This window comes from Sphaeramia orbicularis, chromosome 17 (assembly GCF_902148855.1).
Source record: "Sphaeramia orbicularis chromosome 17, fSphaOr1.1, whole genome shotgun sequence".
Classification (NCBI taxonomy): domain Eukaryota; kingdom Metazoa; phylum Chordata; class Actinopteri; order Kurtiformes; family Apogonidae; genus Sphaeramia; species Sphaeramia orbicularis.
In genome coordinates, this window is record NC_043973.1 from 25,375,933 (window position 1) to 25,448,021 (window position 72,089).

The window sequence follows — 72,089 nt, forward strand, 5'->3', positions numbered from 1 at the left end:
CTGTATGGGTCGTTAACAGAGAACTCACCAGGGACGAATAGACAGAACAAACATGCAGACATACAGAACTGAAATGTCTGAAGCTCAGCCTGGGTCGCCGATACCAAAACACCATTGAAGTGATCAAGGAGCTGATCAATTCAAAGATTTGCTCCAACTTGATAAGGTCACGCAGAAAATAACTATAGGCATTTCTCATTTAGTTAAACAAATATTGCATTGCCTTTGCAGCAAATGTACACTCAGTCTCAGCTTTCTAATAATGTAATCTAGGCTCAAATGATTGTTTGCAATTTGCGGTTACCAAACAACCACAGACCACCGGAGGTGTTTCTCAAATATTAGTAGGCAAGAAGAGAGAGGTTCCTGTGAAAATTTTTAATTGAGGATGTAGTTGTTTGCCTGAAAAGACACACTGGAAAGTGCACACGCAGGCATTTGTAACCTGAGTGTGGTACAGAGGGGGACCATCTGAAGCCTCGCAGACCCTTTGATGTCTTCTGAATATGGGCATAATGCATGTGTAATTAATAAGCCATTTGCATATGATGAACTAGGGCACTTAGTCAGTGTTCTAGGGATACAAATACCTGAGGAAAACAATAACAACGGAGAACATTAAAAAAGGGAGTCTACGCAAAAAAGACAAATCTATGGCCCGCTTCGGATTAGAAATACATTAGCAGCTAATTATGTCCTAATTGCCAATATTTTAGCAGGTGTTTGTACTTAACCAGTGGTAATGCCCTCCTGGAACAAGCTCATCAGGGGTATTCTCAGGTGGATTTACCCAGTCCTGTGTGATTACGATGTGACAAGATGGACGCATGGCCAAAAAACAAAGATAATGATAAGGCTACTGAATAAGAAGGCAATGACAACGAACAAAAAGTGCAAAATAATAATAATAATAATAATAATAATAATAATAATAATAATAATAATAATAATAATAATAATAGAAAATTATCAAAAGTAATGAAAAAGAAATGTTTGGTAATGACATCAACAGAATATATTTGTAACCAAGACAATTATATCTATCACTGATGCTGAAATATTAGTGCCTAGAGCTCACAGTTCAAAGATGAGTATTAATTTTTTGGCCAAATATTTTCAAAGCAATCAAAGACTCTGGGAGGTGTAATTCTCTTACCTAATCAAACAGCAAATGTAACCCAGCGCCTGATTAAATATTGAGCTTAGGACTTTCAGATATCTTTTTTCATTGGCCTGCTGGCATTTGGCAGCAAAGGAGCATCAAATTCCCATAAGTCCCTGGTCCACTCTGGAAAAGTGCTGAGCCAGCAGATCAAACTGTTGAAATGTCATGGAGTGCAAAGTAATGGACTGAAAGTATACACCATTAGAGAATCCTCCTCACTTCTGACATTATAGATCTTGATGAAGTCCAGATAAGTAGCGCTACATAAAGTAAACTATTGTGAAATTGCAGATTTTTGGTGAAAATGAATCTCCTTTTTATAGAAATATATGACAACATACATTTAAACAAACTCCTCTGAGTGTTGTGGTTCCGCATATCCTTGTATGTTATTGAAAGTCCCCCAAACAATCATACATGTCCTCTGATATTTGCCTCTTGGTTCCATGAGTCTGAAACACCATTTCCCCAGTTCCTGACTCAATACCCAATGTTACATCAAATATCAGTTCAACTTTTTCCTCCATCTTTTTTTGTTCTACTCCCCACACTTACCATTGTATTGTTCGACCTTGAGTGAGATGCTGTCAGGCGCTTTTTAGAACATAAGCGTTGCAGTTTCCCATAATCCACTGGGAGTGTTGAGGTGAGAGCTGTGGCCCAGTAGCACTCTGAGTGGCTGGCAGCGGATCAAAAGCAAACGAGGTTCCTGAGCTCATTCCAATTATAACAGCACACACTATCAACTACAAATACAAACAGCACGTAAGTGATAGTGCTGGTGGCCTGGAGGACTGCTGCCAGAGAGCAGGCAGCATGCTAATCAGGATACCTCTTGCCATGGGCTATTTAGGGAATAGCCTCTCATCCCACCAATTCCCCATGCTTTAGCCAGGGAAAAGAAAGAGAAAAAGGGGAGTGAATTCCCTGAGTGCACAATCCAAGGACAAAATATTAGAAAATGGATCTTTATCTTTGCTCTCGGCAAATATCCATATTAATTACAAAAAGAAAAAAAAACAATGCAAATGTGCTGACCAAAATGTAAAATATATATGTTTGTATTGCACACATATCTTACATACACTTCTGTTGGCATCACACACTTTACCCTATGATTTAACCTTTGCAAAAGATTTACCATGTGGAAAACAAGATCCTCAGTCATTTTCACATCACTTCACACTGTTTATTGCAATTAGTCTGATTATTCATAACGACATCTTCCTATGCATCCCATTGTCATCAACGAATCCAGGAAAGTGATTTATATCCGGTCAACTGTCATGGGGGAAGGAAGTGAGATGTTTAGAGCGGTTTTGTAGGAAAATGCACGCTTCCCCACTCGCATGGACAACCCCTCAGAGTTTGGCAACTCTCCAGAGCCATGCAGGGGCGGCGGAGTACAGCGGGAGCCTGAGTGAGAAGCACACATTGTGCACCACGGGACCCCAACAGCCCCGGCCCGAAGGCACAACTCTCAAGGACATGGAGAACTGGGGCAGAGAACTTCCAAGCTTCCCACTGTTAGGGCAGGCGGAGAAAAAAGGGAAAGTTTCCAAAGTGTCTCTGTCTGTGTAAATCTGGCTGGTAAAATCTGTTGTGAAGTGAAATGCACGGAATTTCTCCATCAGTTAACATCATTTAAAGATGTCCTCAGTGGCCCTCACGTATCCAGTAAGTCTATGATGTATATTGTGCATGGTGCAAAACCGAAACTAAATTATGCTACATGCTACATGACAGAAAAGGTGTAAAGTTACTACAATTTCACATAGATGATGTGCATTCTGCATGATGTGGTTAAAGAAAAGAAAGAGTACATAGGTTCTTAACTAAAACTATGTTTGTGCATGTACATCCATACAACTGTTTGTATTTCTGGCTCTGTGTATCCAAAATCTGATCTCCTTGTCAAATATAATTACTGACTTGTATGACACTGCAGGAAGTGAGGCATTAAATCAATGGCTCATGGTGTCCACGGAGGGAAACATAATTCTAGCTTTTGTAGGCAAATAAAAACGTAATGTGAAAATGGAAATTGAAGTGAGCTTAGCAACCAATAAAATGTGCAAGTTGTGATGTATAATTTACAATAAGATGTTCAGTCAGTGACTGTGTGTTTGCATTGAATTGGATTGTTCTGCTGGATATTTACTAGAAATGTGTCAAAAAGTGAAACCTATTGTGCCGTTTGATATAAAACTGCACAAAAGAGTCTTTGTCTTTGATACTCACTGGCAGCTTTTCCCTCCATTGTCCTTCCAGTCAGGAGCTCAGGTTTACTGTGGGTCAGCCCCCTCTTTTTTTCTACATTAGGGGGAAGGAACCACACTGGTCTGAGATGGAGTACCCCCAACCAAACCTTACCACATCGACCCATGCTACCATCCTGGGCCTCTAATGGAAGTCCTGGGCATCCAGACGTCTCCCCCACTCCGACATGGGCGTCAAGTAGCGCTCTACTCATCACTGGAAGCAGCAGGCCTCGCAGCCCCCCTTTTCTCTCCCTGGGACCAGCTTTTTGGGAACATTGCGGGCAGATGTGGCCAGATGAGCACGTTCTAATTTGCGAGCCCAGGTTAATGCTCTGCCAGAGGCCCTGGAGGATCAATAGCTTTATTTCCCTAAAACGCCAGCGTGGTGAGAACCAGCTCACGGGGTGCTTTTAATACCGCCACAGTTCCAGTGACGACTGGGCTGTATTGATTGTGCCCATGTGGAACTACGTGCGCCTTCTGGGGAAGGATCTATTTGTGTCACCCTGGGCTGGGATGGGGGCTCCACTGGAGGAGGAGAGAGCTCAGCCAATGGAGGATGCCAAAAACATCAAAACAGCCATGTTTACAGATTACCCAAAGGGAAAGCAAATTACAGCAATTATGCAGGCTGTGGGAATACTGATATCAGCATACCTGCTATTTCACCCAGAGACTACTTTTATGAGGCTACAACACATACAGAACAGCACACTCAATTTGATTTGATGGCTAAACCCTCAACAAACGATGGGATTTAAACAAAGCATTGCACATCAGATGCATGCAAAACAACGTCTTTCCAGGGGATCACCCTGTTTGTGTATGTCAGGTCCAAAAATCTTTTCAGTTGTTTTGAAACTAGAAATAATAGCTTAGACAAATATCTGTTAGACAAGTATGTATCTGGCAAGCATAATGATGAACGTGGAACATGTACTATAGTTTTATCCAAACAATGGCAATTAATCATTCTTTGTAAACACTGCAAATTGCTTTACATGGAACTCATTTACCCTTGCAGGATTTATCTCATATATCAGTTCAGAGACAACATACAACATACAGCGGAGACTTATCCAGATCGGCAGCTTTTGTTTGCAGCTGTCCTGACATATTCATGACTGGGGCCATAATAGTCAGATTCCTGTTATATCCCCCAGGGAGAGAAGAGAGAATGGTGTCACATCCAATTACTGCGGCACACTGTAGAGGTAAATCAAAACTCATGCCATGAACTCTGTATTCCACGGTGCACAGACACACACATTGCATGAGCGAAGCGAGACAACACTTATATCAACATTGATAGAATATTGGAATATACATTCTCCTGGTAACTTAGAGGTCATGTATGGATTAGACAGGAAAATGGGATTGGCTGGAGGCTGTTGGCTGCAGTTTCCTCAAAACATAAATTGGCATACATTGGATCTAGCAGCAAGTGAGGCAGACAGCATTTGCTCAAGATTTTACAATTATGGATTGGTTCACCAGCATGCAGAAAATGAAATTGCAGATGAGGAAAATGATACGATCCTTATTGGAGGAGGAACAAATGGGTCACCAAGTTCATCCACACCTTCTCTTCAGTACCAATAAGATGCTTTTTCAGTGAAGTGAAATGAATGCCTTTGTCTTTTCCTCCACAGTAGTCTTTGGGAGGCCTAGTGGTTTGGTGGTTGGAGGCTATCTCAGCAGTGCATAGCCCCGTTTCACCCTGGAGTGGTGCAAAGCTCCTGCCCAATAAAACAGGCTGCATCCCCAGGGCCCCTCCCTCAAGCCTCCAGTCAGCGCTTGTTTTTGCACCATTTATTTAGTGTGACACATCTCCAATTAAACTGTGGAGGCTGCTGCATTCCCCCCATAACTACCTCTTATACCTCCCCATAGACTTTCTGTCACACTGAGAGTGTGTGTATGAGAGAGTGAAAGGGAGAGTTAGTGGGAGTGGGAGAGAGAGAGAGTGAGAGAAAGAGAGAGAGAGAGAGAGAGAAATCACATCTTGCCTGCCAGCTATGATCACAATGTCATTTTCCCCTCAGTGGTTAGGAGCCTCCTCTGAAAGGTGCCCTGAATTATAATTATCAAAATATTGAACAAGATAATCATCCTCTTAAATGATGCTGCCACTTCACTATTTGCCTTGCCATCACAAAACATGCATGGAGTAATGCTTTCCTCAAAACCCATTTGAAACTTCACCACTAGTGCATCAAATACTAATACTCCAGGATTCCATCACTGCTTTGCTTGTACTTGAGTTGAATTGACAAGCGTTTAAAAGAGAACTTTTATCAGAGGTAAGAGTCTCCTTGCCACCTCTTCATTCTCCCCCAATGGCCCCAGACACAGTCACAGGAGGAGTGACTTTGTCCGACCCCAATACCGTCTGCGAGAGCGCAGCTGAGGGCAGCAGCTGCCAGGGAGGACTGGTGGGGGAGCGCCCAAAACGCCAGCTCTGCCAAGTGGAGGGGCCAGGGGGAGCCCCAGTGGCAGCTGGGAAGGGTGGAGCGGCCAGCTGTGGAGCAGCAGGATGGTGGGGTGACTATAAGATGCCACTAAACCACAGGATAGATACAGAGTACACAGATACAAACACTAGAACATATAGTAGATACATGTGTGTCTATAAACACGAGAGCGCTCAAAAAGTTGACAAATCATGCCCTTCTTTAAAGCACATCTGCTGCACTCGCCCACGTTTACACTCCCAGAAACACTCATCACTGGCACCGAGGCGACCCAAGCAGTCTGTGGCCCTCTTAACACCAACACCACTCTCCCATCACGTGCTTCGGCCACACATCTGGTGTACCATCTGTATCACTCCCCCCAATGTGACAGGTAGTCCCTCTCCCTCTCTGGAGGGAGCAGAAGGGGAAAGAGGGACATGGAAGGTAATTTTGGGTGTAAATGTGCTCTGGACCTCTCTGGATGCATCTGGACAAAGCAGACATGCTGCTGAGTGGGGCAGGGTCATTATCAGTTGGAAACTGACTACAAGATAGGAGATGAAGACAAAACAATTAGATCAAACTGTCAGGTTATGACGGCACCAGTCGTGCACATCTTGTTTATCTTTTCTTCAGGATGAATGATTTTGATGAATGATCCCCGTTTGGATTAAGTGTTATTGTAATACAACGCTAAATATAAATAACACAAGTCAGAGTATATTAAAGATTCTTTCATTTTATTATAATGTACAGTTATACAATGCAATGAACACAAATGTGACCACCACTTCAATGGGGTGCAGAATGCAAAATATTAAAACAGCCATATAAACAATATCAGAGGAAAATGAGGCCCTCCTCTTTATGCTGCTGTACATATGGGATCAATAAGGTATGCACCATAAAACAGATATCAAGCCAGTGATATAAAACTGCACAACCAGTTGTTACTGTGAAATTAAGGAATCAACTGCAGAACATTATTTTCACATCTTATGTTACATATTTGACAGTAACAATCTTTATTATTCACACACAACACTATTTGAATGACATCAACTTATACGTTTATTCAAAGGGAAAAGGGTATTCCAGCATTGTCAAGACTAACAAAATAATGTACTTGGAAATATTTATAATACCAAGTGCAATCTTTCCCATTCACCATTTTGCAGTCAATGGACAAGACTGAGGTGCTTGTATAGAAGAGATGGCTCTTGGGAGCATAAACTTACAATCTGCAGTGGCTACATATTACCATGTTGGGTACGTGTCAAATAAAGGCAATAGCCGTTTATCTGTCAGCTAATGTGTTCACTAACTTAAAAACACAGCTAGACAAAAGGTACAGCACTGGTTACATGCTTTATAACATATGAAACATTTCCCAGAGCTTTGTTCATTAAGTTCTAGGCTTGCTGTTCATTTCTGCTGTTAAGGGGAATTCTCTGCATCTCTATTAATTCACTGTTTTCTCACAAAAGAACTCATACAGTGTCCATGTGACCAATATAGCAGATCCAATTCCACAGTTCTACAATGTAACCCAAACAAAAAAAAAAAACAAAACAAAAAAAAAACAAAATAAAAACAAGTGCTGGATGGGTTCATCATAAAAAACATTGACACATACACTTCATGAAATAAACAACACAGCTTTAGTACTAGTTTTGTCTTATACAAAGTTAGCTTGATCTAAAAAGCATAAAATATATTTTTACATCATCACATACATCGAGACATGTACCATGGCCTAGCGGGAAGTTCATCAGGTGCATTATGTCTTTAAGCCCCCACATATTTCCCTACTGCTGGCATTATTGCTTCTTATTGACAGGGTGCTGAAGGTTAGAGAAATAATGAACCGTAATAGATTAAACTGTACATTTAAATGATCTCCAATATCCAAAATTTTGTTAGCCCATTTCACAATCGGCAATGCTAAAGGATAAGGCAGTTCCATTTTTTTTTAAGGCATTGCTGCTTTGAAACAGTGGACCAGAGGGTGGGTCACCGACTTTGACGTCAAGTCAAAATACATGAACAGAACACATTTTATAGGCAAGGATAGGGGCCCAAAGGGTGTTAAGGGGGGGTGATCTTGTTTTTGAGTACTGTATATTTTCGGTCTGAGAGAATCTCTGCAAGATGCAACCATCATTAAAGGCTGCGTAACACTTGACCAGAGGTCAAAGCTCAGAGATCAGAGCAGAGCTGTGTGGGTTGCTGTGACCATCTCTCATTGCTGGTAATTTCCATACTGCCCCTGTGGATAGAAATGTGACAGCATTGTGTTACTTATATTCTCAAAATACACAATATTAAGAAAATAAATAAATAAATAAAAAGAATAAGGCAATTACAAATCTTAAGTGCAAAGAGTGCAAAGAAACATTTGTGATTTTAACCACATCATATTGCAAACCATGATTTATGGCTGCATTTTCTGGTATTGACCAGCAGGTGGCAGCATGACCTCAGCTTGTGAGCTCTAAATTCAATCTCGACACCTCAGGTATCAGCAACAGGATGGTAAAGGACGATATTCCCTACTTACTAGTAGATAATAGTTTTTAGCGAGACAAATTCAGTGTAAAAACAGCAGTAATTGATGCATTTCAAGAACAGGGGTCGAAGTATGTGTTTGACGTCAATCACAAATATACTGAGAACAAATTTAGCTCTAGTGTTTAATGTAAATACTATTTGATTTCAAGTGTATGAATTTTATCAAAAGCATAATAGCCACCTAATCCAGCATTGTTCATTGCAGAGATTAATGACATGGCCAAACATGCTTTTGATTGTATCTCTGAAGACTAAACAGGCTGTGTTTGGGACCTCGAGACTTACAATTCGACCCCTGGTTACCAACATAATAAAAGAAGAACAAATTAAATGAAAACTGTCAACATAAAAAAAAAAGAAAGACAAAAGGGAAAAAAAATGGAAGATAGATAAAGACAACAAAAGAGACAGAAGAAACATAACAAATGCAAATTAAGGCTAAGTGTTCAAACGTCTAGATTGGACGTTGAGGTCTTCACAGCAACCATTACCTTTGCTTCTTACAGAGCTAGTCAGGGGTTCAATTCCCCGGGCCTTTATTTCCTCATGTGCCCCTGAATATTCAAAGATAAAGATATCAAAGTGTAGCTGTGGCACCCACATAGGACCACAGGAAGTACAGGGCAACAAATAGATCTTCCTTTGAACAGCAGAGCACTCTCATCAAGTTTAAGGAAGAACCCCTTGTAAAGCCCTCATATTTCACTGTACTGGCATTACCACATTAGCCAGGATACATAACTTAGATTTGACTTAACAAGTAAAAAAACAACAGTAACAGACTAGTTTGGAAACAGCTTAAACACCCAATATGATGACAGCATGCATATGATACTACCTGTAGTATCTAACTTCTCTGACAGAAATCTCTGGTCTACACACAATATACAACTAAATCATGTAATAAAACCCAATTAGGGGCAAACTACGACCTGAAGTCTCTGTGACTGTCTGTTGTTGCTGATATACTCACCTGGTCATAGCCATAAGGGCGTTGCTGCTGGCCTTGTGGGGGTCCAGGCTGAGGAGGGCGGTAGGCCCCGTACTGCTGGCCCTGCCCCTGAGGATAGTTGGGATACTGTCCTGGGGCACTTTGAGAGGGACCTATATTTACAACAAAAACAAAACAAAAAAAACCGAAACGGCTTAGCTGAATATTACATAAGCTTTAAATACATATAAAACCACTGAGTAAAGTTAAAGCATCATTTATATGCTACGATCCTGCCTACACAATGGACAGTTGAGGTTAAAATTCCAGAGTGATTTAACTAAAACAACTAAATAACACTGGATGCACTTGAATTTTAAGTTTTTGGGGGTCATAACACAGTTTTCACCTACGCACAAAGATTACCAAAAGCATTAGCTCCATTCAAGAAAACATGAGCTGCAGTACTTGATAGTTTTTTTTTTTGTTTTTTTTTTTAAAGAATCACTGGGCAAAATTCCCTTCCAGAGTGTGTTATTCAGTTTTTTTCTGAGAGAACCACTTGAATTGTTTAGCAAATATCCACAAAGGACTGTTAGTGTAGCTAAATGTATACATTTTTCATATTTTCCTTGTATTGTACGTCAACTTCTAAGTGTAACATCTATTTAGGTAAACGGCATTATTTTTTGCTATATTGATGAATATATTTGAGTAAGTTTCTGTGATTTTTATCTTTTTTTTTTTTTATTGTACAATCTTACTGTATGTAAGAGTGACCGCTGTGTTTACTCCTTGCCCGTGTATTCATGTTGTAGAAAATGTACTCCATGATGTCTTTATTTTGGCTAATCACAGATATTTTCAGACAGGTAGGGAGGTGAAGTACAATACGTGATTGACAGCTACAATCACCAATCACTGATCAGATTCAGTTTTATACCAAAATGAAGTGATACTGATTCGGACCAAGGTTATAACAGTTTTGGATTTTTCATTATAGTTTAGTTTTATTCAGTTCTGACTTTTTTTCCTCTAATTCAGTTAGTTTTAATTAGTTTTCAGAGCAGGTTTGCTAGTTTTTATTAGTTTTCATTTTTTTTCTAAATGCTTAGTTTTAGTATGTTTCCATGTTGCCAGGTAGAGTGGGGACGAGAAGCCAACTCTAAACCACAAGTGATGGACCGTGAAGTGTCGTATGGTGCCGCCAGCTAAAACTGCTCAAGCGAAATAAATCCATTTCATATCAATCCGACATTGACAAAGATGAAAAAAAAGGGAATTTTATACATAATTTTATAAGTTTTGGTTAGTTTTGTAAGCACACAAAACAGTTTCAGTTATTGTTTTTTTTTCTTTTAAGTATAGTTTTTTGTTTATTTCAGTTAACAAAAATGTTTTTTCCAATTCTAGTTTTCATCATTTTGTTAGTTTTCGTTAACGATAATAACCTTGATTTGGACTGAGAGGAGAGAGTTGCAGAATGTTTATAGTTTATACGGGTATTGTCATGGAATAAACAGAGTATTATTTTTGTTTTTTATATGGGTATAGTTATGAATTGGACAGTTATTTTTTTGTTTTGATATGTGCACTATTACTGCTATGAAAAGGACAGAGTTTATTTTTGTTTTGATATGTGCACTATTACTGCTATGAAAAGGACAGTTTATTTTAATGTGAAATGCTGCTGCAAAATGGACAGTCAATCCTTGATATGTACAGCAATTTTGTTAGAATTTAGTCTGATATGTGAGGATTTTTTAGTTACTTAGGGAATCTGACATAGGAATTCAGGGTAGATGAAGGATGGCGTGGGGTGGGGGGGTTATAAATAAAACTTCATCCCGCACTTTTTCGAATGTTTGACTTTCTTTTTATATAATTCTTTTGTTGTTTGATTTTAATGCAATATGCAAAATAAAGAAACAAATAAAGAAACAAACAAAGTCAGGCATGCTACAAGTAGAACAATTACCTATTAACACATGTAGAAATTACTAGTATTACTCGTGTTTTTAGGAACGTGGATCTATGAACATGTATACATAGTCAGCTCTAGTCTGCTGGAGTAGGAATGTACGGTCCCAGAAAACAAGAACACAATTCTGGTTAGACAGAGAAACAAACCTATTTCTGAACTAGGGATGCAAATTATCGATTAATCCATTAATCATTAGTTGATTGACCTTATCGATCGATTAACGATTGACAAGCGGCAATTTTTCTGAGAATCTGAATTTCTCTTTCGATCAGGTCTATAAGAATAAAAGCTAAATACTGTTTATATACTTCATTGAAAAAAAAAGTCATATTCCTTAATGATTGATTTTTTGAACCATTGGATACAGAACAGACAATGACACGTATGGAGTAGAACTAAAGAAATTCTGCAGAGAAATTCAATAAAATAAACTGATCTGAGGAGGGGTAGTTTAGAAGAAATGGGCATTTCTCATTTTGCATCACTGACATGATGAAGTGAGATTTCAGCGGAGATGCGCTGAAGAATTGATCAACGCCATGATCCAGTTCGATGACCGGCTATCCCAGTCGCAGTGTCACAGCGTGGACAAACCGGGAGCCTTCAGACAGGACGTGGAAAAGGGCAATTAACCGACAATTTAACCAAGCAAATTCTTATCGACAATTAATCGACAGTCGATTAATTGTTTACATCCCTATTCTGAACATAATGAAACTCCTACATATGAATAGCTTTTAGATATCCACAAACATCACAACATCCATGTTTTCACGATGGTAGTTGTTGAGTTAAAAGAGGGAGGCTGAGATTGCACAGTCAAGCACGTCTGCCCCAGTGGAAATGTTTTACATTAATAGGAATATGCACTGTTGCATGTAAAATGGGAATACAGGTCAAATATTCATTTTCATTAATAAACAGCTTTTACTGTCTTTTTCTGAAACGGATGAAAATATTGTGATGAGCACTGAATAATATTAAAGCACAACCTGTTGCCATATTATACTAAAGGAAAAGCTTATTGTGTTATTCTTGACTTTAACATTTATTTAAAGAGAGAGAGGGGGGGGATCAGAAAACTCATACCCAAGTTGAAAATGGTCAGAGTTTTGCTCATTAACTGTTCCCATCTCCTACCTGTTATTGTGAGACCTCAAGGGAATCCCTGTTAGTTTACCACCACTAATGGGCGGTAATAAAAAAAGCTGATGTATGACAAAGAGAGGATGGTGAATGTGTCAGACCCATTTGTTTAGACTGCCTCCACAACGCTTGACTCAGTAATGAAAGAGAATGAGTGAGTCAGGTTGGAGCCAGCCGTTCCCTAATGCAAGGAGACATCAAGGAGATTCTGTTGGTCTTCATTAATGAAGCAAGCTTCATTAAAAAAAAAAAAAAAAAAAAAAAAAAAAAAAAAAAAAAAAAAAAAAAAAAGAAGAAAACAAAAATCACTTCATCAGCCCCCGTACACCGCAACAATCTATGCAGGAGCAGTGAACGACCGAGCGAAGCCTGACTGGGGCTGAAGTCAAATGAGGCCCACGCAGCATCGTTAGGCTCTCGTAATGCCTGATGCTGTTGAGCGTAACCTTGTGGGGGCCTGTGAGAGGAAGCGTGTGTGTGTGCCAGATGGATCTCACCTCACAGCCTCTGCCTCTCCGCTTGCTCATTACTAACTTGAGCTCAGACGGAGACGGAGTGTGAGTGATGGAAGGTTCTGCTGAAAAATTGGATGAGGAAGAAAAAGACACAAGACGGGAAGGAGCTCCAATACTATGACTGCATGTCAAACTTTTTTTTAACACTGTATGCTTTAAAAGATGGCCTCCAGATATGTTATAAGACACACAGTGTAAAATACTGCTCAAGAAGGATGATTTTAAAAATGCATCGGTTTAGATAAACTCTACACATATGTTTTTAATATTAAAGATAGGAATTTATGTAATTCCAGCCTTTCCTGTTGCCAGCTCAGAATCCATGAATTAGGAATGTAGTGATATACTGTTGTAAGATGCCCTGTGGTTGTTCTATGTACACCTGCTTTTCTAAAATATTGACAACCAAATGGAGAACCTCATTTGCGTTTGCATTACCTCTAAAAAGGCAAAAAATTAAGGGCAGATCAAAGAAATGGATGGCATCTGAAAGGCCCTTGGTTGAAGAATGGATTAATGTCATTCACGATATATTTGTTACGGAGAAACAACCATTTGTTTTAAGACAGGAACGAGACAGAACGGTGGAAACCTTGGACTGAATTTGTATCTTTCATTAAGATCGGACTTTAAACCAACAGAATAAATTAGCTTTTTTCAATGATATTCTTTTCCTTTACTTAAATGTAAATTGTAATTATGTAACGAATACATATTTAATTACTAGTGACTTTGTGTTCGGTGTGGAAAAATAGATCATGGAGAGAAACTATCTTGATGTATCAAATGTTCAATTGTTCCTAATAAAAACTTGAAAAAATAAACCACAGCTGAATCTATTTATTTCTGAAGAGAGATTTCCTTTTGTTCCGACAAGAGATGAACAGCTTTGCTATTCATTTTCAAAAACGACGATTTTTAGCACATACAGTACCATCCACTTCAATAATATTTAAAATTTTCAGCCAATTTTCCAATCTAAATTTTTACTTTCACTCCTTTTAGTCATTGACCTATAGTAATAAACAACTGTGTTTCATATGCTGTGATACTGCAATATTTCCTGGGATAGTTAGCATACTGTGAAGATCGAATACCACGACAATGCCACTGCAAATGTACGGACCTGAAAGAAATTGGAGAATGTTTGTTTTCCAAACTATTTGCAGTTACTGACAATTGCAATATTCCCTATTCTAAACTCATAACAGAGAAAATACCTTTACATATTTTAAGACAATTTCCTGCAACTGGAAAAAGTAATCCTGCATCAATTTACAAATGTAAATAATACCATGTAGAGTACCTTTTTAGGGGGGGATATTTGGAGTTCACATATTTCTTGACTATGCCTGAATGTAAGAATGTCAAAAATGTTTGGCTGCCACTCATGACACAGTTTGCCCAGTGTCTGTGCCCCTCAGCCAAAGCTGCTCTCCCACTCTGTCAAAAGTCTGTGTCATATCAAACTAAAGCACCAGGAGAAATGCTAATGCGGTGCCAGCCACCACTACTGATTAAATTTCTCTTCCACCAAACTTCAATCCCCGATCCATTCATTAAGGTGCTCCTTTAATTCCTTGCTCTTGATGATGTCTTGACATGCATTTGGCATGGCTACATTTCCAAGGGGCAGTAACCACCAACTCACTCAGGAAGAATTATTATTCAATACTTAAAAAGGCAGGAACCAAAAAAAAAAAGAGAAAAAAAAGGAAAAGAAAAAAAAAAAAAAAAAAAAAAAAAAAAGAGAGCTGCTAGTGCCTCCTGCAGGGCAAAGAGGAGGTGGAAACTTACCATAACCCTGCTGCTGTGGAGGGTAGCCCTGCTGACCCGGGTACTGCTGCTGGGGAGGGTAGCCCTGCTGCTGAGGGGGGCCTTGCTGGTACGCTTCCTGTTGTTGGCCGTACTGGGCATTACCTTCAGGGAGTAACATCAGGCAATGTAAGCCACATATTGACGATTACAGCACACACAACAAGCAACCTTTAAAAGCATGTATTTACTTTTAAAGTGTCATGGTTTAGGTATTAAAATAGATACAAGGTAAAAAAAAAGAAAAAAAAAAGAATAAAAAAAAAGGAAGAGGTAAAACTGTAAGAAAAGGACAGGGTTTTTATCTTGAGGAAATATGAATGGAGCTTCGACTGCAATACAATCTTGGCTGGAAGAACAACAGCTATGAAAAATTATAGTGGAAATACTGAAATAATTTTTACCACATTAACATAAAAATGTAGACATGACACTAAGAAGGGTGTATTTATTTTACTTCACAGCCAATGTTGGGCAACAACAAATTTTCTCAAAATTCTCCTCTACAGTCCCGGGACATGAACAGCAGCAAAATGATGTTATGTAAAGTTGGAAAATGGTCATAGTTTCATAGAAAAAAAAAAAAAGATGACAAAATACACCTTCAGGATTTTAATGCTGTGAAATTAACAATAAGCAATTTAACTACAGTGGCTGCAAACTTTGGTTATCTCTGCATGACCTCAAAATTAAGACAACATGAGGATAAGTAAATTAGTGGTGTTTAGGCTGAACTGTACAAACAGCATTTTAATGAGATCAGAGGTTTATAAAAGTGTGTCCTATAAGCAGCAATCATTATAGCTTGTACTGTTTTATACAAAAATGGGGATTTGTGTGTTTCAAAGGTCAAAGAAAACAGTGCAGTCAGTACAGGAAAAAGCAAAACACAATAAACATAAAAGGTAATGTTAATTGAACAAGGAAAGAGAAGGAGTTTGTTTTTACTTTGGTAATGTAATATACATTACTACCACCAGTGAGGAAAAAAGACATTTATCTCTCCACAAAACCGGGTGGCTTTATCATTCACTACTGTTGCTCCTCTGCAAATCGTAAACATTATTTTCTGGGCAAGAACAGAAAAGTTAAGAGCCACTGTAACCTAAGGGGTAGTAAATGTATGAAAGGTGGTCCTGTTGCACAAACACGATAGCGTGAAAGAATAACAGCTTACTTGTAAAAATGTAGATACAACTTTGTGCTTTAATAACTTCAACCACCAAGACTCACACAGAACTCTGTCCCTGACTTCTCTTTGACAAAACAGATAAGAGTACCTGGCATAACTAGGGGATGGTGTTCCATGAATGTTTATGGATTAGAGCTTCTTTTACTGTGAGATTAATGCTGACATGAGGATGCTCAAACTGAGATACATACTTCTTTAGACCTAAAGGTCACTTTAATTTCCCAGAAAATAATGAAGAAACTGATAGATTGGCTTTTTCACAGTCTCTTTGCATCATTTGTGTTTTAACACAACTCCTGGGTTTGGTTCTCTTTTTTTTTTTTTTTTTTTTTTTTCTTTTTCCATTTCTCCTACCTTCTGAGGCTCCCTGTCCTGCGTGACTGTACTGGTCCCCATAGTAGTCTTCCTGCCCTGGGTACTGCTGAGGGGGTCCTATACACACATACACACAACATACATACAAGTAGATACAAGGTGTTGTTGGAAAGGTTGTGTGAGGGGAAGAGGAGAGAGGTTGGACTCCCTGCTGCAAGGTCTTGTTAGAAATCTTTCTTTTGATCACTTGACTAATTTTTAGTTACTGAAGATTTTAAATTAAGGCCTCAAGATGTCTATGAGGAACAGAAATGAAAATACAGGAATTTAGAGGGGGAAAAAAAGAGTAAGAAATGCAGGGAGAGGGTTAGGGAAAAGAAAGACTAACACTCACAACTTGCACACTTGACAGACACACTCTATGGGGCATACCTTGCTGTGGGGGCCTATAGGGTGGCATTGGCCTCTGCCCCATGACGTGGTTTCCTTGGTTGACCTGGCCCATCATGCCCATTGGGGTCTGCTGACCTTGGTAATGCTGCCCACCACCACCGGGAGGCATGTTATACTGCTGGGAGGGAGGCTGCTGGTGCATCATGGGGCCTGATGTACACCAGGGGTGTTGGTGTGAATAAAATCAAACAGTAAATGTGATCAAAAATCAACAGAATGATGTAAAGTAAGACCTCAAGCTGCACTCAAATGATATTAAACAGGTGGAAAATCACAATGGCTTGTTTACCTTGATTAGGCTGCATGTTCATGTTTGGCCGAGGCCCATAGTTTCCCATGGGTTGGCCCTGGGTCATGTTCATTTGACTCTGTGCTGGTATGCCCTGGGAAGAAGGGACGGTGTGATTGTAGCCACCCATTGAGCCATGGCTGTTGGGGGGCATATTCATAGAGCCGCTGGGCATGTTTGGGGGTTGGTTAGGGCCGGGGCCGGGACCTTGCATAGGCATGTGATTAGGTCCTATAAAAACACAGCAGAATTAATTTATTATTTCCGTAAAATAAAAAGGCATTTAGAAAACAGGGTTATTTTACATAATTGGTCACAATAAGTGTTCTGTCCAGCCCCAGACTAAATACAAGCAGATATTTACACATGTACACAGCAAGTGTACCACTATACAAGAATAATACTCAACTAAAAAAAACCTGAAAGACACGTGATGATATATTTGAAGGCTGTGGTTCAAATAGTATGCAATAAATTGTTTAATCAGTTTATTTGTGTCTAACTTGATTGTAGACTTGCAATACTTCATCAGCTAAAAAGAAAGTAAACAATTCATTTACACAGTACATGTAAACAATCAAACAGAGAGTCGCCTCAACATTTATGACCCAGAGATAGAAATCATGTCCTTTATTAAAACCAAGAGGTTTCATTCACAAGTGACAACCTTTCCTAGGAGGCAGCAGCATCTTAAAAGCTCTTTTTTGTATAACCGGTGTTTATGCACTGCAAAAAACTTCATCATAGCTCCACTAACATTGCAAAATGTATATTCAATGTACATGATCTATTCCAGGGAATAAAAGACCTTTCTGACATTATATATTCCTTGTGTTGTACAATTAGAATTCTTGTTTTGTTTCATACCATCTATTGAAGTTTTTACAGAAAGTTAAGTGCAATGTATGTGCATAGAACAAGGTATTAATATAATTAAATATTTCTAACTGAAGAGAGGAAAAGATCATTAACAAACAGACTGGAAGTCTAAGACCACCAATGCTGGTAAATAGGTGACATCATCCTCCAGGAGACCGACCTCCCTCACAGTTCTGTGCTGTTGCTAGGCAACCCAAGTGAGACAGAGACTGAGGGAGAAGAGGGGGAAGAAAAAAAAGAGAGAGATGAGGGAGGGACATGGGGGTGTTGGGGGGGGGGGCAGGACACCTACCAGGCATCTGTCCATTCATCTGGGTCTGCATGTGTGGAGCTGGAGGGCCACCAGTTACCATACCCTCAGAGGGCATGTTGTGACCATGAGGAGGCTGAGGGGGAGGTCCACTTTGGTTCATCCCACCAGGGCCCATGGGCATGTTTTGAGTGGGTGGCTGCAGGTAAACGATAGACAAAAAAACAAAAACTAACTCCCATCAGCTTTGCTAGAAACATCAGAGCCTGAATCATATAAGAAAACTTTATTTAAAAAAACAACAGAAAATGAAATAAATAAGAGCTGTTGTCAAACATGACGTACACAATAATACATATATAAAAGCAAAGCTCTAGCTGTTGTTAATATTAAAATTATTTCATGAGTCATCTATATTGTTTAACAATTCACTCAACCACAACAAAGAACATGCAATAATACTCACCGCAGGAAGGAGAGACTGCATGTTCTGATTTGAGTCTGCTATTGTGGCCAGGTATACTAAATTTCTGTGCAGCATCTGTTGATACCTTTTAAAATGAGGGATATAATTTAAAGTTTTAGATCGTTGTAAACTTGACATTTCAGTCAGATGTTAGCACAAGACTTGCATAACTTACTGTGAACACTCAGCCGTTTTGCCTTTGCTTTGGAAGTCCATTATACATTGGATGAGCTGGTTGTTCTCGTCAAGTAACTGCAACAGTGAACGCAGAGATTTAACACTACATCACGTGTTAATGTTATCTTTAACAGTACATTTTATTTCATAAAACGTAATGGCTATACTGTGGTTACTACTGGCTTTGGTGGTGAACATTTGGTTTTGATTAAACAACATCAGGGGATGTAGAGGGGGCGTTTTGTGAAATGTGATTGTGCTTTCTAGCTAACAAAAGACGCGTCTTGCTAGTTAGCTGTCCTCTGCTAACAAACCCGCGGGGCCTTCATTCATTGAATATACAATTATGCGTTAGTCTATGAAATCGCCCTAAGAGTCGTCGTTAACACATGGCGTCTCAACTCCAGAGAGGTTCGTATTCACCGCGCTTTGACCCTGTACACAGTGCCCGATCTATTCACAGTTAGACTTGGATGGGCTCTACTACATTTATTAGCTCAACGGCTAGCAGCGTCTGATACCACAGCCTCCATTCTGCGACGCGCTAAAAAAGATGAATTACCTTTTGTATTCCAGCGGGTGTTATATCACCCTTCCCACGCTGCCTGTGAGGTGCAAACGCCACCGACATGGTAACACTGTGTAAACTGAAAGTAAGCTAGATCATAAAAGTCAAATGTAGCTAACACACTTAACAAATCGGCAGAACTCCGATCAAACAGTTCAGAATAGGAGGATGCAATTTTGTAATGCAGCGGTCCGTTTAGGGGGGATTGTATAGTAATTCAAAATAGGTTTGATGTTTACCTTTATTTATGTGGCCATTGAGGTATACTGTTTCATTGTGTGTTTGAAAAAAGTGATATTATTCCACACGTGTGTTCATTTTGAGAAAAGCATAAATATTTCATTTTAATAAAATCACAGTTTCCCCTATTTTTGAGACAGTGGAACAGTCTGGATTTAGTCCTGAAGGCCACGGGACTGATCAACAAAGAGGGGCACCTCAGTCGAAGTTTACATGTATATAAAATATTAAAATATTTCTGAGTCATATTTAGGTAACTATAACCAACACTTCTTTTTAATTAAATCATTTTGTATCTTCATCGGCTTTTATCTTACATAAAGTGACTTGAAGTATAGATTAGGTAGTCATGAAGAAGTAAATTTAGTAAATTTAGCCAATTTTCTCCTGATTTTGAAACTGGAAATATTTGTTCATGTAAAAATGTATTTTAAAAAATCAAAATTATACGTTTTTTTCTTAATTTGTAAATGTTTTTTTTTTCTTGCGGGTGTGGGCGTCATGGGTTGCAGACTCATGGATTGGTATCGCCCGAGTTCAGAGGTGACGCGCAAGCGTAGTTTGTAACTCATGCAGACGAGCCGCTCTTGCTAACTAGCTGAATCATTTAGGGGAAATTTCTGTCTTTTTTCTTTTGATTGTACGTGTGCTGCAGGACAATGGCGGCAAGATATGACAGAGCTATTACTGTCTTTTCTCCGGATGGCCATCTTTTCCAGGTTGAATATGCGCAAGAAGCAGTAAAGAAAGGTTCCACAGCGGTAAGTTGAAAATGTTCACAACTAGAGCGAACCTTAGCAAATACAGCCGGAGTTAGCCAATCAGCTAGCATGCTTTCTTCCTCCTCATAAGTGTAGTTAGTTTGCTTTTTTCTGTTATGTGTTACAGTTAGGCACTGTCACATTATGGGATTGTTTGACAGAGAGGGGGTAAAATGTTTTAATGTGTATAGTATTCCTTTAAAGTGAACATGCTAAAAGTAACACGAACATTCATTTTGTCGCTGTGTCACTCTGACAACAGTTTCAGTTTCATTATGCTAACGCTAATCTTAGTCAGTCAAGTAAACGGTAAAGTTGCCAAGACTTTGTAGGTAACAACAGTGACTCAAGTTATATTTTATTCTGCCTGTCCATGCACTATAGATGCGTCAGTTACAATAGAATGTGGGTACGTTTGCTTATAATTGTAAGATAAACAATAATACACTGACTTGGTTATCCTAGCAAAATTTTGGACGGCGTCGACAAACCATCTTTAAGATCTATGTGCAAGATTTAGTATTATGATGTTTTTCACTCATGACTTTACAGGTTGAATGACTTGGCAAAATATGATGCATCTCTATGTGTCATTATATGTTAGGCACTTTTTGTAGTTACACGGATTGTCATCCAACATGAGTTACAGTAAGAAGATGTACTGAATAAGTCATCATGTTGTAGTTACACAAACCTGGACACAGAAAGTCTTACTGAAATAGACCCTCAGCCCTTTAGGTCATTTAATGTACAGTTCTCAAAACCTGCTCTTAAATTGTACTACGACTTTTATTATGTGTCAAGCCAACAACTGATTACTGACTGTAATGATGTATTATTTTTTTTCTGTAGGTGGGAATCAGAGGTAAAGACATTGTCGTTCTTGGTGTTGAGAAGAAATCTGTAGCAAAGTTGCAGGAGGAGAGGACAGTCCGAAAGATTTGTGCCCTTGACGAGCATGTCTGTATGGCATTTGCAGGTACCTCAACCAACAAACTTGCTTTTTAAAAAAACAAAAACAAACAAACTTATCAGTTTTACTACAACACAGACTGTTACAGAGCTGCAACCGATTAATTAACTCAAAGTGATCCAAAAAAGTCATTCAACCACAATTCTCCTGAATCAAAGCTTTGTTTCCTTCATTACTCTGCTGTTAAACATTGGTTCCACTGTTGTGTTTCATATGGACGCTTACTGTGACGCACAAAGAAGCTTCAGTTCAGGAAAACTGCAATAGAATGTCTCCCTTCAATCAATTCGAGTCGATTAATCGAATCGGGACTTTTTGCATTGACTTCAAGCACCTAGTCGATTAATCGGTTGCAGTTCTAGACTGTTATGACAGTTAAACTTTGGTGACAAGTAAATGTCATTCAAATAAGAGTGATTATTTTTTCTTATTTCTGTACATTTTATGTCACTAGTAAAATACTAGTAATGAGGATTAGAGGAGCTGTTTATTGCCACTGAACAGTGGAACACACAAATAAATATGACACTACTTGTCTTTAAGCTTTTGTAAACTAAAGTTTCACAGGGAAAATTTGACATAAATAATGACATAAAGCTTAATATTGAAATATACAGAAATATTAATGAAAATGACTTGTACCAGTAGAGGTTAGGTGCCTGGAGAAATGCTCTCAGTAGGATGAAATTATTTGAAAAGTGATATCATCTTATCTTCATCAATTTCTCAAACAGTAGAACACTGGCCTCACTAGGTCATTTAATTGTAACATTATTATTATAATTTTATAGTCTTAACAGGCCTACCTGAGACTTTGCTATCTTGAATCAGTTGTCATCAACTGTCTCTTTTTCATTCATTTGTTGTCTAACTATTTAATCTATTGCTTTGTTTAAGGCTTGACAGCAGATGCCCGTATTGTGATAAACAGAGCCCGGGTTGAATGCCAAAGCCACAGGCTAACTGTTGAGGACCCAGTGACCGTGGAATACATCACACGCTACATAGCTACACTGAAACAGGTACTTTTACTTTTATGACATAATGTGGGGTTTAAAATTAACCTTTTGGCTCATCTGCCAATGGCAGGCAAACTGATGAAACCTCCCAAAAATAGAGTATGTGCAATGCATTTTGCAATTTTAGGGCCGATATTTAAATTTGATCACACATTATTTAGCATTGCACTGCTAATAAGGTTAGTAGTATGCATACTCATCTCTAGTGTCACTTTAAGGGACAATTCTGAATACACAATGTCAAACATACAAGTTCATTTTCTTTTGAAGATTTTCATAAAATTACACTTTTCAGTTACTATCAGTGATTCATTTGTAGTGTAGCAGAACAGCTGTATAGAGCCTGTAGTCAGAATAATGGATGGATAATGATTTATCAGGGTCATGGGAACAGTAGATGCCAGAATTTGAGTATGTAAGGTGAACAGAGAGTCACATTAGTCTCAGTCAATATACATAAAAATTTTAACACAGTGATTGCAGCTTTTTTAGGAGGCACCCTACTTGTGACCCAAATGTATTTATCCACCAAACCCAAAATTCACCTGCATTTGGTACTTGGTAGATGTTCCTTTTAGACTCTAACCATATTATATGTATGCTCTGTTAATAAACTGAAAAAAATGTAATTCTCCGTAAATTGACTGGTCATGTATTTGTACGAATTGCCATTTAAAGTTGCCTGTGTATTGGTCTTATTTGTAGCGCTACACTCAAAGCAATGGGCGTAGACCATTTGGCATCTCTGCTTTAATTGTTGGCTTTGACTACGATGGGACTCCGAGGCTGTATCAGACAGACCCCTCAGGAACTTACCATGCATGGAAGGTCAGTGAGTTTGTTCTTTGTTTATTACCTTGTTTTTGTTCATCTCAGACAACCAGCAAAATATCAGTACATTATAAAATATTAAATACTACATTATTGTGTTCAATTGTAAAACATCAGGCAAATGCCATTGGCCGTAGTGCCAAAACTGTGAGGGAGTTCCTGGAGAAGAATTATACAGACGAGGCCATTGCAGGGGACAATGAGGCAATCAAGTTGGCTATTAAAGCCTTGCTTGAGGTAAGGTCACATTTAGTCTTTCCATGGTCACATCTTTCACTTTGATTATTATTTTTTGGATTTTTTTTTTTGTAACAGAAGCATAAAGCAGTACTTTACCATTATGTATTAGCTACACATTGAATGGTTACTTAACTAGTTTAACAAGCTGGTTAAATATTTTGTAATGTGTTTTTTTTGTTACTGTAAATTAACTGTATAGCATTTAGGAATTCTCATTTAATCTTATTTAGCCATAAAATCCTTTGGTCATAAAACTTTTAATAAAACAGTTAATCCAGTGTTAAATTTGCTAAATTCAACTATTACTTAATGTAATAATGATGGTTTAATTTCCCTTTTCTAAACACATAAAGCTTGTCCCGCACCACTTTAATGCAGACATAAGTAGAACGCTGGTTCTTTGGAGCCATTTGACCACTTTTCATCACAATCTATTTTGTCACAGGTTGTCCAGTCAGGAGGCAAAAATATTGAACTTGCTGTAATCAGACGGAATCAACCACTGAAGGTAACCTTCCAGCAAACTATACAGCTCTTAAGTTTCATGTCTGTTATGTGTTGATTAACGGTAGCTTTTCTTGCTTGTTTACAGATTTTGGAATCTAAGGAAATTGAGAACCTGGTTGCTGAGATTGAAAAAGAGAAAGAAGAAGAGGCGGAAAAGAAGAAGCAGAAAAAATCCACTTGAAGCAGTTGATTGTTCTTTGTTGCAAACAATTACATATTTAGATTGCAAATGTTAATAAGTGTCAGAAGGCTGGTGGTTCTTCCATTTACTTCGTCATAAAGAGCTAAATCCTAACTTGAGATGTATTCTGTTTGCACACATCTGTAACTGATACTGTTTTAACTGCAAAAGACGTACTGTCAAATTCCAGCTGACTAATGTGCACACAGGCATATATTGTTCCCAAGTTAAGGTTTAGAACTTTACAGGCACTTCATGTTTTTGTATATTCTCCAAACAGCTCTGGTGATGTCTTTGTCAAATGCCCAATAAAACCATTTGTAACATTCAATATCAGAATGAAACCAAATAACCAATAAAAGTAGGTTTGTTTGTAACAATTTGTTCCGTTACTTGTATTGGAAAAAAGTCTCAATGCCTCAGTGAGCGAAAGGAACTTTAGAAGGAAAAGTTACACCTAAGAACAATGAGGAAAACTGGGTGTTGATGAAAAGTTTATTGAATGGTGATGTTTTAGTCTCCATTAGGCTTTGGCAACATTATGACACATACACATACGAGCTGCTAAAATCGTCCTACCATCAGACGACTCAACCATCAGTTAAACTGAAAAAATACAGGGTGGGGAAGCAAAATTTACAATGTTTTGAGGCAGGGGTTGAAAGACAGTGTATGACCAATTAGTTTATTGAAAGTCATGAGAATTTATTCGCCACAAGAAAATTGACATAATAGAAAATATTTTTATTCTATGTCCTTCTTTCTCAATAACTGCCTTCACACGCTTCCTGAAACTTGCGCAAGTGTTCCTCAAATATTGGGGTGACAACTTCTCCCATTCTTCTTTAATAGTATCTTCCAGACTTTCTCGTAATAGTTTTGCTCATAGTCATTCTCTTCTTTACATTATAAACAGTCTTTATGGACACTCCAACTATTTTTGAAATCTCCTTTGGTGTGACGAGTGCATTCAGCAAATCACACACTCTTTGACGTTTGCTTTCCTGATTTTTTGATTGAAAGTTTCTGAAAAGGTATGGATAATAGTGTTAGGTATGATTATGACATCAATATATGTTTGGTTTCAAAACAATTGACGTAGTGCCTGCTGAGAAAAAACAACTAAATGTTCATTGTAAATTTTGCTTCTCCACCCTGTATATTTAAATGTTGGTTCTAAAATTGGATAAAACATCTCTCACATCTAGTAATTTGTTAATTTCTACTAAAAAGTGGTAAATTTTAGCACTAGTAATGCACTTTTTTATTACAGTGAAGACACTTGGAGAAAAAGCAAATGTCACCCAACCTTTTTTTTTTTTTTTTTTTCCCATTTGTGGGATTACAACATGAATATTGTGATACAGTTTGAGATGCATGTAGTGGCAGTATGGTGTAATGTTTTTCACTCATCAGCATTCTGTGGCACAGACCTGAAAATGGAAAGGGAAAAAAAAGTCAGATTGCTTTATAAAGTGCTCACCTTTCTCTCAGTCATTTAAAACAAATTAGCGATGAGTGAATGAAGTGTCTAATGGTGGCCCAACGAGACCCCTTTTTGCCTTTCCATTTTTATTTCACCCTAAATTCGCTTATCAAGCAACCGCTGCTCTGAATTCTCAACGACACAATTATGGCCGGCGGTGTGGTAGGGCTGCTTAATGGGATCCTGGCCTCAGACCCCAGTGGGAACTTTCAGTGACTTTAATCTGGAGCCCTTTGAAAAGTTGTGCCGTGCTGTGCTGAAGAGCCCCGGGGGTTCCCTCTGACTCTCACCAAAGACATAATGGTGAATGGTAAAGTCCTTCATTTAGAGTCATCTCCCCAAGCCAGGATTTCCTGAGTGGGTGCCCTGGCTGCCTTGACTAGAGCAATTGCACTTTGTCTGCAATTTGTCTTGTTTGTGAGTCTTATATGTTGGTGTATGGTTGATGTCAGAGGATCAGTTAAGCCGCGTTGTTACTTCCCATACATGATGTCATTAAATCCTGGGTGGGTGATAAAAAATGCTAAACTAATTTTCATAGTGTGGCTCTGACTCATTCGTTTCATCTGTGCACTAATTGCCACATGTCGTATTTCATCTTCATTTAGGATGCTCTAACAGTCAGTGGTTTGGTGATGCTTAGGAGCTGACAACAAACACTAAAGGTAAACTTTAATAAAGTTTATTCTGGCTAATCCTCCAGCTACAAAGGTTATCTGATCCATCTTGTCAATAGAGCAAGAGCAGCTTATTTTGTGCTGCTGTTAAGACTCCTAGTCTTTTGAACTGCTTGTGGGAAGAGTTTTTCACTTTCTTTCTTTGTTTTATTTATATATTTTTTTTTCTCCGGCATTGTTGTTGCCCATAATCAGCGCTACTGTGCCTCAGGACAAAGTCCATCTCTCTCATCGCTGGCTGCTGCTCATCATTAATGCAGAAAATAATGGCTTCACCAGAGGTCATCGACGGAGGAACAAGGCCCGAGGACATGTATTCTCCAAGCAAGAATGCACACTGCTGCGGGCTGTCGACTGAGTGCATTGTTTGTATGCACACACACAGAGCTTACAGGCCAATTGCACAAACACAGCAAACACTGCATTAATGTGAACACACAACAGATTTTTTTTCCCAAACCCTACCCGTATCTCTTTCTCTTTTTATCTGTCATACTGTGGTTAACAAATACTAGAAAAAACATTCATGTGCTCACATATGTTAAAAGAATGTGCTTGTATCTAACACCATTAGACTGATCCCTTTTGATATATCCATTACTCTTCTCTTCTCTAGCTAATGTTTAAAGTCTGAGGCAGATTTCACTTTGAGGATCTACATTTTTGTCATTCTAATGTGCCACCCTGTGGCCATGTTTCAAAGTATGCCCCTCCTGAGATGTTTAAAATTTGTCAGTGCAGAATGTCCTTAGGTCCAAATAAAGCAACTGCTTCAAGGTTAGGCGCACACAGACACTTTCATCCCCAGGGAACTAAGGTTACATTAGTCCTCTGTTAAGAATGCCTCACTACTGCCAAAATACTCAAGGTGTTGACACCTTCCACCAGCAGAGTGCAGTGTTGTATAAAAGCAGCATTCTCATCATATCTGTTACACTTTCATCTCACTTTTTTGTCTTATAGATTGACAGTATGACTCCTCCAGCTAACAGGGAGCACAATCTACTGGCTACTGACATGTTTTTGTCTCTGTGCTTTAACACACAGCCACAAAGGCTCTCTGAACAATTTAATCCACTGAGGGAGAGTTATTTTGCTTAAAATTGTCAGATGAAAAAGCAACTTTGCTTGTGTCCTCAAGCGATGGCCAAGCTGTCAAAGTGTGTTGGGTCATAAAAGGCTATGCTCTCAACACTGTCCCTTTTCTGCTTGTCACATGTCGACAGTTATACACATACACTATTTGTGTATAGACGATTGACCCGCCTCCACTCGTGCCCTTTAGGGATGTGAAGTATAAAGTAAACTTTGGGTATGCTAGTGTGTTGGCTTACATATCCATAAGCGATCAAAATATGTTCTGTTTTAATGTTCTCTTTTAACTCGTAGCTGCAGGGAGACATTTTGAATATCATTCTATTATCTCGTATCGCACATCTCATCTCCTCCATCCTTAAATCTCTTTCCCCTCTCTCTTGCGCACATCCATAACACACAGCACATCTTGATTTTCAACTGTTTTCTTCTTGAACACACCCTCCACTCTTATCATCATCACACAGAGCAACATATACAATTGAGTAACAGATACTGCCGACAGCTTTGGTTGTGGTTTACCTTTGTGTCACCAGAAAGGTGCAGGAATACTAACAGTTTGTGTGAACAGACTAAAGGCATGGTTTTAAGTTACCCCTCCAGAGTCACCTGTCAGGGGTTTGGTCTCACAGAAGAATACAAGTGCATCCTCCTCTAATTGAAAGCAGACACTACTGGGCTAGATAGGGAGAAAAGGAAAAGGAGAGTCCAGGAGAGTCAAGGAAGGAGAAGGATGAAATCAGAGGAAGAAGCAAAAAGGAGGCGACAGAACTAAAATAAACAATTCCCAAGTTGCTGGAGGCCAAACACAAATGGCCCTCGGGGCTTCATGGCCTCTCAGGGCTGTGGCAGAAGCCAGTCACACACATCACATAGCATTACTCGGGATGGGGTTACAGGAAAATGTCAGCCGACGCATAAGGAGGAACCATCGGCCCATAGGATAATTCGATTGCCTGAGGGAGGTGCAATCTTGCATTCCCACGATTCCACTCTTTCCACCCACACCCTCTTTTCATTGTATTTTTGAAGCCATTTTTCTTTCTCGGTTATTTAATGTTTTCAATTGTGTTGTTTGCTCTAGTAGCCACATATATTTACCAAAACACTCCATTTTTATAGATGGAGGCTACGGTGTTCCTGCACTGAGTTGCTACTTCACATTTTCTGTGGAGCATCCCCTTATACCCTATGGGAATGTTACGGACAAATGCTTTGCAGTGTGACCTGTGATATTTTTGATCGACCACTTGATTTGTGTCAACATTTTTCTCCAATTCATGTATCCTCAAACTGTTTTGGGCTATGTTATGGTACAAATTATGGCCCTTCTAATATTACTCCTGCAGCAGATGGGGTCAAGATGCAAGAATGTGAAAACATAAAATGAGTCGCTCCAAACTACATTCAAGCAGATGTTTATGGCTTTAAATGTTGGCTGGTACATGATTTGCATTGTAGAAATGTTATCCTGCACCTTACAATATGCTATTTAGAGAACTGTTGTGTATATGCGTGCGATAAAGACTGAGAGAGAAAAAGAAAAAGAGACAGCGAGAGAGTTCAGTGCAGATATCTGAGTGTGTCTGACAGAGAGGACAGCCCCGAAGGCAGGTCCCAGCCCTTCAGCACCAAAAATGACACATGACTGCTTTGACTTTTGTCATCCCGTCTCCCTCCGCCCCCAAACCCAAGCCTCCAACAAACACTGAGGCTAGCATAGATACACACACTCAAAGACACACAGTCACACACTGTATACTGCTTAGATTACATTATCTTTATCCCCAGGACATGAGCCCTCCTTGTTGGATGACATTTGGGCTTGTGCAGCACTAAGGTTACCTTTCTTTGCCCCTGAGTTAAAGATGCCTGTCTGCAGCATGCATTTGAAATGAAGGACGGGGGGGAAAAAAATCAGATGAGAAAGATTTCCAAAAGCACTTTGATCAGAGGCATCAACAGTCACGCACAAACTTGTTAAGCAGTATGTAAATTTGGGCTGATACTGAATAAAGTTGCCAGAATGGCATGAATCCATTGTGCTGCGATGATCAAAATAAAAGAGGGCTTCATACGCTGGAGGGCAAGAAAGTCACAGACATGAAGGTTTTTTTCCTTCCTCTTTTTTTCTACAAAGGGGCTGATGGGATGCAGAGAGGAGAGAAGGAGGGGAGGGAAATGAAAGATAGGGGAAAGCCTGGAAGGATCTCAATCTAAATTAGCAGAGTAGAAGGAAGACTGTGCTGAGTGAGACATATAATTAAAACCAAAGTGATGAAAACATCAGCACTCATTCAGTCACTCGCCAGATGAATTTCTGAAATTGCTACTCTGATGATCTGAAGACGTTTAAAAGCTAAAGGTGTGTAGTCTATTGTTAAAGCGCACCAACCTCTCACCATCTCTCATCATCTGCCGCCTTTCGGTTTCTTTTGCTCTTTCTCGTTCTCTTTTTTTCTCTGGCTGACACCCTGAGATGAATAGATGGTGTCACTGAGACTCTTGTAGCCTGTCAGCTTTTAAACAAACAGTTAGCAAAGGATCGCTTTCGTAAGAAACCTCCCAGTCTGAGGTGAGGTTAACACCTTTAACCGCAACCGTCTGTAGTAAACTATATGACCTCAGATGACCGCACATGGAACAGTTTTGCATCTCATCATACAGTACCATACTTCCAAAGCCAAATGCTGATTTAATCACTGAGTTCATAAGATTCCTTAGGTCGTTTAGCATCAATAGCAGTGTCCTGCTTTATGTCTCAATGCTAACATTTTTATTTATTCTGGCACCATGTGTCTGTAACCAAATGTCTCTGGCAGGAAGCATTCTATCTAAGGGCACTTTCTCTCCCTCTAGTGTACCTCCATTACATCTGTCCTCCCTACAACAAATGTCCCTGCACTAAAAAGGCCCCTCAAAAAACAAGCCTGAGTTTTGTGAGAAAAAAAGCCCCCTCAGGTGTGCTCCCTCTCACTCTTCTCCTTTCTGCACCTGCACTGAGTCTCTCAAGTCCTCCGTGTGTCTCTCCACACAATGGAGACAGTGCATAGCCTCTGGCACCTCTCTCCAGCTGAGAGCCACCTCTCTCTAGAGGACAAGAGAGGAAAACTGCCAGCACTAACAACTGATCCTGGCAGATAAAGGAGCAGATAGGCGAAGAGAGAGTGCCTTGGCCAATCCTAGCCTCGCCCTGGTCCTCACTGCTGTTTCCTTTTCCTCTGAGGTAATAACGATAACAATTGCTGGGAGAAAATGATGCTAAGAATGAGAATGAGCATAAGAAAGCCAACAGTGACCATTTAAATGTCTAAATCACGATGATTTCTGAAAAGGAAGCATTCTTTTATATGAGAGTACAGGTTGTGTTGTGTTTTAAGTTGCACAGAATCCGATAACCTTTTAATTCATTCAGTTTGTGAGCTAAACTGTGTCAGTCATCGTCAGTCATGTCAGCTAGACCTCAAACATGCCTGTTTAGGCCTTTTTTAATATGCTGTAATGTAGCAGTGTCAGGCCGAATGACCCAGCACCAGATCAGTGTACCACTCACACTCCTGAGGGCAGCTGACTGGAACAGCAGTTAGGGGAGACGGCCGTCGCAGGTCGCCTAGACCACAGCTGGGACCCCCCAGGACACAGAGTTGACCTGATGTGATTAAATGTACATTAAGCTGCATAGTGGGATAATACATGGAAGTAGAGTTACACCTTGATTTTAGTTTTCATAAGTCATGTTTCGTGTTACTACAAGGAAAACGGGCTATTATGAGACCTGTCTTTGATTGATTTGCATACCCTTTCCTCTCCTAATTTCTCTTAGTGATCTGGTCCAGCCTATGTGTGTGGTCTGCAAGAGCCAAACTCCCAGTATTTGTCCTGAGAAAGACCTTGATAGGAATGGGGTCTGAGTGAGAGCGCTTATTTTATTCTCCTCCATGCTGCTGCAGGCTATGGCTGTATTAATGCAATGGCAGGGATCTTTGAAGTTGTGACTTTATGAGACAAAAGCTAATTTCCTTTCCTTTGTTCATTATCGAGAGAGACTTCCAGCCGGGCGGAAAGCATGCTGTGCTAATTATTCCATTCATGAGTCGTCTCTAAAGTATGTAATGGATTTCACTGGGCTTTTCGCAGGTAAGCAGAGTGATATGGCATACACACTTCTGGGGATATGTACTGTCAACACGCTAGCTTACACTGATTATACCTTTGAGACTTATTTAATCCTCATTGGATAAGATGAACAAATATCTTGTAATACAACACCTAGGGAGGAAAAAAAATGGCATAATAGAAAACAAAAGAAGTCTAATTTAAAATTTCCAGTCTGAAAGTAAACTTAAAACACAGCTTGTACACTGCAGCACTAATGTCTCAACAAACATCGCCTCTTATACACACTTATAGGACTAAAACCACTTTGCAACTCATTAGGATCTGAACCCAATTTCACAAATGAGTTTCAGAGTTAGTAAGGCCAAGTTAGGCATGTGACATAATGGGATTTCCATCTTTCCCTGAGACAGAACTTGGCAGAGCATGAAGGGAAAAGCAACATTTCACATTGCATCTTCACCGTGTACCAGGATGCCACCCACAACACCTGAGCACTCCCAATCAGCGAGATGTGTGTACCGCTATGGATGTTCAGTGTGTATCCTGCCACTCAGAGTTAGATCAGACAACCACAGAAGAATAAGAAGAAGAAGAAGAGGAAGAAGATGTTCAAGATTCAAGATACTTTATTATCCCCTAAGGACAAATTATTGCACAACTAACAGTTACACACACATCAACAACAAATGACATATACAATATAAACACACAAATCACACACTATTATTCAGGAGCCTGATAGCAGCAGTTCTTGGGGGGGGGGGTGATATGAGCGAAGCCATATACCTCTTCCACTGTTGCCTGACACCCCTCCTCATCCTCCTCCTTCTTTTTCTCTCTCTCTCCTGCTTTGTTTGTGCTCATTTCATTCCGTGTGCAGCCTCCTGGCAGGCAGGTCAAGGTTTACCCTCGCACCACACACCATTTCCCTCGCATGCCGCCTGGGGGAGGAACACTTGAGGCCCGAGGCAAGGGCAAGCCCAAACAGCTCACACAACATTGCCGCCATCACCACCTCTAACCATACAAATAGAAGGACAGTAATGCTGAGCTGCAAATCACAGTTGGATTTTTCTTTTTCTTTCTTTCTTTCTTTCTTTCTTTCTTTCTTTCTTTCTTTCTTTCTTTCTTTCTTTCTTTCTTTTTCTCCTAACCTTTATCCAATTCCACGTTATTGATTTTTGTCAGGAGTAAGGTATATGTCTATTAAACAACAAATTTAATAGAGCGACAATAGAAAGCTACTCATTTGTTCCTCCCGTAGTGTAAGTGTTCATTTTGAGAGTCTGATACTAACCCTGGCTAGGAGCTAGTGCTGGATTTTTAGCTGTAAATGGAAAACGCCTGTGGGCTTTTCATTTTCTGGGCCCAGACGTTCCCTTCATGGTGTTGGAGCCCTTGTGTTCACAGAGTTCATGTTTTGCTGCAGGGCTTTTTTTTTATTTTGTTTTATCTCATAGCTTAGACTAGCAGGGCTTTAACTCCCAGAGGACTCCTGCGTAGCAACAGCAGAGATCAACAAAGTAAGTTTGTTTATGTTGGCTGTGTCCGCATGTTGTCGACTTATACATTTCTCAGTCTTCATTTCCTGCCTCTCCTTCCCCCAGGGGAAAGGAGCCCTCTAATTGGATCTTGTTCTAATTGAGCCTAATACTGGAGCTAACCGGAGTTGGGCCCTGTGGCTAATGAAGAGCTGAATCAAAACTAAGCACTAAAACTTTGACTGTGCGTGTGTGTGTGTGTGTGTATCACTGCAAATTTTGTTCTACATTCTATCTCAGATGCATCATTTCTTGTTTTGGTTTAGTTGTGCATTTAACCTCTGCGATGCATTCAGATATTTAGACAGAGTAAAACTGCACAGACAGAAAATAGTTTCCAGTTTGAAATAGTTCGCCGTCATCCCTTGGTGACATTATACTTGCGTGTTTAGCAGCCAACAAAAGCCACAAGAGGGAGCTGTCAGGAATTGTCAGATCAGTTTTAATTGTTACAACCTGCGTCATCAACAGAAGCTTCGGTGTGTATGGTGATGTCTGCACCTACAGGCGAAGAATGTGATACAGGGAAGTGTTGGAACTGCCAGTTCTGCACCAACTGTACAGAAAATGAGTACAACATTTTCAATTTGTGCTTTTAAAACCCTGAAGTAAAAAACAAACAAAAAAAACAAACAAAAAAAACCTACAGTTATGGCAAAAAGTAGGAATATTGGTAAAAGATTAGTGCAATAGAAAAACATTCTGTGTTTAGTTATTTTTGCTTGTGTGGACCAATCCAATTCAATCCACTTTATTTATGTAGCACATTCAAACAACAAGAACATTTCCAAAGTGCTGCTCATCATATACTCAGTGCCAATGAAAAAGCAACACTTGAAGATTCTTATATTTTTTTAAATCGATGAGGATTTTTATTCCATAAACTCTTTGGAATTAATCATAGGCCATTTCTATACAGTAAAAATAAAAAATCACATCCAAATTTGTTGACAAAAAATAAGGATAAAGAAAGAAACTCAAGGACCCCCAAAACCAAAAGTCACAAAGTGGTCCCGGAGGTGCTGCAGCTCAATGTAGCGATCCTGCTGTGGCGTGGTCACACGTGCTCGTCCAGGGCGAGGTCTGTCTGCAGTTGAGCCAGTTTCTTCATGCCTCTGTTGCATCCTGACTATGGTGGACACATTGCATCCAAAACGGCGCGCCACCTGCCGAGCAGAGATTCCAGCCTCCAGGAGCCCCATAGCATGGCATCTTTGGTCACGTGTCAGTCTGGGCATCGCTGAGTTATTGCAAATGATTTTCGTGCTTTTCAGCTTGCCTTTATATACAGAACATGACCACTCCTTAACTGACCACAATTCCTTAAGTTGAGCAGTTCATTGCTGAGCAATGAGAAAAACAAGTTTTATGAATGCAGACAAGTTCATTCAAGTGTGACAATAGCTCAACCCATCTCAGGTTGTTAAGAAATTGTCTGGGATTATCTTATACAGGTGAAACTTAAACATATTGATGCAGCTCAGGAACAATAAAACACATTCAAGTGTTGCATTTTCATTGGCACTGAGTATATAAACCATAAAACAATTAAGGGTCAAAATATGATATTCGAAATCTCTCTGACGAGACATTTTAGAGACAATTTGACAGATTAGTGTTGCTAAATGACCCACATTTTTACTTTTAAATAAATGTTTGCTTTAGTTGGACCATAAGGGATTATCCAAAACAAAGTGCTACTTTATATTGAAATAAATGTTGGAATGGCAATCAATTAAAATTTGCTCTCTGACGGGACATTACTGTGTTTTGACCCTTAAGAGAAATACTAAAAGTAATAAATAAGTACATAAAACTACAGGAATGCTCTACATATAACACAAAATCAAATAGTTAAAAAGTAATAAAATCAATGAAAGTAAATAAATAAATAAAAGACAATAAAGAGACTGCAAAACTGCATCACTGAAATAATGAGAGGAAACAATGATAAGTGCCGTATTAGATGGAACACAGCGATTTAACACTAATGTGTATGAAGAGCTGCAAATACTAATGTCAGACAAAGGCTTTGACAAACCACAGAAGAGTCTGTAATGTTATATCCAGGTTGGTGGTTTGGCTGGGCATGGGGGGGGGGGGGGGGGGGGGGGGGGGCAAAAACTGTCAGCCAGCCTCAGATTTGGAAACAAAATACCTCTTATATATATATATATATATCAGCTCCTCAATCATTAGCTCAGGTAATGTATTATTGTATGCTAATCTAATAATGATACTAAAGAATGCATAAAATGGATTGGAAACATGGATAAATTCACGATTGTTAATCTAATCATTTCTAATTTGCAATGCATTGTCATGGAAACCCAAGTGGTGACACCTGGAGGGGAGGCAAGAGGGGAAAAGGCAGTTAGTGTGAAGTGGTGGGAGGGCAAAGGGGGTGGGGGTGCTAGGTTACAGGTTTATTATTGACCAAGACACTTAAAATGGTACTGCATTGGAAGACCCTGTAACCAGTGCACATTTAGAACACACTATTAACATCTCATTGTTCCAAACATAATTTCCATATTTCATCTTCCATTCTCTGTCACTGTGCTGTATATTAGTTTGACAAAATAGCAGTAACATCATAGAAATAGAATAGAGATAGAAATAATAAAATAGAATAGAAATAATGTTTCAATTGTACACTTTTTCCACACACATAAAAGTGATGTTAAAACAGCCCAAATGTAGTTTTTTTCAGATTTGTGTTGTGAAGGCTTTTACATATTTGACCTTCACAAGTTTTTGTTTGCACAATTAATTCACATGAGTATTTTTTTTTTTTTTTTTTCAAACAGGTATTTTTAACATGAGTATTTTTATGTAGATTGCAAATATTTTGCAGTGAAAAAGTGATGTTTTATCTTTTCAGAAATATGATAAATTATTTTCTTTTGCAGTGACAATAAAATCATCGTCTTGTCATTTGTGGGAAATGGATGTCATCCTAAAATGACACTGATGGAGCCGGACATGTTGACTTGTTGTAGCACTTAGTTTAGAAAGCGTAAAATAATATAGATAATGAAGTGAATGATAACGTGTGGCGAGGCATCTCCAAACAACAGGAGTATCACAATAGAGAGGAGTTTGTGTAGCATGAATGTCAAATGAATTAACCCCTAAAGACCCAAATATGCCCCAGTGACCAAAAGCATCTACGGATCTAAAATGTTTAATAACCTTAGATCTACTAATCTTATCAATACATGGAAATAATCGGTTTGTCATCTTTTCATGGTCATCAGATGTGATCCATTTGGACGTTTAGAGGCTCCGTAGTGAACATGGAAACACATCTTCTGTAACATTGATTAACCAGTAAAACCAATGGAGTTTGACAGTGGATGGAGACACTTAGTTTATGTTCAGTTAATGATATATTTTACTGAAAAAGTCAGTTTTTCTTCAATTTTCCCTGTTTTTGCTGGAAGAATCCTCAATCGTAATCTCAGTATGATGATTAAAGTACATGATCAGTAAATTAAACATCGGAAAATACCTGATTTTCACTGAAAAAAATGCAAAACAGAGGATAATATTATGATAAATGGTGATAAATAATTTAAGGAAGGTTAAATAGAGAAAAATTTAATTGCCACAAAAGTAGTACTGGGTCAAATGGGTTAAAATGCGGTTTGTATGTATGTGTTCTTACCTGGACATTGGACGTCGATCCAGAGGAATAGAGGATGCTGGAACAGACAGACTGGATACATCGTATATCTCTAGGTGATGTTAAATCCATTACTAGTTCTGCCTGGCATGAATTTATTCAAATCTTTTATTGAACAAGTATTGAAACTTGCAAATTCTGCCAGTGTGAATAGTTTTGATGCGACATATTCGCCCACAAATGTTTTGCACTTGTGTGTTTTTCATCATGCCTTATGTGGCTGAATATGTTACTGCACACTACTCACACGACTGGACCTTACATTTTTAAAGAAGTGAATGGACACACCAGGAGTTCCAGAAGTTTATATTTTGATAGGCTAACATGGACATTTGGATCCAGAAGTGACCATATCTTTTTTGAAAAAGGACAGTGCTGTGAGTGCATGAGTGGTGAAGGGTAAGCTAATGCTAAATGCTATCTTACAAACAATAAACTGGATTAAACATCTCCATAATAAAGCCATTTAATGGTCTTGTCAGTGCATCCCGTTACAAACAACTACATATAATAGAGGGGGAAAAGTTTTATTTAATAAACAGAAGTTTCAAAAGTCCATCTCAGCACATAGGTGAGGTGAATAATGGCAACAGTTAAAGCTTTTGCATGGTTCCCTACACATCCTGGAAAACCTGGAAAATGACTGACCAATTTTCCAGTCATGGAAAACATATGGAAAATGAGAAAAAAGGTGTCCTGGAAACGGTTAAGTTATCTTGGAAAATTATATAGGCCTATCCTCCCCCTGCCTTGTGACCTTGTGTACCTAAACTGAGATGAAACAAACAAAATTGTTTTTCAGTGATTTATTGAAAATATAGAAATATTTTTAGAGGAAGTGCCGGAGAGAAAGTAAGAGAGAAGAGAAAGTTGCCCAGTTGAACATTGTAACTCCAGTTTGTCAGGCTAATGAAGTGCTATGTTGTAATCTGTGGGTGTGTTTGCCTTATTCTATGATTCATTTGTCATAATTATTTTTCATAGTGGCTAAAATTTACTTAGGGGGTCAAATGAGTGGCTATTTTTGTCAAAAAAGGGTTAGGGTTAGGGTTAGGGTTAAGGTTAGAGGGTTAGGGGTTAGGGTTAGGGTTAGGGTTAGCCTTTTAAGAAATGCATAGAACTGTGTTGAAATAATGCTAATACATTTGTGCACAGACTACTGATATTATTTGACAGTGGAAGCTCTATTTTCAGAAATATTGGATTTTGAATAGCATGTGTATGTGAAAACTTTTGCTGGTGGACGGACGTGACATTACCCATGATGATCTGGTCAGTACCAGTACTTTATTAGTAATAAACTTATATACTTACTATTGCTAATTATCCTCTTATTCATAAATGTTAGTATTGTGGATCTAAAACAATAACAGCTGACGCAAAAACACAAAATGTGAGAGTGGACGGATGTGACATGGTTGTTATGGATCCCATCATACTGATGCTCGGCAGTCATGTCACCATTTCCACAAATGATCCCTGTGCAAAAACTAGGATCAGAATTATTTATTGTATAGTTTATCATCATACTAAAGAGTAAATAACAATATAGAATTGTTATTTCTTTATAAAAATGCTTAGTATTAGAAAACTGTTGATTTAAAAAGTAACGTGTGACATTCTTAATGTATGTATTGGCGTAACATAAGCAGGATGGATCAGCACCATACTCCATATTAAAAGCTGTAAAAATAAAACATGTGATATATAGTATATAATCTTGTAAGAAAAATTGGGGAATCTAAAAGAATAGAATATTTGTTTTTCAGGTAAATTCAGTTAAAATATAACTTGGCCATTTGTGACATGAAAATATAGCATTAATTGTGATGAAATTGGACATTTTTGACCTGAAAACATAGTTCATATGACCATCAACATGTTGATACAGAACTGAAATCCTGTAAATTTGTATAACTTGAATTTACCAACACAAAGTTCCTTTGGGGATTCACTTATATTTATTTTTTATGCACAAAGACATAAATAAGACCTCTAAGTAAATTTTAGCTGATAGATAAATTATAGCCATAGACTGCACATCAAATGTCTGAGTAATAAACATAGAAACAGTCTGGGTAAATGCAAGTTACAACTGTGGAAAAGAACACTTTCAAAGAATGAGGGGAACAGGGGAATGGATCAGTGCAGTGTTTTTCAACCTTGGGTCAGGACCCCACATGGGGTCACCTGGAGTTCAACTGGGGTCACCTGAAATTTCCACTAATTGGTAAAAAAAAGACAAAAAAAACCCCGTACTAATAAAAAATATATAGTGAGTTGAGAGAGACAATCACATTACATAAAAGACATGACAAACTGAAGCTGAAACTGAAGCACTGTAGTACTGTTTATCTTTCAAATGTTCATTGTGGTTGGTTTCAGATGCTGCAGCTCTTCCATAATTCATAGTTTGAGTTCTTGTTTGTTCAGTATTAATTGTCAGCCTTGTAATTATAAGCTGGACTGACTGTACATATCTTGACAAAGGAAAATAAAATTGTCACTTTGTGCAGTAATCTACACCTGGCTTTTCTGCCTCCAACCATAATAATATAAATTATACAGACTAAATGTCATCTAAAATTAATGTTTATTTGCAACATAGTATAGCAAACTATTACATGATCAAAAACAAATTAATTTTAGCAAAAAAAAAAAAAGTCTCTGTTTTGAATGTCTGGGGTCGCCAAAAATTTGTGATGTTAAAATGGGATCTCGAGCCAAAAAAGGTTGCGAACCACTGCATTAGTGTATGACGTGATATCTTGTCTCTGTAGCGACTGAAAATGTCCTGGAAAAGTCCTGGAAAATAAGAATGGGAACCCTGCTTAGACCTACATAAGTTGTAAATATTAAGTAATTTTCTGTTTCCAGGTCCACTTCTGTTCATTCCTCTGTATTCAGTCTGCTGCAGTACTATGGTACATAGTCCTGAGTCCATAGAACACATCCATGTGTCATGCTACCACGATGTTAATAAAGTAAAGATACAAATTTTAAAGAAATTAGAAAAAACAGAAGTTAGCGTTAGCCAACATTAGTGTGCTAGTTAATAGACTTTATGTCCTAATGCAGCTGACAAACTGCGTCTGTATAGATTCCCCCGATATAGAATGAAAAATGTTTCACATGTTCACAAATCATGTTTTGTTTTTTGTTTTTTTTCTGTCCACTTCAGGACAAGGTAAAAAAAAAGAAAGAGAGCAACAATTTATGTAAATACACAGCTGAGCATGAAGCGATGCACAGGAACTTAAGCAGTATTTGACACACTTAAAATCATGATCTACTGCAGGTAAAACTGACCATGGAAAATTGCACTAATCTCTCTATTATAAATGTAACCCCTTCAGAACTCTAACTGGTGCCTCACTGAAATGGTAGTTATAGTAAATGAACAGACAGGCTTCACTGTTATTGACTGTTTGGACTCGCACAGTGATGTCAGACCAAACACATATATAGAGAAATCCTCTAGTTGTGGCTCTTGGGATCTTATTTTTAAAAAAAAAGAAAAAAAAGAAAGAAAGAAATGCATTACACTAAATTGCAAGAGACAACTAAAACTGCACACTCAACATTATTGTAACAGTCTGTCCACAGCCTGAAAACATCTTGGCAGCATCAGTGTGTCCAGACATATAGTGATTTCAATTCGTTTCTACCTTAATCTCAAAGGAAGTGAAATATGCTGAGGTAACAGTCACTTTGGTGTTGGTGACGTCTAGCACTTGTGACAATAGATCTAGTGAGGCGTTTCCACACAAAAGAATACAGTATGTGACTTCTGAAGTGAAGTCCCATGGAGCACACCAGAATGAGGATTTCACCTCTGTATTAGCCTGAAATTCTGTTTCCAAGAATTTGAAAATGCATACCTTCTATCTGTAGTTTTCACTTCTTGGTTAAAATCAAGGACAAAATGCAAACAAGTGATTCCAGGTACAACAAACCCCAACCCTCGCATGCATTGTAGCTTATTTTGGCATCGATCCAGCTGATGTCATCATGTCTATGCATGTGCTGATGTCAGTATATCAATTGCCCCTATATATGTGCCAAGTTTGAAGTAAATTGAAACAAAATGGATGTTTTTATAGACATTTGAAACTGTGACCATTATAACTAAATGGGGGGAAAAAAAGATTTCAAAAATTCATAAAAAATTTGAACTTTGACATACTTTTTCCAAAATGTATTCAGATCTATTCTGGGTCACTTGCAATTTATAAACCCAATTTGGTATGAATTCAATCAATAGTTTTGCTGCTACAGACATTTGAAATTTCACCCATTATAAGTAAATGGGGAAAAAAAGATTTTAAAAGTTAATAAAAAATTGGAACTTTGACATAGTTTTCCCAAAATGTAATCAGTTCTATTCTGGGCCACTGGCATTCAATAAACCCAATTTGATATGAATTCAACCAATAGTTTTGCTGCTAGAGTGTTAACTAACTAACTAACTAACTAACTGAACCAAAAACAATGCCCCTTGCCTCCCCTTTGGAGGGCAGGTTAATAAAAATCATACATGACCTGATGCTGATTCAAGCAGCTGTGGAAAAGGTGTATAGCAGCGATTGGTCATTCCAGCTGTCATTCACATATTTAACGCCCCTACGTGCATTAAAACACCTTAGGTAGATGTTTTACAGCCAGAAACGACAGAAGTTGGCAGAATTCTTGTTTCCTGTCAGACCCCTTGAATTATAATAAACTGACAAGTAATTATGGAATTTTGGCTCAATAATGCAAAAACATCAAGTATTGCTGCTGTAATGGAGCAATAACAAAGGGAACATCAGTCCCCTTATTACAGTTCCCAAATAAAGAGAGTGACATCAAACAAATGAAGAAAAAAAATATACACTAGTGTTTATAGAGAGGAATACAAAAGAAGTGTATGAGAGCCAGACATTTTGGAACCAGCATCTGGTGGTTATAGTGAAAATATTTATCATTAGATCCCAGTTTGAGAAAGCAAAATCATCCCTTTATCTGCTTTAGTTAACAGTCACTCTGCCCCCAGTATGTAGACTGGAAGCATTTGAAAGGCAGAGGAACTCATGACACACTTCCTTTTTACTTTATTCTTGAGTATTTAAGTTTTTGTTTTCTATTCTGTGCCCTATATGAACATAAAAAAACAGTACACACTGTAGTGGCTTTACCTTTAGCTACTACTGTGGTGTGGAAGGGTTCAACCTGTTGTATTTTTTGACGCGTGCATGAATGAATGTCTTTGGATATGCCAATCCATTTATTGACAAATATCAAGTCCAAGCATTCAGTATAGGTCACAACTGCTGTTCAATATACTCTCTATACATAAACAAAATAGACTACTTAAAATAAAAAACACTGAAAACACCGACCAACTTAATTTAGACTGTGGAAAATTGTTTGGGCCTGTCCTTACACACACACACACACACACACACACACACACACACACACACACACACACACACACACATTACACGGCAGGTACTTGCAACTTCACAACACCCATACTAACACCCATGATAAATTGCACGTGTGGTCATCATCACAGCCACACTCACTAGACGATTATTAAATTAAGGTCAACACAAAAAAAGAGGAATAAACAAACAAAAATGTATTTTGGCTCTAACACACACACTCTTTACAAAGCCACCTCTAGGGCTCCCCCTTGTTTTCTAAACCTTAAACAAATGTAAATGTCTCAAGCATTTCTTATGTAGCAGGTGTGTCTTATATTTTCTGTTTTTTTTTTTTTTTTTTTTTTTTTACAGATAAATCCACTTATTTGTTTCTACTAACATTCAGCTACATGAGGTTCAGTCCTATCCAGAGCCTTAAGTGATTAAGAAATCTTAAGAAAATCATTTTTTTTTTGTTTAATTTTTCATTCACTGTAATAAGTACGAGCAAGTTGCCAACTAGTTTAAAATAATAAGGCACTGTGGAGTGGTTTTTCTCTAGTCTAACACACACCCAAAAAAAAAAAAAAAAACCGACATAAAAAAGCACTATACTTGTGTTATTTTTTTTCAACCGGCCACAGACAGGTTGTATTTCTGATGAAAATCCATTTGCAAAGGAGTGATTTTTTTTCCACTTATTCTCGTTCTCAGTCACAGTAAAGTCCAGCCCAGTGGATATATATAAAATGAAACTATCCATGTTGCACACAGATTTACCAGTCACATAGGTGACAGAAATGGAAATAAATGAAGCCTGGCTTTCTGCTCGAGGGTGAGGACAGAGATGACTTCCCTCCTGCCTCTAGCCAACAGACTGCCTTTGTGTCTTTGTTGATATAGTTTTACCGATCTGCAAATCATTTCACCTTTTTTCATATGGGCAGACATATTTATATATCTCAAAGCCATTATACATGTGTGTCCTTCACATGGATAACATTTAATCACACTCCTCTGCTAGCAATATTTATTTTGGTTTTCCTTGAGGATTTTAGTTTGCATCAAGTCATGCAACCAGCACTATACCTACATGCAGGTGGTTTTGTTTTGTCAAAGTCACAGGGACAGAAAGTGAATCACACTCTCTTAAATACAAGCAATTACATTTTTGAGATAATTATTATAATTTTTTTTTTTTTTTTTTTTTTTTTTTTTACAATTAAATAGTTTTAGCATTAAATAACAGCAATTCAAACAATCATTTTATGGTGCAACATAAATAGTTTTTAGCCTGAGCAAAATTTCCACCAATTACCATTCATGTCCTATGCAGCCTAACCACATATGGCGCAACTTAGATGTTACTTTTAATTAAAAATCTACTTGGCTGTGTTGGTTATTATGACTACAAGTCCATTTTACGGCTTCTTTGCATAGATGAGTTATTTTAAGAGATGGGTTATTTAAGGAGTACAAGCTGGCATGAAGTGTTACCTTCAGGTGTTGCTGTAGTGATGCTAAATGTTAGCCAGTTGATACCAGAAATAAACAAAGGATGGTACCGTGTGAAGGTGCACAGCATGCAGCTGTCATTTTACTCAGTATCCAATCTCTCCATGTAAAAACAGTGTTATTAATACATTGTCATGTTCAAATATTTAGTAGAACAAGTATGCCTTAATGTTCGGCCATTTTTCTCAGTGATTTAGTGGCATTATTCAGCCTTGATCTCCAGATTGTGATGTCTTTCCAAGTGTTTCTTTTAGTCGGAGGCCTGTAAGGCAAAGTCCAGTATGGCGCAGTATTGGTGACTACATCCAGGGGGGTTGGGTGGAGACACAGCACTGCAGGTGGGCCGAGTTGCACCCCTTCGGGCGCTCTGCCATGTCTCAAGAAGGAGGAGGGCACTGTAAATGGTTCCAGAGCAAATATAGCTTTCCAAACCTCCTGCCTTAAGGATGATGCCCAGAGGCCGATAGGAAAATTGGAAGCAGATGAAAGAAAGGAACTTAGGTGGAGCTCTTGGTTTCTTTATAAAACCCAGTTGCTTGGATATTTTCTTTACAATAGAAGCTCTTTTCCTGGTTTAATTTCTTTGGTTTTGTTAAAAGACAAAAAAGGTCCAGCCTTCTTTTGTATATATGTATGTCTGGACATGGGGGTGGGCACATGTATGCTTTCATTCATTTAAGGGTGGGATTGCATTGCCTGAGTAGCCCTCCAGCTCTTGTCTTGTTTGTTGACAGTATTAAACAAATGGTCAGAAAGACCATTACTCAGAGGAGAATGAACTGAAACCATGTGCATATGTGTGTTTGTGTGTGTTCTTGTGTGCATGGCCCCTCCCAGGCCCTGCAGGTTTCTCTGGGGTTTCTTGTCACCCTGTGTCTTGGAGGTGAGAGGGCGGTGAGAATTGAACACTCCTCGGCGCTTTTAACAAATGTATTGAAAGGAGGAATCGAAAAACCTGTTAATGAGATTTCCCTCCCCAGGCAGTGCTCAGGGTTATTATTCTTATAATTTTCTTAATCTAATGAGTTACTCAAAGTTTATTTTCAGATGTATTTCTCCCACTCACCCTATAGGGCTCCTGTTTTATTAGCCTCTGTTCCTCAGTAGCACACAAACTTTATTAATAAATCCATTTACAACGCTTCAGAGGAGGCCCCTGTTGAGACTCGAGCCGTCAACGTTTTCCACAGCAAACAAACAGAAAGACAACGACTCATAGAGCAGAGAGTGAATGGCAGAACTACACTGTCCCTGTACCTGGGTGCACATCTTTGTACCTGGGTTTGTTTACCTCACAAGATGGCTTCTGGCTTAAGGAATGGACCATGAAAATGGCTGCTCTCGTTTGCCTGCAGCCCTCAATATAGATTGGACTTTTTCATGTGGCAGTTAGGCTGCTGGGATATACACCCCAGGGGATGGGCTCTCATTAAGGACAGTGGCTCTGGGCACTTTTGCACTGCTTCCTGTGGCCACTGACCTCCTTTTCACCCATGGGCTTGTAGCTATACTACAGCTCTGCTTCTTGGTCTCCCTGTCACTCCCAACAATGCCCTGAGGTTGTCACATGACTCGAATGACTCCTGACCTGGCTGGCCTCCTGCAACCCCTCCCCTCCTGTTGGCGAGTTGGTTAGAATGATCGCAGACAGCGTAAGGGTCACATGTGCCCCCCAAAATGGCGGTTATGTCCTTGGGCTTTTGACGGAAGAATTTTCAGAGTTGACAGTGTCAAAACATCATGTCAGAGATGGCCAACCTTATGTGTCATCTTAAAGCAGTGCAGCTGCAATGTTATTCATGTGGAAAAGGTTTGAGCACTACAGTAAAACTAACCCAGCCAGCCATAATTTCCACAAAGTTTCTGAACGCAAATTAATGACAGACAGTGCATTTCTTGTTGAACCTCTAACTGAAAGTCCAAGCAAATACTGAGTTGCTTGAATGGACACAGCACCCCTAAAGCCATTTCTGCCACATTTCCTCAGTGTTGTGATTCAGTTTGGCCATAAGACAAACTAGCATTGTGAGGAACACCTAGCACTGGTGTAAAATATCAAGCAGTGTACGTATGATAGTTTGCAATGTTTAGATCAGAAAACATTACTCACAACACTGGGCATTACATATTTGTGCCCAGAGCTTGCAAAGAAATATAAACACAAATAAGTGTGACGTTTCTTCCATTCAAGGCTAAAAGCTTACTGTTGTACCTGAGTGCAGACTTCACTCCTTCCATCCTTATTTTCATTGTCCTTTTTATTAGAATAATAAACAAAAAAATAACCCAATTTAATGGGCACAAAATATAATGTTCATACACAGTGTTAGAGCACGGAGGACATGGTTCTAAGATGTGGGCTGTGGGGTGGCCCTGCATTGCTGATTGGTGGATTGAGATATCAAACCAGTTCTCATCAGCACCACCCTACTTGTACCTGCAGGCAAAACAATTTTGTCCTCCACTAGTAAGCAATTAGATTATATCCAAACACACATACACACACACAAAGCTTCCACAAACTGCATTTCCCCTATGCAGAATTCTCCCTTTTCCTCAATATGACACTTGCTTCCTCCATATGTGTTAGTTTGTGTTAACACAAGGATGTGAGAAGACACACACATAGATACACACATACACCCTGTAGGTATAAGGTTCCAGTTGGTATATCTCTGTCTCTAAGCCCCAGTTTGATGCCCTAGTCTTATGGTATCCAACCCCCACTCTCTCTGCATCCCCTCAGGCTTGTGTGTGTGTATGTGTGTGTGTAAGATGGCTACTGAACCAAGAGGGCATTGTTTCTCTCCAGCGGGGTTTCATAATTGAACGTTCACATTTATGCACTTATTCAAATGGATACTAAAAGTAGGAGTAAAGCAAGAGAACCATGTGCCACACTTGAATTATCCAGAGTAAAATTAAAATTCAACATTTGGAAAAATCGCACGCGGCACCCACTTTCTGAAAACATTTCCACAGATGCACACGTAGCAGATAATTACACATGAACTGATTGGTGGCTTTCCACAGGAGGTGCAAACTCTAGTCAGCCTGCATCAGGTTGTGTGTTTCTCCGGCACATGTGTGAGTGAAGCAGGGAAAAGAAAAGACAGCGGGCAGCAGGGACAAACCCGTCAGCCACTCAGATCACATCAGGTCTGTCGGGACACATTGGAGCACAGCGAGCCTGATGGGATATGCCCCCCAGGGGTGCGAAGCAGGCCAGATGACATACAGACACAGGGGCAGAGAAAGAAGGAAGGAAGAATAGAGCATGGCACATCTTGCTTTTAATGCACAATATGCTACAATAACATGCACATGATTATGAATGGTAATCCTGCCTATGCTATTCACTAATTATACAGTAACATCATACCATCACAGACATTCACAATTGCACATACATGCCTGCATGCTCGGTGATATCGCCATAAACATGTAGCCTGGATCTCACACCAGATAACCTACATCTTAAACAACATGGCACATATGCTAATGTGAAACGTGAAAGCATGATGTTTATGAGCTGCACACGACGCATATGCTTGTGCGTGTGGGTAAATTCACAGACACGCTTGGGTACATATGTCCGCAGGGGTAAAATGGGAAATAGACACTTTTCTCCATGCCTGTTCTTTAATTGGGGCATTTATTGTTTTGTGGTGGTGTTTACTTCATTAAATTAAGGCACATTTCAGAGATGCAGCATGTTTCAAGGTTTATATAAGCAAAATTATGCTTTCAGCCATTAAGTTGCAAATTAACATATCTTTATGACTGTGGGATATGCCAGTTGAAGATGCTTTTACATTTTCACACTAATCAACTTGACTTTAACATGTTGGATTTCAGTTTGATTTGCTTTCATCGCAAATATTGTTTCCCCCCACGGCTGTGTGTGTTTGCACGTGTAGTGAGTGGAGCAGTGTCGGTGTGTGTGTTTGTGTGTGTGTGTGTGCGCGTGTGAGTGTATGCACGATTGTGCGTTTTTCTTAGTTGTCCATGGCACCTTCATGTCAGCCCAACTGTTCCCTTTCACAACAAATCTGAAGATCTGCATGTGTGTGCACGAGAAGGGGGATGTTACAAGGACAAAATGAGCTAATGTTGAATATTCCGTATTGGTTTTACTGTAATTCTTTTCTAATTCTTAGTTTATTCAATTTTATCTCCTTGAGGCTGGTAGGTATGGAAATGAGGTCTGTTCTTTTTTTTTTTCTTTTTTTGCCTGTGTAAATTGCAGCTATCACCTCAAGCCTTTTGAACAAGATTACCCAGATGGCCTTGCGTGGTGTGCCTGAAGTTTTATTTTCCTCCTTTCCCTGCTTTTCCTTCTTGGCTGCAGGGGAAAGGAGAGGGAACTGGGAAGCCTCCTGAAGGCTCTGGGCGAGGCCAGGAGGCAGCAGCTGTGGCAAAGAGAGATCTGGGGGGAAGAAGGAGAAGAAGAAGAAGAAGAAGAAGAGCGAGTTGGGGAGGGAGTGCTGGGGGGTGGATGAGACTGGTGCAAGGGGCGTTGTTGTGTGCATGTGTGTACGTGTGTGTGATGCACGGGTGAGTGTGTGGGGGGGTTGCAAAATCTAAAGCTGAGAACACCAGCCATTATGAATACTACCCCCTACCTGGCTTGGCTGTCAAGGAGACCGGAATAACCCTTGGAGTACTCAAAGAGGGGGCTGGTGGAGTGGGTACATTCTGGATGGGAACAGGATGAACTTAGGGGGTGCACACGTGAACATGTGTTATGAGTAAGGTGTTGTTTGCAGATACAGTGTTGTGTGTCCCAGTGTAAACATGGAATTACCACATCACCAGACACATTACTTAAATTCAGAAAGCAAGAATTACACCCTCAAATGCCAGGATTTGGTGAAAAGCATGATAAATAGCAGCTTGCTGCACAGGTGATCATTGTTGTGCTAGTAGTGGGATTTGTCATTGGGTTTCCACTCACCGTGCCCTGGACATAATCTGCTGCTGGTTTTCAGCCCCGAGGAAGAATATGATTTTAATACATTAAGGTGGCACAGAGATAGAGAATTATGCAGAGTTAAGTGTTCACCTGTTTATTATTCTAACATGCAACAGCCTCCATCCACACTAATCTCCAAAAGTACACACCCAACTCCCAGATTGCTGATCTTGGCTTGGAGGCAACAGTGAAAGGAGATTCTCACCTGAGATATGATGTGGAGAGGAATAGAAGCAGGAAGAGCTGCATATATCACTTAAAATATACTAACAAACATAATATTGAGGGGAAAAAACTGTGAGACAATGATGTTGTACCTCTTTTTCTTAACTTTTCTTCCTAGGCATTTCTTTTATTCACTGAGACACTCACAGTTGTTGAATCTGAATCCTGAATATAGATGTTGTTCTCAAACGTCTCAGTGTGTAACCTGTACGGTCAGGCTTTTCTTCATATTTAAGTGTGCTGCATCAAATGCCCTCTGTTATTTGTGCAGAAGCTTTTGTGATGCTGCTGCCAACAAGTCAATACTGGGCTATCAGTGTTTGTTTTCACCTCCTCCATTTGTTTGTTTTGTTAAGGTTTTGCTCTCCATCATAATGAATCACTTTTTTCATCTTGTTCTTATTTATTCTCATGGCTGGAGGTAGAATGTGGTGGTTGATGAGGGGCTGAAATGAACTGAGCCTTAGCCTTAGCCCGAGGGCTGGCGCATATCTTAGCATAAGTGATGGCCAACCGGAGGGCTAGAACCTAGCTGAGAGCGCCCTCAGGACAGCAACTCTGACAGATCATGTATTTATAGGTCTGTTGAAAGACCTCTATTGTGTCCCACATAGCCTCAGAGCATGTCTGTCCTCTGTATTATAATAAAGCCGCTGGCCTTACCACTATGATGGATGGGTGGCCCTCGAATGGCAAGCTCCAGAATCATTAGAGCACTCCTAACATGCAGGTCTACCCATGTGAAAGGCTGGCGAAGGGAGGGGTGCTACCGGTGAGCAATACAGTATAGTTGAGACCTTTTAATCATGACTAGGTAGCCCTTATTAATTCTCAGCTCAGTAAGAGAGGGAGGGCAGCAAAGAGAAAAGGAGTGAGGGAGGGGGCAAGTTTGCTGATGTTTTTGCCAAAGGGTACATTTGCAATTATCTCAGCGTCTTAAAACGCCCTCCAGGCTTTTCAATACCGGTTACAGTGTGGCACCTATAGCGTTTACAGGCGGCTTCAGTGGTCAGATTTTATTGCTGTTGAAATTTCACCAAAGCTAGCATTCCATCACACCTCCACTAAGCCATATAGATTCAGTGGAGAGTATGTGACCATAAAGGCTTGACTGAACGCAGTATATATATATATATTTATATTATTGAGAGATTTTGGAGAAACTATTTAAAAAAATAGAAAAGAAAAACAGAACTTGCTTAAATATGCTCTGCAGCCCAAAAGGAAAAAAAAGCAGCTTGACTTTTCTGTGCCTTAAGCTTCACAAGCAGAGTGGTGTTTGAGCTGTTTCCCAATCTCATGTTCTTCTGTTACCTCTGGAGTAGAATATAAATGATTCCCTCTCAGTGTACAGTGTATGCCAAGGGGCCTGCAGCGACCATAGTCCGGTCTAAAATTCCTCACTGCAAGCGCACCATAACTCAAGGCCTGACTGATAAATAAACAATGGAAAGCGCAGCATTTTGTGGAGCAGTACCTCAAACCCTCCACTTGGAGCACTCTCACATATTACATGTAATCATTAAAAGGTGAGGAGTGGGTTAGGAAATGAAGGCAGGTTAAAGGCAGTGACTCTGGTATTTGATGCAGTATGCTAAACCATGCTCTACTCTATCAAACTTCTCCATCTATGAACTTCATTGCTGCTCCAAAAAGAAGTGATCTGTAGTTTTTTTTTGTTTTTTTTTGTACCATTCTTGGTATGTAATTATTGCTGTTCTTTACCACTTGTGGTATTGCAGTTCTTTGTTTTTACCATTGTTGGTGTGTAATTATTATCATGTAAGTTGACGGTTAACTGTTACCTGTGGTAACACCACCAGGAATGTACTTTGATTCTATTTTTTTACACACATTTTGGTTATGCAATGTAAATACCGTCAAATGAGTTTATTCTAATTTGGTATAGGCCTATTTTGTTCATTGTTCTGGCTTGAAGTCAAAGGACAGGAGTGAGTATTCAAAATGTTATTATGTTAAGTTATTTGAGGATGAGAATGGGGGTGGGATTAAATAAGTTTTTCTTCTTCCCACTCCTTTTCGAGTATACAGGGGTTGGACAAAATAATGGAAACACCTTAAAAAATCAACAAAATATAATTTAATATGGTGTAGGTCCGCCTTTTGCGGCAATTACAGCCTCAATTCTCCAAGGTATTGATTCATACAACTTGTGAATTGTTTCCAAAGGAATTTTAAGCCATTCTTCAGTTAGAATACCCTCCAACTCTTTTAGAGACGATGGCGGTGGAAATCTACGTCTTACTTGAATCTCTAAAACTGACCATAAATGCTCAATAATGTTGAGGTCTGGGGACTGTGCCGGCCATACGAGATGCTCAACTTCATTAGAATGTTCCTCATGCCATTCTTTAACAATTCTAGCTGTATGGATTGATGCCAAAATGTTAGGTGTTTCCATTATTTTGTCCAACCCCTGTAAATGAATGATTTATTTATTTATTTATTTTTGGAATTTTGAATTTGCCTGTATTCTGTCAATGCTCAAAATAAACAAACAAATCAAAATCAAATCAAATGAATCAATCTGGAACATTACAAGATACACTGTATGAAGGGAAGTAATGGGACACATTACACCTACAGCTTGCAGGACTTCCCATTCCCATTGATTAGAGATATTATCATAATAAGAATGCTCATTTCAGTTGTGGTCAATAATTATCACAACAAATGTTAAATCAATATTTCTTTTGGGCTGAAAAAGGCATATTTTTCTTCCTGAGTGAGAGTGGAAATTACCAGATGGTTGTTTATTGTTTAAAATGGTTATTTATAGTCAGAAACATCTTCGAAATCTACAACTTCATTATTATAATGATTGAAAAACCCAACACTGAGTAAAGTCTGAAGCATTTTATAAGAGACAATGAAGTAAATCCATTGACAATATAAACATATTTTTGCAACATTTATTGCAGTGTATATTTAGATTATTTGTCCTTCTGCTCCCTGTTAATAGTGAAACACCTAAATTCAACGTACCAATATTTACATCCATATTATGTAAGACATGTTTTGTAATAGAGATTTGGTTTACTTTAATAAACTGAAGAGAAACTAGTAACTAGAGACTGTGTTTGTGTTTAAAGGAATAATACTTGGGAGCAGGAAAAAGATGAACCACTTAATCTGTTTGTGTTCATGGAAATGAATGATCTTTGATTTAAGCCTGTAGAGCCTGAACCATTAAATCACTGACAGAAAATTCCAGTTCTTTGAAACTGGAGCCTTTATTGGTCCTTCTGAACAACCAAAAAAAATTATTTTCAAATATCAATTTCTATGAATGAGTTTCAATTTTGTATCATATTTGATATATCAGGTCTCAATGCTAAAATATTATTATTTTTGAACAAACAAAAACATAATATAACACAAACACGTCTAATAAATTGGTAATTCCTTTTCAAAATGGTCAAAGTTCTGCCTCCTTCCTCATTAATAACAATCTTGTAGTGTCACTGGAAAGGACTATGGTGAACAAATTCTTCCCCCCTAGTGGATTATCTGTGTATTGCATGTATCTAATTGTATACATCAAGTTTTTCAAGAAAAAAAATATCACACTGATCATGTAGAGCAGGGGTGTCAAACTCATTTTAGGTCACGGGCCAGATTCAGCCAAATTTGATCTGTAGTAGGCCGAACCAGTAAAATAATAACATAATAATATATAAATAATGTCAACTCCAAAATTTTCTATATGTTTTAGAGCAAAAAAAGTTAATTTACATTATAAAAGAGTTTACATCTACAAACTATCCTTTCAAAAGATGTAAATAACATGAACAAACTGAAAAAATAAGTGTAATTTTAACAATATTCAGCCTTAGTTTATTATTTGCACATGTACATTACAGCTTACAGATCACAGTGGATCTACAAACACACAAAACATTTAGTAACAGGCGGAATATTGTTAAAATTGTACTTACTTCTCTTAAGACATTTCAGGTTGTTCACATTTGTTCAGGTTATTCTTTTTTTTGTGCAAAATTATACTTTGTTTTAGAGTAAATACATGAGAATATTTACATTTACAAAGATAAAAATTTGGAGTTGTCATTATTTATATGTTATCATGATAGTATTTTACTGGTCTTGCCCACTTGAGATTGAATTGGTCTGAATGTGGAACCTGAACTAAAAGGATTGTTAATATCTTAGTGTAATTTTTGCATTTCACAAATTCATCCCGAGTGCCAGAATGGACCCTTTGGTGGGCCAGATTTGGCCCCCAGGCCACATGTTTGACACCTGTGATGTAGAGGGCTTCAAAACTCATGTATCAAATACGATACATTTGGTGTTATAGGGTTAACTGTTGAACCAAACATCTGCTATTCCTCAAAGTAATGAATACCAGAATAAATAAATTAGTCGGAAACTGAGGATCTATGTGGTACTTTGCATTATTATTTTCCCTTAAAGTCAGTCATTCCATTCCATCAATGTTGATTAATCAGCGAAACCGATTATCTCTACAAATTAGGCCTATTTTCTCAGTAAACTCAGTAGAAGAGGTTCAGTTGACAAAACCTCCATGTAAGTGAATGAAGCCAAACATTCTAAAGTAGAAGTACACAATAGAAACTTAAAACTTGATCAAAGCTTTTACCTTTTAATACAGTACCCCACTAACGAGAATTCCCCTATGACGAAACCCATCCAAACTTGTGAACACATACAGTACAGGTACAGACTATTTCTATAACTCACACAAAGACACTGTGACATATTATTCTACAAGCGAGTGTCCATTTGAGATATTATCCCACCAGCGATTGTCCATCTAAGAACATTTAAAGCCCCTAAGACTGCAGAGGCATTCATCACACAGATGAACTAATTTTTCCAGTAGAAATAATGGGTAGAAATATGTGGCCATTATATTATAATAAAGGTATTTATGAGCCTTCAATCTCGCTGCCTCACTATGAGATATCTTTGAAAATTTGAAATCAGCTCCCGAGGCTCTGGGAGGAGAGGAGTGAAGGAGAGAAAGAGGGGGAGAGAGAGGGAGAGATATATATGTGGGAGTTGTGTTTTGCTTTTTAGCCACGGGTTACATTTATAATTATCTTGCTGGCATAAAATGGCCAAAAGGCTTTTTCAATAAAGGTAGGAGGCACCTACAGTACAGAATATTACCTACAGATCAACCCAGAACAAGAGAGAACACTGCAGAAAGAATAAGGCAAAAGGCTAAGTCCAGAGTACAAAGTATATCATCTAATAAGTATATTTAGTTAGGACATTCATTAGGAACAGGAGCTACTTCTTGCATAGTGCGATAGAGCTGAACACTGTAAGGGCTGATGATTTGAAGGCGAGGTGAATGAGTCCATCCACTGACCTTCACTAGTGGTGAGTAAGCAGAGCCTGAGGAGCGAGCGAAAGATGGCCACAGCCACTTTCTCCAGGCCCTACTCTGGCTTTTGATGAGTGGAAATAATCACTAGAGAGACAGAAAGTGAGAGAGACATGATCACAGACTCACTACAGAAGAGAGGAGGATCTCAAATTACTTTATTCTCCTCAAAAAGCCCTGTCCTCTAAAGGACTGGAAGTCAGTTTCTTAATACCATTCATCTTTTCTCCAACAGGCTGTGTCCTGAGAGGAGGATATCTCTAATTCCTTTTCAAGTTATTCTGAATCCAGGAAGTGCAAAGAGATAGGGCTGGACAGGATCTCATTATACTTAGGCTGCCCCACAGGTTAAAAAACTTAAAAATCGCATAGGTTGCACAAAAAAAGTACCCGTAAATTTCAACTCAAGTCTTGTTTGTTCACTTGCTTTGCATCATGTCAGTTGTGGTTTGAGTGGCAAACTACACTCCCTACACAGATATTTTTGCCAGTATTTAAAAAAATTGCATTAAAATTAAAAAAATGTTTTAAATCAGCACTAAAATGTATGTAGACTACTTATGAAATGTGCACTAATGTGACACCATATGCTAACTTTGGTTTAACCCATAAGGACCCAGTGTGACATTTGTGACAGCTCGCAAATGATTTTTCTCTATATTTAACCCCCCTTAAGTGGTTTATCGCCATTTATTGTAATATTATCTTCTGTATTTTGTGTTTTTTTCAGTCAATATCTGGTATTTTCTGACATTTAATTCATGTTCATAAAAGCTCAGAATAAAGTTGAGGATTATTATATCAAAATAGAGAAAACTGAAGAAAAAATGACTTTTTCAGCAAAATCTATCATTAACTGAACATAAACCCAGTGTCTCCATCCACTGTCATTGATCAAACTCCATGGGTTATTCTGGTGAATCAATGTTGTAGAACAGGGGTGTCCAACTCATTTTCTTTCAGGGGCCATATTCAGCCCAATTTGATCTCCAGCAGGCCGGATGAGTAAAATAATAGCATAATAGCCTATAAATAATGACAACTCCAAATTTTTTAGTGCAAAAAATAACATTAAATGATGAAACTATTTCTATCCAAAACAAAAAAGATGTGAATAACTGGAAAAAACTGACATTTCTGAAGAAAAATAAGTACAATTTTATCAATATTATGCCTCAACTTATGATTTATACATGTACATTACAGATCAGATCTACCAAGACACAAAACAGGCAGAATATTGTTAAAATTGCACTTATTTTTCTTTAGACATTCCAGGTTGTTCATATTTGTTCAGGTTATTGGCATTTTATTGTTAAAGGATATCAGAATTTAATGTTCTTTGCAATAAATCAAAGAGAAAAAAATTGGTGTTGCCATTATTTAGAGGCATATTATCATATTACTTTTTTCACATTAAACCAAGAAGAACATTTGGAGTCATTATTTTTGAGTTTGATGCCCTTGACTGTTGATATCTTCAGGGTAATTTTTGCATTTTGTACTTGTAAATTCATCTCCTTGGCCACATTGGAAGCTTTGGCGGGTCGGTTTTGGCCCCTGGGCCGCATGTTTGACACCTGTGTTGTAGAAGATGACAGTGTTTCTACGTTCACTACGGAGCCTCTGAACGTCCAAATGGTTCATATCTGATGACCATGACAAGATGACAAACTGTATTTTACACCAATTATTTACATGGATTAGTGGATCAACAGGGATTAAACAGTTAATGTCAGTAGATGGTGGATCTTTGGATCTTTATGGGTTAAACTGAATGTTGCTTAGTAATAACGTGCCCGATACCTTGTCCGTGAATGCTTGTTAAACACACTTAACTTTTGATTAAATGATTGAAAGAGCAGAACATCTCCGCTCTCTGTTCCACTCACAGTTGCACCTCTAGCCTATGAGAATAACAGTCAGTCAAAAGGGAATCTAGGGCAAAGAGGCCTGAAAGGGAGACATATAGCACAAACCGTAGATAGCCAAAGAAAGTGGAGATTCTGCCAAAAGGGATGAAGACAAGACGACAGGGCTCCGTGTGGGATTTCACTTTGGATTTTGGCCCTGCAGGGATATGTGGAAGCACAACTGACAGGACTTGCGTGGAGAAGTCGACTCTATTCAATATAACTAAGTAAAGAATGCCCCATGTAGTCACTGATGCACCAGCATAAATCCTCCGAGGTACAATATTGCTTTAGCGAAGATAGCTTTACCTCTCTGGTTGTAGAGCGCTAAAACACTCACATAAACGGTTTTGGTTGGGAAGTTGCAGTACACTGAACTAACCAACTTCTTTCAATGAAACACTTGGCACAAATATGAAAAGTCAGAGCAGTTCCTGTAATGATGTGAAAACAGTGAAAAGACACCATCACAACTTTAGCTGAGATTTATTTCACATTTTTGCTACATTCCTCTTTACTCAAATCTAGGGAGCGTAGGTGGGTCAGTCATCTTAGAAATAGTTTATATGCAACTTCATATCAATATGTGCTACAAGTAAAAGTGATCTTGAACTGGGTAGTACAATAAGCTTTAATCTTTTCAGTCAAGTCTGAGGCAACACATTTCCTTTAAAAAGATTCAATGTAAAAAACACAAACACATATACAATGAAAAAATTTACAGGTCATGACTCAGAGGAATTTTATCCAATTAAATAAATTCCCACGGTGACACATGGGGGGATGGGGGGGGGTTAGTTGTTTGTACTCCCCAGTGAGGCAAATGGTGTGACATAATATTTCACTAAATTAATTTCTTTACTTTTTAAGGAGCGGACTTCGATGTTAAAAATCGATGGTACTAAAGTCAACTATATTTTATGGTATATTCCAATAAAATAACTTCCATTAAAGGTAAAAAAAAAAAAAAAAAAGGAAAGAAAGAAAGAAAGAAAAACACTTCATTGGTATCACAATATTGAACATCATGGTTATTGTGAAAAACAGATGCTTTTTGAAACTAAGTGTTTATGACAACTGAGACATTCTGTACTGTAAGCAACACATTAGTGACCTTTTTACAGCGGGAGATAAAAACAGCCAATTTGCCAGTGAGACAACTAATTTAAGTCACTGGTGACAAGCTATGCAACATACTACATCAGCAATAAAAGCCTTTAAAATTTATTATATGGGTAAAATAGAAATCATATTCAACCTAATGTAGGCTCCAAGTTTTAAAACAAACTTTATTTGGGGATCCAGCGTATATAAATCCTTTTTTAATTGGTTTATGGGGGCTATACAATGTCCTTGCAATCTCAAACTTATCAAATGTCTTGTATCTTCTTATGGCAAAAATCTCCTGTTTGCACCTCACCTATTCTCTAGATGGTTCTCAAGTTTAAGAAAACAAAAACATCAACAAGGAAATCATAAAGAAAGAGTCCACAGAGCTCTGTAGCGTAGAGCATTTTGGCTGCCACAGAAAAGTCTAGCGCCTCCTACTGCTCAGGAGGCTTCTAGTCCAGCTGCTCCTGCTTTATCCTGTTTGAATTGGGCCCTCGCTGACTCGTCCTCCTCAGTTCCCTCCGCAGGACGTACTCGCTGAATTGGGATGAGTCCACGCCTCCCCCGCAGGAGCCGGCGATCTCGAAGCCACGTTGTTGCAGACGCTCTAGAACCTAGAAAAGGTGACGCGCAAACCGAAAAGGAAAGATGTCAGTAAGTGGAAATGCAAAGTCTGCTGACTCTTTTTTTCTGTCAAGTGTCCACACAGTATTCCAGATCCTGCATAAATCCTTTTGTGGATGTGCTGCAGTCACCACAAAATATGATGCTAAAACATTAATGCAGCCTCTAACCTTTTGCTTACCACCGTGAGGCTGGAAAAGTATAGAATTTGAGAATGGTCTTGTTATAGGCTGTGGACTTGGTGTTAGGTCTAGCATTGAAAACAGCTTTGGGAGTAGGCAACAGCAACATACGGCCTGTGATGAGAATTTGGATGAGATTTTCACAACACCGAGAGCCTCTCATACCGCCTCGTGCCTCATTTTCATTGTTTTCTGGTGTACATGTGTGTTTGTCGGTGTGCATGTGTGTGTAGCCGCTCCTGATCTCGCAGCCTTGCAGACATCTACAGACGTGTCCAGGGGGGCTGTAGGATCACATTCCATCAAAGAGGCCCCAGGGAGCAGCGAGGCTTTCTCTCTGCCACTTGGCTCAGTGTAGGCTGCTCAGCAAAACCCCCTCTCCCCATTTCTCCCCCAGCCCCCAGGCCCAAGCCTCCGCCAAAACTACAAAGGTCCCCCTACTGCTGGCAGCTCTATCTGCCCCCCTCCTTCCCTCTCTCAAAACCCCCGCCCTGCCTCCATTAGCTGCAGATACAGCATCCACCGCCGGCGTGCTTTAATAACCAAACAGGATTATGGGCCCTGCCTGGGGACAACCTGCCAGGGAGTATGCTCACTCTCTTGCTCGCTCTCCACGACTCACACACTTCAGAGAGGGGTTTGTTTGTGTGTTTTTGGGGGAAGGCGATGAAGATTTGACTTCCTCACATGGAGACGAAGTCCAAATCATTGTGAAATCTTTTCAAATATGCCCATCCCGTTTCATTTATTGATGTGTATCTGAGGATGTTTCCATCAATGAATTAGTAGGATATCAATTCATAATCAAGGAAATGACAATATTGCCAAAGACATGCTGAATAGAAAAGTAAACTAATACATTGAATTGTATTTCTGAGCCAGTGCTTCAATGCAGAAGACTTCTTGATGTTTGCTTTCCTGTAAAGTCCATACCCAAATATGTACAGAATAAGGAATCTCTAAAATAGCCCGCTTTCCACATGATATAATGACAGAATAAAGTAACAATACATACGTACGGATCCAATTCTGATAAATCAAAGACTGAAATTGTAAATTTGATCGTATAGAAATCACTTTTCCTTCATAGTATGAAAGTCCTCAAAAGGCAAATCCATATACATGATTTCAATTCATTTTAGAGTCTGGCTTAGACGAGCTCTGAATTAAAGTGTCATGAGATATCTTTTGTTATGATGTTGCGCTGTATAAATAAAATCTGATTGATTATTTTAGAGCAGAAGATGCAAATCATGGTTACTAATGCATATAAAATCTTATGTCAGTTAGAAATCTACACTCTGCTAATATCTAGAAAACATGTTGGGCTGTTTGGATACTCAAAACAAAAAATAAAAATTATATTTGAAGTGTAGTCACTCAATGGTTTGATTTTTATTTGAAATGGAGCATTGATCCAACAACCTCCTTTAAAACACTCAGGGGCATCATCTTGTGTCTACTTAAGTGTTTTCACTGCATCCTAAATTGCTCACTTCCTCATGCTGTCAGCCACTTCCCCTCAGTCTGCACATTCATGTGACTCCCCACCTTGATTGAAGGTATAGCGTGTTCGAGAAGTACACAATTATCCCCTTTACTGTCTCTTTTTCAGCGACTTGCCACTTACCCACTAAGGAACTAAAGTTTTAAAAGTGACTTATGAGTTTAATTGTTAACATTGAAGAATACAACTGGATATCAGACACCATTGGGTTTCCTTTAGGGTACACGAGGAAATGCACAGAGTGGGAATGTTATTTGTTAATTCTTTTAAACAACATAAAGCACGGAGAGCGATTGGTCAGGATGTCAGGGTCACACTATGAAAGTGGCAGAAGGAAAACACACTGAAGCTGAAGCATCTATGAGCTCTGGACTCGAAGTCGAAATCATTATTCAAGTCAGATCACGAAAAGTAAAGATGGCGGTAGACTTGCTTAACTAATGCTTTGATGAACTCATCAAAGACCCCATTTTTCTTTAAGGCTGTTCTTGTGATTTGATTAGATGTGAAAAGATAAGATTGTGGATTCAGATGTTCAGATTTCAAGAGTCTGTATTATAATAGTGGTTAAAAAAGATGTGAACAGATCATTACCTCAATCAATTCAGTGGCGAAATGAAAGAAAACTTAAAGTGAGTGTTGATTCTTAGTGGATATTGAAGAACTGTGCACCCAGCCCGGCCGGATGTTATCATTACCTGGACAGAGTTGAGGTGACAGTACCCGTTGAGCGGGAAGCGGATAACATGCGTGGAGTCGTGATTCCATCCGGCATTGACAGAGTTGCACATGACGTCACCGATCTCGGGAAACACGTCTTCAATCAGGGCCTTGTCACCGCTCAGTGTGATCCTCTCGCCCAGGTCGGGGGCAACACGTACCACCAAGCACTCACAAGGACGCGACACCCGTCCCAGCTCCTGGTCCTGACGCCAGCGCTCCAACTCGGCAAGCATGGGCTGTAGCTGGAAGTACCGAGCCTCCTCATACAGCAAACTGTAGTCCTTTAGGAGACAGAGTAGACGCCGCTATGTTTTAGTTTGCAGCTAAATGACATGAGTTAGAATGAACAATCTGAGTTTCAACATGACAAATATTGTATATTATCGTTGTCGGGTGGAAACCTCTCATCTCCAAACTGGTTATTTCTCAGAAAACTGGAAAAACTATGTATATTCTAAATAAATGAGTGGAGTTAACTCTTTATCGGGCAAGTGACTATTTTTGGTCATTTCTGCACACATTACAAGACAGGGACAGCAACAGTTAGAGTGAGGACAGTGAGTCAACAGTCTCAGGTCCAATGTGGTCTACAGGGTCTGTAAGGTCCACCTCTGCATGAACAGTGAGTGTACCTGCTTTGTTAGGTACCATGAAGTAATGGTACTAATGTAAGGAATGATGTTCAAAGGGATAATGTGGATGTGGACAGGGGTCTGGATCAGCACGTATGTTGGTCTAATGTTCTAAAATACATGTTCCTTTCACCTTACATCCTTATATATGTTTTTATTGTATTTTTACCTCCGTCAAGTATAACGGCGGAGGTTATGTTTTCATCGGGGTCTGTCTGTCTGTCTGTCTGTTAGCAAGATAACTCAAAAAGTTATGTATGGATTTTCAGGAAATTTTCAGGAAATGTTGATACTGGCACAAGGAACAAATGATTAGATTTTGGTGGTGATCGGGGGAGGTGATCGGACTTGTGCTCTCCGAGTGCTTTTCTAGTTTAATATTTACTTCTTGGATTCTTTGCCACTTATGGTAAGGAACCAAGTATGGTAAATTCATTGACCTTGATTTTCTACATAACCATAAAAAATTTTGAAAAAAAAAATTCACAAAAGTATTCAAGTCTTGTTATGTCCTCCAATAACACACAAACATTGAAATGTTGAATTTCGGAGTATTTCTATGAGTGCTTTGTAAAGGGTTAAGAGATGTAGTCAAAGGCCATTTTCAGTTAATTTTTCATTGGTTAAATATTTCTAAAACCATCAGGCAAAGTGAAGACTGACTGATAGAATAGTTTTATGACAAAAAAAAAGACGAAAACTGGACTTATGAGGATTCCACCTGACAGCGACGATATAATAAAGTTTCTATAATGCATATCAACATTAGGTATTCTTCCCATTGTATTCTTTAATCTTAAAGGACAGAAAATACTTAATTTCAGAAGTCCATCCAGAAGTGAATACTGTCTACCAAAAGTCCACACAAATACTGTAAAGGTATTAAACCCTAAATAATGTCAAACTGTTGCTTATAAATTAGCCCAAGAATAAGGAGATTAAAAATGTAGCTCATAGCAAGGCCTGAGATAAACACACAGAGAAGAGATCGAAAAAAAAAAAATCCCAAATTAATATGAGCTGTGTAAGCTAATGTTTAGAAATATCAGTGTTTTAATGTAGGAAGACTTCAGTGCAGATGTTCTGAGAGTCTGTATTCTATCTTGTTAAGTTTCCAGTTGGATCTGTTGAGATGTACAGATTGCTGTGTACATCTTGCCATAAGGCTAAAATACAATGTTCAGTTTTACATTGTTCTTGAACCTGACATACTATTCACAAAAAGAAAAAAACTACAAAAGATGAAGATGAATGAGAATAGCATGAAGTACCAGATGTAGAGCACCAGATTATTTACTTGCAGGCCCCAAATTGCATACATTGGGGTTTTCTCATGCTCCTTTCAAATTGGACCCAATGTGAATATGGCCTTAGCTTGAACTTGAGCCTGTCTTTTGTCTTTGCTTATTTTAGCTGACATACTTTACAGTGATTGAGTCACCCTGTAGACAGTCCATCAGATAATGTGGTTATTTGTTTTCTCTCAGGGCAAGTTAAGTAATTACTGACTAAATGACATACACGAATAAAAAAGAAAAAAAGGAATGCTAATGTATCCAGTAAGATTTATCCTGAGTGGATAATCAGCATGAGAACACAGAACAGCGCAGAAGTCGAACATATCTGGAATGATCTCTGGCTTGTAAAATAGGAGGAGACCAAACTGTGTCCCAAAATATGTAAATGTATTGTGATAGAATTTACAAAGTGACTGAGTCTAGATATTTATCTCAAACCAAGGACAACCAGAGGAGGACCAGTGACCAAAGGCATGCTGCAGCCTTAGCATTCATTATGTGAACTAAGTTGAAGGACTGCTGACTGGCTGATGGGACTTCACAGTTTCTAGGATGGACATCCACTCACTTTGAAGTCGTCTGGGATGAGAAGCTTGGACGTCCTGAGGAAGTTGAGGATGTAGCGGAACATGTGTCCATCCCTGTCAATGAAGTAGTGCTGCTTCAGGCTGTCCAGGACTATAGGCTCTGTGCCATCAAAGAGACGACCAATTCTACCCAGAGAGAGGGGAGGGATGGTGGGTTAGGCAACAAGGGTAGGAAGGAGAGAGGGAGGGGGACCGCTTGTCATTAACAATCTTATTTATCTTGATTTTTGGCTGCAGCAGTTCAGGACATTATTTAATATAAGACTTAAACCAGTGTTTTTCAACCTTGGGGTCAGGACCCCACGTGGGGTCGCCTGGAATTCAAATGGGGTCACCTGAAATTTCTAGTAATTGATAAAAAATAAAAAGTTACTCATAAAAATATATGGTGAGTTGGCAGAGACAATCCCAATCCATAAAAGACATGACAAACTCTAAAGCTGAAACTGAAGCACTGTGGTACTGTTTATCTTTCAAATGTTCATTGTGGTCAGTTTCAGATGCTGCAGCTCTTTCATAATTCATAGTTTGAGTTCTTGTTTGTTCAGTATTAATTGTCAGCCTTGTAAATCCAAGCTGGACTGACTGTACATATCCTGCCCAAGGCAAATCAAATTCTCACTTTGTGCAGTAATCTACACCTGGCTTTTCTGCCTCTGTCCATAATAATATACATTATATAGACTAAATGTCATCTAAAATTAACGTTTATTTGCAACATAGTAAAGCAAACTATTACATGATCAAAAACAAATAAATTTGAGCAAAAAAAAAAAAAAAGTCTGTGTTTGGAATGTCTGGGGTTGCCAGAAATTTGTGATGTTAAAATGGGGCCACGAGCCAAAAAAGGTTGGAAACCACTGACTTAAACACTCCTGAGGATTGTCTAAACTTTGACTTCTTCTTATATGATGGAGGGGAAAAATATACAGTGAGGCAAAAATGGTGTAATTCATTTCTCTGAAGCTCACAAATGTTTTTTTTTTAAACCTGTGCATTGACACACATATTAGGAAAGAAAGAAAAAAGAGAGAAACAGAGACAGGAAGAAAGAAAGACAGAAAGAAAGACAGAAAGAAAGACAGAAAGACAGAAAGAAAGAAAGAAAGAAAGAAAGAAAGAAAGAAAGAAAGAAAGAAAGAAAGAAAGAAAGAAAGAAAGAAAGAAAGAAAGAGGTGGTCTGCAGAGGTCGGGGCCAGCTGGTAGTGGGTTGCCTGAGGCAGGGTGCCAGTCAGCCTCAGGCCTGGGCTGGGAGCGACAGTCCGGCCTCCCAGCCTCCAGATGGCCCCGTGCCCTTTGGCCCTTTGCTGCTGCTGTGACATCTGTCAGAATAACCAAGTTGCTTTTGTCTGCATGCTGCACTCTGCACTCGGAGCACCTACAAATTGTTTACGGCTCAAAATCACTGCTGGCGTGTGATACTATTTGATAAACCCAAAGGCAGCTAAAACCACTAAATAGTGCATATATAGTGTTTAATGTACTCGGTGTGTCTATGAGATAATTTTGTGATGGGAAGAGATGTGACATTTTGTGGTTTAATGTCAGGGGGTGATATTTAATTTCAAAGAGAATGGGATTAAATTCTGAGACTAATAAACTTGAATTGATGTCTTGCACTGGCTAAAAACCACAAACTTTATCTCCCTTAGATACTTAATAATATACACATGCATGGCAGGGTAGACTCACCGGGATTCTGGGAATTTTGTGAGGGTGGCCAGGCTGCTGGTGTACATGTGTCCACCCACGTCAATGTGCACAGGGGCGTTGGACTTGGTGAGCTGTGCAGGTGTTGGGATGCCCTGGTTACTCAAGGGAGACACTGGTGACCGTGTGATCATGGGTCTGGACATGCTGGAGCGATTATCCTGAACAGACATATGGTAAAAGCACAGGGGAGGAAATATTAGAATACAAGTCAAACAGATTGGAAACTTAAGGGAACACTCCTTTTTTTTGATGCTAAACAAGGTGAAAAATTAAAGACATGAAACACCTTGTGCCACAGGGGATGTTATTATGATGATATATTAAATTAAAAATGCCAAAAATACTTTGTGATAGAATCATCTAAATGTTTCTGAAATGTAGCACACCCCACAGCCAGGAGTTAAAGGGAAGATTTTCCCTGTGAGTTGGAGCAGCCTGACCTTGACCTGAATGTTGCCACAATCCACAAGCATCTCCTCCTGTGGGCCATAATCTCCAAAACCAAATTAATTTGGAGCATCAATCTCACACTGTTAGAAATGAGCAATAATGACTCTTGATTTCAAAGCTGTAATAGGATTTGGAGAAATTATCTCCTGTTAACCTACAAACACCATTAGCAGACGATTTTATTTTAAGTTTTCAGGAGGAAAATTACTTTCAGCAAAGTTTTACAGCCTCGGTGTGCACGGAAGACAATACGTGTTGCTGTCAGAGTATTCCAGTCATTCCACAATACACACGATTGTGCAAATATTTTCTTGAAAAAAAGATTTTAGTAAAGTAAATGGAAATAGAAAAGCAGACGATTGTGCGTAATAGTGCGTTATAGTCTAAAAACGTGACAACACAGGCCTTTGCGCACAGTACATTTAAGGGCAGCAGGAAGATAATCTATTCAATCACTGCATCCAATAAAAACCACGCGTGTATTCTATATTCTCATCCAACAAAAGTGACAAGTCGACCTCAGTGGAACAAGTAAAACCCCCTTTTTTCCCCAACCCCACACACCATAGCGGACTTTTACGCGTTACCTGCGCCGGCATCACTGTGGTTGGAGAGGAAGTCAGCGAATGGTCATTTTGCTTGAGAGATGCTGCGGGGACAGGCTCTCCTCTGACTGCGAACATGAGCGTGGGTTCCCTGCACTCCGCTCGGATCGGCAGCCGTTTGAGAGAAGCGTGTACGGACTCATCCACGGAACTGATTGGACGCGGTCGCTTTCTCGCTTTCTGATGCGTTAAGTCCATGATATCCGTTTCGTCCATTACTGCGCTGACTTTAAGGTGAAGAGATAGGATGCGGTCGGCTTTTTCCAACACACCTGCCAAATGTGGAAAGGCGTGAAAAAAGGGGGAAAAAAAAAAACAGCGAACACCGGGTTAAGAGCTGCGCCGTGGCTGTCACACGGAGCTGCTTCTATGCAATGGCTGGGAGAAGTCAAAGCCCCCGACAACATTAGCATTGTAGCGCCTGCGGCTTTTCTGGGCTGTCGCTGTTTCAGTGGCAGGTATGTGTGTCGCATTTTCAGAATAAAACAAATCCTGCCAACCAAAGTAAAAAACGATAGTAGATGTTTACAGTGGGAGTCGGGTCACTGCGCACATGGAGACCTGCCACAGCTGGCCTTTGCCCTTTGGATGCAATGTGTCTGCGCATGGTCATCCCCTTCTGTGGATTCTGCTGCCAATTGTTCTGTCCTTGTCAGCAAGTGAAACCCTTCCTCATCAGTCCAAGTCTAAATTACAGTGACGAAAAAAAAAAAAAAAAAAAAAGAATGGTGACCAACATACTCAGCCACCTGGACAAAAATGCCCCATATTACACTCCACCCACAAACACACACACACATGCCACTCAGTGCCTCCCTGATCATAACCACACACACAAAAAACCCCTTTTCTTACATGCATTCACAATAAAAGTTAATTTCTCATGATTTATATTACAACAAAGCACTGCTGCAGATCACACCCATCCATAACTGCAATCTGCTCCCCACCTGAAGCATGTTCTTTTGCAGTTTCACTTTAGTTTATTCATGATAAATAGTTACTATACATGCGACTCCACCTGTGAAGACCACACCACACACCACACCACACCACAACTACTGCAAGACCACTAATGACATTATGAAATATAAAACCCACACCACGACATGTCCCATTGCAGTTAAAAGTACTGCTACAGCACTCTCCTAGGCTGTTTTTCATAGAAAATGCAGGGAATCCACAAATTTTAATAACATTTAGATTAAAATTAATTAGTTCAACCACTGGCCTTAAAACATCCACACTCCTGCTTCTCATTGGCAGTGTGAGTTTCACACCTAGATACCCAATTAGCAATTAAGCTTGCCTTTGAGTGTAGGCCTCCAATGCGGTGTGTGATCCTGGTCTGATTTGCATGCCGTTTGTGCACGCGCTGATAAGCACAGGCAGCAGCCATACATAGTTTTAAAATTCAACTCCAGAATCCCTCGCAGAAGGCAAAGGGGCCTGCAGGGCAAAAGAGAGAGAAATCACATGGCTGCTCTTCAAAAGGGGACCTGTGTAAGGCAGCCGGCAAAGTGCGTGGGATCACACTCAGAATGCAGGTAATTTGTTCCCTGACTAATTTGTGGAGATGGTGGTGTGTGTGTGTGTGTGTGTGTGAGAGTGTATGTAAGAGAGTGTGTGTGCCTGTGGAGAGTAAGTTCTGAAAACAGCTTGGTGGAATTGGATTTCCTCAAAGCCTTGTCATCGCAAAGGTGGATTGAGTGTAAAATCTGTAAGGCATTATGGAAAATTGCAGGGGAGAGAGAAGAGAGAGTGAAAGAGAACTGGTGGCTGGGTAGGTGGGAGGTTGAGGAGGGTGATGGGCTGTGGGAATGTGCTCTTATATCAAAAAAAAAATCACTCTTAACTTAGTGGAGGTAGATATTTCATGTAGACCTTTAGCTGGACTCTAATCTTCCAACACATTACTATCTTTAATACTTTTGTTTCAAGTCCAGATCAAGGGCCGGTGCAGCCCCAGAGCCCGTCGACAAGCACGTGTAGTGGAGGAGCGATGGACTTGACGCACACAGCAGACCGTCCACGCCAACCCTTTTACTACCTGTTGCCATTGTGAATTTGATACAGCCCCTCAACAGAGACATGTTTCGGCTGCGTGTAGACATGTTCCCAGGTTTCCAGATTTAGTGAAACAAGCAAAATGTATGCGTTTGGGGAATTTGCTCGTTTACCCAACTTGTATAATTTTGCTGTACCACAGTATGCACAAACAAATCTAAAACAGGCGCACGGCATCAAAGACAGGAATACTCTGGCTGCTCTAGTTACTCCTGTTGTTTTCCATCACTAGTATGAAGACTTTGAAGACATTTTTTTTCCTTTACATCACACAAAACAAACACTATTGCTCCAGTTAAGTATGAAGCTAATGCAAGATATGACCCACTAAAGCAGCAAAAACTTAGCAATCATGCATGTGGGTTCTTTACCAACTGTGTGATAATCAAAAGGCCTGTTAAGATCAGCAGCACTAACTAGCTTTCAATTTTCTGTCCCACAATGCAGCTCTTCAGTGTTTCAACATATCGCACAAGACACAATTAGCATTTCAGATCAGAGCATTAACATTCAGTTGGAGGCACTCAGACTGTTATTTACATAATCTGGATGGGTTGTCTCTGGTTTGTTGCCTATGGCCATTTGTTTCAAATGTCCATGCACAGACAACTACAGACTTTGGGTTAACTACAGTCACTGGCAGCTTTAAAAGCAAAATACATCAGGTGGAGAGGCTGTTGTAACAGAATGACCCGAGTGAAAACAAGAATAATTGAAAGTATTTCCATGAGCACACTTTAACACTTGTCTGAAGTTTGTTTTTCATCCTCAGTCACAACTTCAATCTGACTGTATTTTTAAAGTGCATGTTTTCCCAGAACACGATTAGCTTTGTCAGTGCTCGCTGATAAATATAGAACTGTGTTTAGAAGATACTTTGGCTGCCACTGATTCACCACTTTATTGAAAAGGAAAAAAAAAGGTTACCTTGCAAAAGAAAGTTAAGAGAGTAAGATGATAATGCAGACTTGCTCTATAGAGTATTGTATTTTCTGGATAAAGCACATTATATGACTGGGCAGCAGGAATCAGATTGTAAAGAAGCTTTTAAAATACTGAGCTGAACCAGTTTTTATATCAAACTGAGTGAATCAGCAAAAGCTAGAGAAGTTATAGTGAAGTTGTGCCACTTTTCACATAATGAACAACACACAATCGGAGCACATATTTTCCTCCAAATGAGTAACGTATCATTTCAAACCCCATATTTATCAAGTATCCTGAACTTTACAACAAATAGGCCAAACAACAGTTTTCTTTTTATGGTATTACTGTTGCAGTGGATCAGCATGACATCACAGATAAGGAAGTGTGATCAGGGTTGTGTTGCTGCAGGCTGTTGGAAACAGTGGAACATGTTCACTGGCACAAACCGGAGTACCCCATGGGACCCGCAGGGCACAGGAGTGGCAGTGCTAATGCGAAATATAATAACAGTATCATTCTCCAAGGATTTACAGTTTAACAAGTGAGATACCTCTGACTTGAACTTATGAACTATACTCTAATAAACCAGGAAACGGACTAAATTTCTGATAAATACAAGTTTTCTGTGAGATATTTAGGGTTCATACTAGTGGATTTTTTACTTGAGAACACATGTACTGGTGCTTTACCTACACAAGATCATATAGTATTGTTATTACAGCGCCATCAAGTGATCATTTCTGACAATCTGAAAACATCTCAAGTCTCATAAACTAGTGAAACCGACTGTGCTTTCAATGCAACTTGGAGGATTTTGTCACTTTTAATAAACATTTACAATCTGTATTCCTGACATAGAAATATAACTATTTACAGAACCATATTTATTTATTTATTTAAAAGAAATAAATATGCGTTTTTACTCTTGAAAGTTTGACAGAAACCGGTGTCAGATGGATGCAATTTGTAAAAAAACAAAGGCGAAATCTCTTTAAAATATCAGTCAGTAAAGTATCTTAGTAGTAGAATGGTATCTTGGAGTTATTACGCACGGTTCGGATAGAGAACTCACCAGAGGAAAGGACCAAATCTGTGTTTATTTGAATATATTTTTTAGCTTCTATACCTATGATTCTCTTCTCATTGTCACTGCTCGTATTAATTGATGATTCATAGATTCTGCATTGACGTGCGTAAAAGGTACATCCTGTCTTACAGAAAAAGAAAAACGCCTCCGGCAAAATTACTCCACAATGGCGTCTTTCATTAGAAGATCTGGGGCAGCCAGGAAATAGAACAGTTTAGCGATGAAATTAACTTTAGTAAAAAATCCATCTGGAAGCAAAACAATACGATTTGAGGAAGTTTATGAGCAAGTTATGCAGTCACAAGCGACACGGAGACGGTGATGTGTTCGGAGCTGAAACGCGCCAGGAGCGAATTCACACGGTGGATAACTAGAGTGTTTGCTCGACAAGATCGCACACTAATCTGCCTCTTCCTTTTTTTTTTTTTTTTTTTTTTTAAATACTAGATATACAGAAGCTTCACGTATTATAGCCCCGCACATACAATTCTACACTTACTTAGGAACAATAGCCAGGAAGTGGTTAAATATTTTTAAAGAACTGTACCGCTCGAATCGTTTGGCACATGCGTAAAAGCTGCTGCGCCTCAATGTCCCAGTCCATCCAGCCTAGGAAATAATAGCAAACCAAAATAAATCTCCGCTTACCTGAAACATAGAGCGGCATAAAGTATCTTTTTATGCACCTTTTCCGTCCGATTTGGCCCACGACCTGCTTCTCTTCCTACACCAGAGAGAAATGCAATAGCTTGGCTAAGGTAGACAGAACAAAATACAGAGAATACTTGCTCCAGGGCTCCGAAACCCCTCAAGGCAAAGATCAGGATACAATTAGCTCATGTCTCTGCCCCAGTCTAAACCAATCTGCAGAATAAAACTCCGAGCAAAAAGGAACAGATCACAGCAGCGGTGCCTCAGTCTTTGTTGAGTTTATGTTTTTATAAAATCAAATAAAGAAATCTTTTTTTTTTTTTTCTTGCATTTACACTCCTCCTGCCTCCAACTTGCCTATTGCTCTCCTCTCGCAGAGAAGCTGATTTTAATCGTTATGATTAGTTTTGATGTAACGTTCCCTCAGGCGATTTCTACAAATGGATGGAGTGTTTCTTTGCCAGGGAGGAAAAGCAGCAGATGATGATAATTATATAGATTGTTGGTGGAGTCCTTTTGATCCCCCCCCCCCCACCTCCTCCTTTACCTCTCAAAACATCTAACCTATCTAGTCTGTTCCTTAAACACATGTCATAGATACTAGATGTACTGTACATCAGGAGGACTTGTTGATTTACCCCCCTCCCAAATCAACTTAATCAAATTAATGGAATGTGGTTAATGAATCCTAGTCTGTAGTTTCTCCTTTGTAATCTTTTCAGTCGTTTTTCTCCCTTTGGACAACCTCCAAATGACGTATAAATAAGCACTTGCAGCTTGCCTTGCCCCAATCAAGTCTGAATCAGTGCCTGAGGGTGATGTGCGAGCTCATTTCAAATGTTCAACCATGCATGATTTCAGGAAGATTGAGGCACTTCTGAGGCTTTTAGATTTACTTGGGGGATGCAGACAAGTAAAGGAATTATGTGTTGTAATGAAATTCTTCTAAAATTCCTCCCTGTGAATGTAATCATTTGGTCTTACTCAGGAGTTCTATTTTGTTCACATCTGGATACAGCATTGACTGGGTTTTCTTTATTCCTACATATGACAGATATCTTCAAGTCAAACACACTGAAGCAAGGCTGACATGCCTGCTCTTTCGCCCTCTACTGTTGAGAGCAGAGTTGTTTTTTTTTTTTGTTTTTTTTTAAAGCAGCTAAGACAACAAATTAATGTAGCCATGTGATTGTAACATTACACTACATCAGAAGCATAACAGTATAAGAAAAAAAAAACAACAAAACATAAAGGAAACCGTATTTGCAATTAAACTGTGTATTTTACTGTTCATCCAGGGAGAAAACTGATTCCAACTTTGTCCAGAAGCTAAAACACTAGAATAAGAACATCAAGCACTGAGTAACTGATGGACTCTGAAATGCAAGCATATAAACAAAAGCATTTTCCAATTCTTTCCATGTCTTCCCCCCTTTTTAGGGCTCCTTTTGTAGATACTGTAGTAAAAAGTTAATGCTTTTGAGGAGGGGCCAGCTATCCCTTTGCTCATCCGATCCAGGAACTATTAAACTTTCCACTTTTTGACCATCATGGCCAAGAGGAAAACAAACACAGGATTAAAGTGTTATGATGAAGGTATTTGCCCTAGAGGTTAGCGGCTGGCACACAATGCACCAAGCCCCAACTACACACACCCTGGGCTACACACACACATTATTATGCCATTAGTCTGACAAACTA

General features: G+C 39.1%; 3 protein-coding genes across 6 annotated transcripts; 1 reads left to right on the forward strand and 2 right to left on the reverse strand.

Moving 5' to 3' along the window:
* Positions 1-6,601: 6,601 nt before the first annotated feature.
* ss18 (SS18 subunit of BAF chromatin remodeling complex) lies at positions 6,602-19,619 on the reverse strand. 3 transcript variants are annotated; one of them, XM_030160283.1, is made up of 11 exons: positions 19,428-19,619; positions 18,864-18,940; positions 18,689-18,773; positions 18,265-18,421; positions 17,094-17,324; positions 16,784-16,954; positions 16,391-16,468; positions 14,827-14,949; positions 9,427-9,557; positions 8,945-9,007; positions 6,602-8,151 (listed from the first exon to the last, which is right to left on the reverse strand). In XM_030160283.1, the coding sequence occupies exons 1-10, from the start codon at positions 19,494-19,496 to the stop codon at positions 8,990-8,992; spliced, it is 1,140 nt and encodes a 379-aa protein (XP_030016143.1). In that variant the 5' UTR covers positions 19,497-19,619; the 3' UTR covers positions 6,602-8,151; positions 8,945-8,989. The 3 variants fall into 3 exon arrangements, with proteins under 3 accessions (XP_030016143.1, XP_030016142.1, XP_030016144.1); XM_030160282.1 differs by lacking the exon at positions 8,945-9,007; XM_030160284.1 differs by lacking the exons at positions 8,945-9,007; positions 16,391-16,468 and having other exon boundaries at positions 19,428-19,618.
* A 599-nt stretch (positions 19,620-20,218) lies between these two features.
* Positions 20,219-24,562, forward strand: psma8 (proteasome 20S subunit alpha 8). Its single transcript, XM_030161233.1, has 7 exons — positions 20,219-20,434; positions 21,287-21,413; positions 22,305-22,429; positions 23,132-23,254; positions 23,375-23,494; positions 23,943-24,005; positions 24,090-24,562. Exons 1-7 carry the CDS (start codon positions 20,333-20,335, stop codon positions 24,183-24,185), a joined length of 756 nt encoding a protein of 251 aa, XP_030017093.1. The 5' UTR covers positions 20,219-20,332; the 3' UTR covers positions 24,186-24,562.
* Positions 24,563-56,694: 32,132 nt separating this feature from the next.
* kctd1 (potassium channel tetramerization domain containing 1) lies at positions 56,695-70,798 on the reverse strand. Of its 2 annotated transcripts, XM_030161292.1 has the most exons (6): positions 70,386-70,798; positions 65,639-65,928; positions 64,581-64,759; positions 62,870-63,014; positions 60,347-60,652; positions 56,695-57,949 (listed from the first exon to the last, which is right to left on the reverse strand). In XM_030161292.1, the coding sequence occupies exons 1-6, from the start codon at positions 70,402-70,404 to the stop codon at positions 57,788-57,790; spliced, it is 1,101 nt and encodes a 366-aa protein (XP_030017152.1). In that variant the 5' UTR covers positions 70,405-70,798; the 3' UTR covers positions 56,695-57,787. The 2 variants fall into 2 exon arrangements, with proteins under 2 accessions (XP_030017152.1, XP_030017153.1); XM_030161293.1 differs by lacking the exon at positions 65,639-65,928 and having other exon boundaries at positions 70,386-70,789.
* Positions 70,799-72,089: the final 1,291 nt, after the last annotated feature.

Excerpts from the sequence above, each read along its gene's own strand:
- ss18 (XM_030160282.1), bottom strand. The coding sequence starts at position 19,496 with ATGTCGGTGGCGTTTGCACCTCACAGGCAGCGTGGGAAGGGTGATATA. Across the intron at positions 18,774-18,863 it reads AAAACGGCTGAGTGTTCACA|GTATCAACAGATGCTGCACA; the intron begins GTAAGTTATGCA and ends TCATTTTAAAAG. Across the intron at positions 18,422-18,688 it reads TGCAGTCTCTCCTTCCTGCG|CCACCCACTCAAAACATGCC; the intron begins GTGAGTATTATT and ends GTTTACCTGCAG.
- kctd1 (XM_030161292.1), bottom strand. Across the intron at positions 60,653-62,869 it reads TCATCCCAGACGACTTCAAA|GACTACAGTTTGCTGTATGA; the intron begins GTGAGTGGATGT and ends TGTCTCCTAAAG. Across the intron at positions 57,950-60,346 it reads GTCACCTCAACTCTGTCCAG|GTTCTAGAGCGTCTGCAACA; the intron begins GTAATGATAACA and ends CACCTTTTCTAG.
- psma8 (XM_030161233.1), top strand. The coding sequence starts at position 20,333 with ATGGCGGCAAGATATGACAGAGCTATTACTGTCTTTTCTCCGGATGGC. Across the intron at positions 22,430-23,131 it reads ACATAGCTACACTGAAACAG|CGCTACACTCAAAGCAATGG; the intron begins GTACTTTTACTT and ends TCTTATTTGTAG. Across the intron at positions 24,006-24,089 it reads GACGGAATCAACCACTGAAG|ATTTTGGAATCTAAGGAAAT; the intron begins GTAACCTTCCAG and ends GCTTGTTTACAG.